Source organism: Falco peregrinus, chromosome 3 (genome assembly GCF_023634155.1).
Source record: "Falco peregrinus isolate bFalPer1 chromosome 3, bFalPer1.pri, whole genome shotgun sequence".
NCBI classification, from domain to species: Eukaryota; Metazoa; Chordata; class Aves; order Falconiformes; family Falconidae; genus Falco; species Falco peregrinus.
In genome coordinates, this window is record NC_073723.1 from 92,565,807 (window position 1) to 92,637,895 (window position 72,089).

Here is a 72,089-nt window from a genome sequence, read left to right on the forward strand (position 1 = left end):
CATTTGCCCAGGAGGGTATCCTGTGAAATATAGAGATGCTTTATGGATTCCTCCCCCAACCCCTGAAAGGTGTTTATTCATCAGTGGCACAGTTACTCATAGGTATTGAAGCACTATTTTGGAACAACCTAATCTAAAGGTAGATAACTCATCAGATTAGTAATAAAGTTGAGGATGTTGCTGCTTTGAAATGCCATTTTTTCAGGTCATTGGCAGCTGTGCCATTTGTGCTATTAGGGCTTTAGATGAGCTCCTACGTGGTGCTTTATGTGAAATAAATAAAAGGCTCAGATGTTGCCAGCTTTGGGTGGTCAGTCACATCTGTCACAGGTCTTACATTTAGCTTACTCAGGATGAATTTACTAATGTCATTGGGGTTACAGTGATGTGAGGTTAATGGGTACAAGAGCTGAATCAGGCCTGAGGTGTCAGAGCATGGATCTGGACAAAAAGCATCACTTCAGTTTCAGCTCCTCTCTCCCTATCCCTTTCTTGCTACCACCCTATTGACTATTCCTTCATGGAGGACCATTAGGTTTGTAAGCCAGTTTGTTTCTGGTGTAACCCCACTGGGTGCGATGCAATTACACCAGGGGGAGACTTGGGACATTTTTACTCTACCCAGTCATATGGGCCATGTGAAGACAGCCTTCCCACGCAGAGCATGTGCACAATGCTTTCCTGGAATTTGAGGGTGAAACTCATCTTGCCTGTTGTGCTTCAGGCATTTCACCCAATAAGACAGAGCCCTGCTTGCTCGATCATATTAGCTGGATTAATCAGCAGTGACAGTCTTCCAACTGTATCACCAAGTCTTCCTCTTGTACCTGTTGACCATTATCTAAGACGGACTAAGGTCTGGATGGACTTTTTCTTGGCTCAGATGAACTATTTTTATAATTTTTTTAGCAACTGGTATGCTTTTGAAAAGAACATTTGGGGATGTGCCAGGAAGATTGATTTGGAGGAGTTTGAAAAGGATTGTGAAGAAAATTCCTGAAGTGCAGTTACTGTTGATAACTTGTGATGACAATTAGCAGTTTGAGAAATGTTGCTGTGATCAGCTTTTATGTGGTCCATTATGTTGAACGTTCTCCTCTAGCTATGTCATCCAAGGGTCCTTTTACTGCCTGTCATTATCCCTGGGCTGAACCAGGCTGCTGAAGGACCACCGTGTCCCCTGCTTTTGTCCTTACTCTGTGGGGTGCTAGAGCTCTTTCCACAGAAGTGGGGGGACTCATCCCCTTCGCTTCTTGGGGTGTATTCAGACAAACTTAACTTGTAAAGGTCCCCAGAGTTTTTGCCTGTTTGCAGTCTGAGGTCACATGGGACCAAACCAATTGTGGTTATCAGTTGCTGAAATCAGGACTGATTTGCAACATAAAGGTGAAGGCTCTTCAGCATCCCAAGAAGTGGAGGACTACTACTTTTAATAGACTATTCATCCATATTTGGAAAGCTGTTACTGATTTATACATTTTTTTTTTCACCTATCAAAAGCTCTGAGCAGCCATACCCTGCAGGATTTCTTTTCCACTCCATTCTCTTCCTGAGTACTTTAAATAAGTCTCCATTCCAAATAATCTTGTGAAGAGAATTTAATCTTCCTGGTTCCTCCTCAAGTCAAGTTTGGCTTTTGTCCTTTTGTAATCAATACTGAAACAAAATCTATACAGAGGCTGCTGGGGAGCTGTTGAGTTTGATGCACAGTTGGGGGAAATTAGTGCCTAGAAAAGAAATAAATGGGTCATAAGTCTAGAATACATACAAGCTTCTTAATGTGCGTCAGTTATCTGAGTTATGTAAAAGCATGTGAGAGAAACACAAAGCAAACTGCTGACAAATGGAGATGACAAATGATGAGGTGTTTATTTACCCAAGACCTGATTTATCTGTTTACTTGCTTAAGCCTTGTAGAAGATATATTTTGGTGATAAATTCAGCCAACGCTTCCCCAGCTGTCTCCCTTTGTCAGTATCCAGTGGATTGCTGGTGGTGACCAAAATTTCCCTTCAGTGGTGGGTAACGTCAGTGGAACGTCAGTCCCCAAGAGGTTGTGGGCTTTTGTAGGGTTTTTTTTGGATTTTTTTTTTTGTTCCCCTACAAGGTTATGGGTAATGAAAATAGTATAGGTTGCTACATTTCAGTGTTTTTAGTTGATTAGGTCTATGGCTCCCATTTGTCTGAATAGCCCTCTTGCTAACGTGTGCAAGTGTTTTTGTCAGACAGAGCCCTTGTCCCTTACATAAACCATGCTTTCTCTCTAATAGAGTATCATTTTTTGCTTATATAATGGATGCAGTCACACAATTTGTACTGGGCTTCATGCTTCACTTCATAGCATTCTCATCTCTTTTCTTCCTAGTGAAGCTATGAGTTTGCTTTTTGGTTAGTTAGGCTTAAAACTATGAAACTCATAAGATTCTCCATTTATACAGGCCTATCTTTGTTTTTTCTTTCAGTTTTAGGTAAAAGCACAGCTTTAAGTACCCATTGCAAGCTGCAAAAAGCCTATGAGTAGCCCTGCTGTCCTCTTCATTCCTCTACTTCTTTGAAGTCTTCCAAGGTCTCCAGGTAGGTTCAAAATATGTCATTCAGTATGATGAAGTTTAAACGGATTTACTTGTTGTGATAGTTGGTCAATCTTTAAACAGAGGAAGGATCCCATTAAAAAATGGTCTCTGAGAAACTGTAAGTAGCAGGTGTACATGAGTCTGAGCTGCAGTCTAGAGCCCTGGATGGCACTGGTAATGAATATTAACAACTTCAATTACATGTATTTTTTTCAAATGCATTCATCAGTGAGGGAAGAAACAGCCCTGCCTAATATTTATGAATTAAAGACGTGTGCTGGAAAGATTCATACCACAGCCATGAAAGAAAACACATGCATACGAAAACAAGTAGGAGAAAAGAATAGCAAGTAGTCATCTTAATACAGGTTATATTAGTATGGCTAGTGTACAAGCGGGACAGATTAAAATTGTGCTCCTAGTTTTTTAAGGTCTTTAACCTTGACTTTGTCAACTGAATTTTTTTAAAACATAAATAATAATGGCAAAAAGTTGGTTTGTATTTTGAGGTAAAATAGAGAAACAAAAATGCTATAATGTGACACTAGAATGATACCCCCATGCAGCTAATTCAGGGTAATTCCATATCCTGGCTTTTGCCACTGGGGCACGCATGTGTTCTGGTCTCCCAGTAGGGCTAGAACAATATCCCACATCTCCTCCCTTTCTACACCACTGCCTGGCTCCTCTTTCTGGCCTCTGACCAGGGGCCGTGAACTCTCCTCTTCCCTTGTCTTTGGTGTAGTGTATTCCTTCTCCCAGCTAACCTGATTCTGGTGAGGCCTTCTTTACTGGCTTCCAACTCCAGTCTGTTTGCTCAAAATGGCCCCAGTCTCCCATTCTTTCACTCATTTTTTCACTCATTTACTATTTATTTCCTTCCCCCCCCTTTTTTTTTTTTTTCTTTCTTGGCTGCTCCCCCCCATGTTCTTATCCAAAAGCTGCTTCTTCCATACTACCTGGGAGTGAGAAAGTGGGCAACTGGGAACATGGGTGGTAGAGGATGCACTCTGTTGCAATGCCTAACCCTGGTCCAGGGTAACCAGGAACCTCAGCTGTGGAGAAAAAAAAACCTCTGTATTTTTCCCATGTACCGAGGCTGAAGGATTTTCAGTTGTGCTGTGGGGCAAGGGCATGAACAGTGTGAACACAATAGGGCTTCACTGACGTGGAAGATGCCTGATGAAATTGCACCAGGGATATAATTATTCAGTGTGTTCAGCTAGCGGCTTTGCTAAAAATGCAGGAAAGATAGAAGGCAAAATTAATTATGTAGAGCACAGTAAATCTCTTACTCAACAGCTCCATAGCCTATATATGGCTCCCTTTTTAGGATTCCGCGTGGGCTTATTGTAGAGCTTAATGGCTCAGTTACCCAATCATAATGACCTACTGTGTGCAACAGCTGAGCATGATAAAGCACTCCTAATGTGTCTACAATGCAAGGTATTTTAATTCTGACATGAGTGTTGCAGGAAGACGCGGCACTCTTCCACACCAACACATGGACAGACTTAAGTGGGTGGTAGTGCCGTTGATGGAATAAAACAAGTAGTGAAGTTTTTCCCACTGGGAAAATACATATACTATCTGAAAAACCTAACTTATATTTTGCTGGCTTTATAAAAGGGCAAGTTCTTGTTTATATTAGAAAAATACATTAAATATATTTTTGTGTCCCTAGTAAAATACTTGGCTTCTTTTTAGGGTCTCTCACTTAGTGGTTCTATTCCATGTATGAGCTGAGAACTGCAAACTTACAGCGTGCATCAATTCTTCAGAGTAAGTACTAAGGCACCTGCTTAATTTTTCCCATGCGAAGCAGCTCCTTGCATTTCAGTGGTGTGATTAGACTCTTGATTCCAGAACTCTTCAGCTGTCTTACCTCACTTTACACCCTTTATGTTCGTAAGGATCCTGCTTTTACCAGGTGCTTTCTCAGGAAGAGCACGCATCTGTAGCACAGGTGTACCTCTTTCAGCATCTCTGGGCCACATTTCTGCTGGCACTCCTTTTGTGTCTGTCTTTTCCTACCCTATTGGGGTAGGAGAACCCTATCTGGGTGTCAGGCATTGGAGACAGCCAGAGTAATAGCAGGAAAAATTATTACGGAAGCACAGAATACCTGGGATTGGGACCTCGTTCCCCTAGGTGTATAAGCCTAGAATGAAACTTGTAGCTGTTCAGCAGGGCTGGTCTAGCTTATTGAAAGGTTTTGTTCTGTGCTCACCACAGATACTGATCTGTGTGTTTGCAATCTGAAGAAACAGAGGGACAAGACCCAGGAGGAAGCTCGAGAGCAAAGAGCTGATGTAGTTTCTCAAACCATGTGATTGCGACAAACCAGTTGGGTAGTTTAGACTGAGGCTCGCGGAAGTGAGACGGGAAGAGTGCCGGGCAGAGGGATGGCCACAGATCGTTGTCTGTGTGCAACTGTTGGCACTGTCCTTGGCTCTAGGAATGGCATTTCCACGTCTCCTCTCTTTGTGCGTCCATTTGCCTCCTTTCACAACCCTCCTCCGCCCAGCCACAAATTTAGTGATTGTTCTGGGGAAGGAGGCATGTATATTCTCTGGCTTCTGAGCCCCTCAGCTTTGTACAAGGGAACCCTCCATGGCAGTGCAAAGCTGAGATTACCACAGGTATATTCCTCAGTAAATTTAATTCTGCATTCATGAGTTCAGTGCTGTTTACAGGCAAGGCAAATATGTTTCCTCAGGAGGTGGGGAAAAAACCCCCATATCCGTGCTTACTGATAAAGAAGTACAAAACAGTGTTGGCACAATGATTTCTGAATCTGTTTGGGAGTCCTATCATGCACTGTTATAACAAGATAGCTGGAAGATAGTAATTTTGCACTTGATGGAGAAACATATTGTAGAGCTTAATGAAATTTCATCATGCACTTTTAATTGATTTCAGCAAGGGAGACCTTTCAAAGCAAATATAGCTATTAACCTAATTAGCGTTTCATCTAATATACTGAAATTATATTTGTATATCAATATATCAGGCAAATATTTGTATGAGATAGGCATTTCAATGACTACTCAGCTGAAATGAACAAATTAACTTCTTCGATTATAAGGGCCTTGTTTCCTACAGCTGTACTTTGCAGTTCATTTTCCAGTGCAAATGCTTAAAATCAGACTGCTAAGTCCACAATTAATCTGAAATAATTGGCTTTTTTTTTTTCCCTCCAAGTGATCTGGGCAGTTGCACAACTGAGCAATACTGCATGTTGACTCTGCAGCCTGGTTTTTCTGAGGGCTGTGCTAATGAATCCAAGTCACTGGGTCCATGCAGCGTGGTGAGAGCCTTTTGGAATGGAGCACTGGCTGGCTCCATCCTCTTGCCCTGTCTGGGTAAGATGAAGCTGAGTGCACAGCATGACATGCTCTGGTACCTTGTTCTTCTGACTGTCCAGCGTGTGAACCAAATTTCTTTTTCTGTGAAGCAGTGAAGATGGTGTGAGGTGGTGAGTATCATTCCTGTATGGGGCCAGGACAAGGCTGCAGCTGAGACCTTGGTGTTCACAAGCATTCCAGGGTTTGCCGATTTGGCTATAGCATCTGTTTTCACCGATCTCAAATGCTACTGGACAGCTTTCAGTAGACATGACTACAAGGGAAAATAATCATGCACAGTCAGTCGTAGGTCCTCCCTTGGTGGTTATGCCGACCTCTGTGGTGCATACTCAGAGCTCCATTGAGACTGGAATGAATTTGATTCCATGCCCATTCAAATCTGTGGTAAAGCTCTCAATGGAGTGCAGGATCAGGCACATAGGTCTGGATTTGAGGGAGGACCTATATTCCGCAATTGTCTGCCTTGAACCACCTTGAGTGCAATCCAGACCTTTGGTGTCTGGCGCTTTAGAGGCCTGTACAGTAATTAAGGACAGTTAGACACTTCAGAATGAGATACAAAACAGCCAGCAGGCTCAAGAAGTGCCAGGTACCAGCTAAAAGAAATACTGAAAACAAGAATATATCTGAAATCTGGCCATTTTTTGGGCTAGGGCACCACACACAGTACTCCATTCAAACATGGCTCCATGCACCCACCTGATATCCTGAAGAAATAGGTCCTGAAGTTCTCCTGCTGATGGGTATCCTCAGCTTTGGTCCCAAACTGCTGAACAAGACTCACTCCTCTCTCTTACACACCTCTTTCAGTCAATTTGTTCTCACATTTTATACAACACCTTAGTGGCTGGAGTTCATCCAAGATCTGGCAGATCCAAGTCCTGTTTTCCACTTTGCTTGAAGTGTTCTTACCATTGTCTCCTGTCTCCAAGGGAGGTGTGGGAATGTTCTCCACTGCTCCTGCAAAAACTATTCCACTAGTAAGGCAATAATTCGAGAGTGCCACAGAGAGCATGTAGTGAAGTTTGTAGCCTCATGGTTAGGGAACTCAGCCAAAGAGGAGGAATACAGGATTTTGATCCCTGTTTCTAGGGCTGTTCACGCGTTTTATTGCTTGATGTAAAGCTCAGAGGAGCAAAGGCCAGATCTCAGGGCTCCCCTTCTCAGGTAAGTAAATTCCTTCTAAGTCCCACCTTTGATACCCAAATTCTTTATTGATCTGTAACAGTTTTGGAATTCAAAGGTTTTTCTCAAGGCTGTGGATCTTCCCTGTGCTTTGGCTGGGTATACCTCCTGGAAATTAATGGAGTACATCTTTGGACAGAAAGATTACCTACATTTTTCTACCCAAATTCAACCTTCCTTTTGAATCTTCCTTTGGGTTCTGTGTGAAGTCATTCTACCTCAGAGGGAATTAACTGTTATGTTGAACTCTAGTGTAGTTATGGCAGTTCTCATGGGTCTTCTGTTATGACTCATAGTATCGTGTTCTTTCTTTTGTGTCTAGTAAGTAGTTGGCAATTCTCCCCAGCTATGGCATAAAAAGAAAAGCTTAAATGCTGTACTTAAGCTGGGCAGAACTTATGAACCACAGCTGCTTGTGACTGAGGTTACTGCCATCACAGAATACGCTGGATGGGACTGTGTAAAGAGGAATACCTGATGACAAGGTTGGCTAGAAACTAGGATGAAAGTAGATGAATAGAAGGGATGAAAAGGACAGTGGGGAGCAAAAATACCTGTACAGGAGTCTAAAAGAAACAATCCATGGTGGGACTTCTATTTCTTTCGCATTGTGCCAACTTATTTATTATTTCTACTGAGGAAGGTTAGAAACAATTTTCAGGAGCAATGACTATACAGAATTTCTCTATGTAATGAGTCTTGCAGTGGCGTTACAGGTAGCAGTTGTTTGAATTATCAGTCTGAAAACTCTTTGCGCTGGTGTATGTTATAGAAAAGAGAGATTGCAACTACGAAAATGTACACAACTGATTTTGTGATGAGTTCTAATACCATAGATTGCTAAAAAAGAAAAGCGATAAATGTCAAATCACATTTACCTGTAGGTTTCCCTGCTGCCCTCATTTCAGCTTGCACAGCAAAAGGAAATATCAGTACAAGTGTCTATTGGGAGTCAGTTTCTAGTCAATGTTGAGTAGTAGAGATGCAGTTCTAAAGTCATAGGTGGTTTGGAGGCTCTTAATTTTGTTTCTTTAAGAAAATATTTCACTGCAGTTGGAGAAAAGGGATGGAAATATTTTTCTAGTCCTATATTTTGCTGGTTTCATAAAAGCCTTCACTTTGACTTGAGGATATGGACCTTTAAATGGAGTAAACTACTGTCATTATTAAAAACACCTTCCTGGAAAGAATTCAGAGATGTTCAAGACTATTCTTTTTTTTTTCCCCTGGCACAATATTCTAATTAACTCTCAACCATTTAATGAGTAATGTTTTTAAGGTCACTAGCTTGGCTGGGTATTTGGTAATAAAAATTACACCCCACGTCTGCAATAGGACCACTAATTTAAAATAGCCATTTGATTCAAACTGACCTGTTTGCCAGCATAACTAATGAAGTGTCACTTTAATATTTAAAGTACTGTTCTTTCAAGGTAATTGCTATTTACTGGTAATTCTTCTTCATTTGATGGTTTATTAGGTACCTATAGGAATTTAAATTGGGCAACTGAAAAACTGTAATTGTCTAACTAGCATAATGCTTTGCTATAAATATGCCTGGGCACCTGTTTAAGGAAGTTTTTTGTTTGTTTTTAGGGAAGTTTTTTGTCTCTACTTTTTCCACTGTGAAAGAATGGGGAAGGCTGATTTGGGAAAGAGATTTTACTTATTAATAAGATATTAGGAAAGAGCCAGTAGGAGGGGGCTGACATCCTAAGGAATGCAGGGACTTGTTTTGGCTAATTCTGCACCCACCCACTGTGGGTGTCAACATTCCACTCAAACGTGGCAGGGCTTGGCCTCCCCTCGTGGCAGAGGGGATAGATTTGCAGGAGGAGGGAAAGGGAGAACAGCCAGGAAAGAACTGATCTGAAAAGTAATTGCAGAAAGAGCATAAACCAAGCATTTTCTTAGAAAAGAAAAAGTGTAGTGGAAAAAAAGTAGCTGGTGAAATAAATACATTACTTGCTTGTTCCTTTTCTATTCTGGCTTGTTAGTGAATATCTTCTTTTATCCTCAATGCATCATGATGCTTTATTTTGACCACAAAATATAGCTATTTAAATGAACCTTTTTGCTAAAGAGATGTGGAGTTTTGTGATGTCCTCCACAATCTGATAAATTCTTTAGAAAAGGGCCAAGAAACAGCACTCTGTGAGAAGTTCCTGCTTGCTTTTGTTAATACTTGCCTCTTAATAAAAAAGCTTTCTGAGTGGGCTTTGCAGGTTACAGTCTTATTAACCTTTTCTTTCTTCTCACTTGTGACAGGTTCTTTTTTTGAAGCTTGAGTTCCCAGCTCTGTGTCCTTAAATGATTTTTAGTATTGCTTCTGTGACACCAGTGTTTTGTTCTTAAGCTTTTGCAGTAATAGCTGTTAAACAAAGTTTAGGTGACATGACCCTAAAAGCAAGAGTTCTTGAATTTGCCTTCATATTTTCCTGGTGTAATGTGAGTGCTTCAGTTACTAGCGAATTTATCATTTCCATATCTGTAGATTGTGAGCTAAGAACCAAAGCAGACTATTGTTCACTAGCTTATGCAGGACTTTTTCACAAAGTGGGAATCTCCATTTCCCAAGAAAGCAGTTGATTATTTTTTTTATTATTCTTGTTTACCATTTTAATTTCAAAGTGAAAAAAATAATAGGTGGAAGCAGACCCGGCCATGGAAATTTCATCCTTGATAGCTGAAGTTTAACCAACTTTTAGTTGACCAAAAATCAAGTACTTGGAATGGGAGATGTTGAGCAACACTGTCTTTTGGTAGCTTTACCAGTACTTTTTCTCTGCTAGAATTTAAAGTTAAGAAAGATAGCGATAGCGTCCCTTCCTCCAAAAATGTAACACATTCAGTTTGATTTGTGGCTTGTCCGTGCTTGGGCAATGGGAATCACTGAAATGTCTGTCTGCACCTGAATTCCAGTCCAGTGGTGTATCCAGTGGGTGGTGTGAATATGCTATGTCATTTGCTCCTGGGTGCATCATCCAGTGGAGATATGCCAGATGACTTCATCATCCCACTCAATCTTGCTACTGTATTTTATATTTTTGCAGCAAGGAGACAGCACAATATCCTGGCAACCTATGTACACAGTAATGAAGTGTCTGCCCACACTTCTTAACATAGGGTTACTAACGATGATTGCTAACATAATGCACTATTTAAATGGCCTGTACTGTCTAATGTAGCTATATACATGCATAAACCAGAAATTATTTTGTCATGGTTGCTATACTTTGTGCAAACATTTAATGAAAAGCACTGTTGCAATACGTAGAATACAGACATACTTTGTTGATTTTTCGTGACTGAAGAATTTAATTCTTCACAGCTGTGTTAATGCTGTTTTGGTCCACAACTTTGATGAGTTACTATTGATGTGTTTTGATCTATGACAGATCCATAGAAAATCCAGATGTGGTACCTTTCGTGGTCAAACGCAGGAGAGGATTGAACCTGAATTCAGATTTGCTGCTTAGGCCCATCGTTAATTTACTTGAAAACAGATTCAAAAGTGGGATGTTCTTACTGAAAAGTGCTGTTCTCAAAAGTACAGGTGAAACTCCCCTAGAAAGAGTGGTAGTCACTGCCTCTGGGCACGTGCATATGTGTATGAGTCTGTGTGTTTGTGTACGTGTTCATGTTTGCCTGTGAAAACACATTGCTTATGTGACGGGTCTTGCGCCAATTCACAGCAAAAGCTTTTAATTTTATTTATTAATTTTTTAAATTTTAATTTATTTTTATTTTTAATTTATTATTTTATTATTATTTATTAAAAACGTTATATTTTAATATAATAAATAAGCCCAGGACCAGATAAGCCCTCTGGTCCTGGGCTTATCTGCTCTCTTGCAGAGGGAATGAAGGTGCTATATATGTTGGTAAGCTACTGCTTAGTTATATTTTTATTTTTTAAAGATTTTTATTTATTTTTATTTTTAATTTATTATTTTACTATTATTTATTAAAAACTTTATATTTTCTCATTTTTCCGATATAGAAACTTTTCTATATGCTAATAGGAAACGTGATGTGAAGAAGTAAGAGATCTTCTTTGCATTCTTAAACTGTTTCCCCCCCTCTTTCCCGTTCTTCTACACCAGAAAAAAGTCTTTCAGAGTAAGAGGGAAACACAGATGTGAACTGCTATGAAAGAAGCTCGTGACATCCAAAACAGTTTGTGGTGTTTGCTTTTTCTGCTGTCATGGCACGAGCTCACAAATACCATTCTGAGCTCTTGAGGCTCTCTTTCTTCATTGACTTAGCTCCTGTTATGTGCAGAGTCGATGGGAAACCTTGCGAAGGCTTAAATAAATACATACATTCAAGTTGAAACCGAGCTGGCTTCCAGCAGTCAGGGTTCCCATTATCTCATCTTGTTTCAATCAAAAAGCTTGTATGAAGCAATCCAACTGTATCGGAGTAAACAACATTGCGTACAAATTTATAAATATTCTGCCTTGCCCACAACAGTTCTGTGCTTGAATAAGGACCTTCCCTGCCTTGAGTAGATGCTGTGTCCTGGAGTGCTGAGTAGGTGCCATTCCTCTCCTGTAGGTAGTTTTATCAGCTGTGGGATATGGGGGGAAGGTGCTGAGAGATGTCACTGCTGTCCATCCTTAGCTGATATTATGTCTGTGTTCAGAGAAAGAAAAGTTAAAGGATATTCATTAGGGTGACAAATCCTTCCATGGTGGACTACTTGAAGATGGTTCTCAGGAGCGTGTTCTTCTCAGGGTAAATCGTGCAAGTGGCAGGTTTTCTCTCTTGGGAGGGAGGGAGGGAGGGAGTGAGTTCAGGAAGGAAATTTATCTTTACCCTTCCTTTTTCTCTCATAAACACTTGGGGTTTTGTCCCGTTTCCTAATGGCTTCCCTAATGTAGTCTTGTGTGTCAGAGGTCTGTGTAATCTTGTCTCATAACACTGAAGACTGGCATAGCTGCATTCCTGCAACGTTTAGTTTCTGGTCAGTGAAAAGCTGAGATTTGGAAGGCTTAGTCAGCAAGAGGTTGCGTGTGGGGTTTGCAGATCATGGAGGTTGGTGTCAGTAGCTTTCTTGATGGCAGCTCCTAAGGAAAGTCTCTACTTAGGACTCATCAGATGGGGTCTCAGTACATGCTGGGAGGAGAGAGGACATGCTTGGTACACCTGTTGCCTGCTGCTTTCCCTCTGGTCCTGGGCTTATCTACTCTCTTGCAGAGGGAATGAAGGTGCTATATATGTTGGTAAGCTACTGCTTAGTTATATTTGCCTTTCACCTTAGCACCTGGTTCCTTTTTCACAGATTTCCATGCTTTGATTTCTCGTCATTCCTCACACTTATAGGAGGTAGTTGTGTGTCCCAGAGGTTCAGCAGGTCTTTGGCTCCCACCATCTCCTCCTAATCCTGCTCAGAAAAAGGTGCTTTTGATGTCAGTTCCAGTTCCCCATACTCAATGTCAAATTAACTCAGCTTGGAAGATTTTGATCAGTATTTTTGGCTTGTGCACATAGCAGCATCTCCCAAACCTGTGACACAGGCGAGTTTCCATCGCAGTGTTTGCTCACAGCAGAAGCATGTGAAAAGAGTGCATTTTGGGAATGGCTAAACATCAAAGTTGGCTGTCGGTGAGCTGTCCTGAGAAGCATAATGCTTATCCTAGAAGATGGCAGAAGTGTTTATGTTATGTTAATGGCCAGAGGTCTCAGTTCACATTTAGGTTCCTCTCTGCCACAGCTAATAGAATTAGAGATGAGAAACCTGTCTTATACAGACCCAGATTTGCTGATCTCTCTGCTTAATTACAGTAAAGAGAAGTCAGGAGTATCTGTGATCATCATTCCTGCCTGGTTACACTCTATCATCTCTTAGAGAAGTGCATTTTTGCAACTCTAGAGAGAAAAGGCTTTTTTCTTTTTTTCTTTCCCCCTATGGGCTTGCCTAGGAAGATACCCATCTTTAATATTAAGCTTTGAAGCATTATTATGGTAATGTCAGGTAACTGCTCTTCAATGTAGATTGACAGCTAGCTATTAAATAAGGGTAGGGAAGAATGTGGCATCTGTGTAGTGAGTGATGCATGTGGTTATTTTAAAATGTTTTTTTTATAAGCAGAGACACAGCAATTGCAGGTTTTCTTTGCCTTTTTGATTTAACAGCATTTCAGAGTCTTTTGCCAAACCACAAGTAAAAGCAACATTTAGATCAAACTGCAGTCTCAAAATATTTTCCCCACCCTGATTCAAGCACAAAGGATTTAATTTCTAATCAATTGCAAAATGGTCTACTGGAAGATAGTATCTTTTGCATGTAGCCATTTGAGCCTCTGAAACAAGCAGAAATGTATTGGTTTCTAAAGTCACTCAATTTCTGACCAGTTTTGACTAAGGTTTAAATTGGCAGGTGCCTGAAGCTGTAATAGACTCATCTTCAATAACAAGCTGAGCTCTGAATTGCTACTGGTTGGCACTGGCAGGGATACCAAGGTGAGCTCACAGAGCTCTCAGTACATGTGCTCCTTTTCACAGTTAAAAATGACATGTTCTGCCAGCCCAAACAAAATTGCCAGCAGGAAAAATAACATTTTCCTCTATGCCATGGGTTTTGGGACTAGCATCTTTGTCCCAAGCCTGGTTAATACATTTCTTTTTTTCATGCAGCAAAGGCTATGGCAAGGAGCTGGACTGGACCATGGAAATAGAGGCCACCTGTGGACAGAACATTGAAGAAGAGATGGTGAGAGCTATCTCATGTCTATCTACAGTTGGTAGTGTGGCAGGCATTTCCTATGCCTCTCTCCCTTGGTTCCAGAAAATTCCTGTGAAGTGCCACCTGCTGCTCACATATCACTTGCATAGCCTAGCTCTTTGCTTTGTGTAAGTCTTCTTCTTGAGGAATGCAAATTCTGTTTTCATTGTTACTTGGCTAAGAAAATGGTGAACTCTTGAACCTTTTTCTCTTACAATTTTAACTGAACTTGACCTAAATATAAAAGCTGGAAGCTGAATTAACTTTTTCCTCCCTGTTGTGGTCAAGAAAGGGAAGGCAGAAATATCAGACTGACTGCTGCTTCTTGCAGCTCATCCAGCCTGACAGGCTGGTGGGAATGCCCGTCAGTCTCCCACCCAGCTTGCTGGCTCCTTGGGGCAAAATATGAAGCGGGTCTAACGTGGTGTAACTTGCATTCCAGCCAGCAAGCAACTGCTTACTAAAGTACTCCTGAAAGTTGTTTGTTGAGTTTTCCTTGTTTGCAGCAACTTTAACAAAGCTTGTAAAGTCTCCTTTCAACTCTGTAAGTCATACCATTTCAAGTTCCACTGCACAGAGCTACATAAGTATAAAAGCAACATTAAGAGAGTCTCGCTTGATTTTTAGAGTGAGATTAATTAGGGCATGGGGGTATAACTAAGTATCACTGCATGTGTTCGTTGCTGAGGTGCTGAGGTCTGGTCCAGGAGAATGGCTACTGAGAAATCTTGCAGTCAAGACTTCTTTCCACATGTTTCTTTGTTTCTGGGGGGGGTGGTGTTTGGGTTTTTTTTTTTTTTTGGGGCCTTGCTTATTGATGTGGTACATTCAGACACTTACCGATCCGAAGCACAAGGAGATTGTTTAGAGGTTTCAAAAACACAAGGGATCAGGGAACTGGCTTTACGTTTTTGTTAGGAAGAGAAGATACATATGACCATGATTAAAAAGTCATTACGAAGAGGACAGTGATCAATCGTTAGCTGTGTTCACCGAGAAAAGAAGAGATTGACTTTAACAATGAAGTTAATTGACACTGGCTGCTAGGAGAAATAGTCATCTTCCGAGAGATGCTTAAGCATTGCAACTGGCTACTTGCACAAGCAGTTGGCATTCTCCCTCATGAAAGAATTTAAGGAGCAAGTTAGATAAACCTTTGCTTGATACAGTCTAGGGGTACTTGTCCCTATTTCCTGAAATGTTTTCAGTTTTCATTTGGTCTGGCATGCCTGTGGGCTTCAGCTTTAACCCTGTAACTTCTGAAAAGGAATCCCCAATGTATGCCAATAGAAAATTGCCTGAATAAATACCATTAAGGCAACAGGGCATTTAAAAGACCTCCCATGAATCCTTAGCCTCCTATGGTGAAAAGCATATCAATGTGTACCCACAATGCTCAGAATGCCTGTAAAGTTTATTGGAAAATAAAGCACCGATGGTATCTAATCTGTTAACCTTAAGAGAGAATCTGTTCCTCTGCCTCAGATTGCAGGCATACCATGAAGTGCTGAGATTGGCATGAGCAGTGCACATTTTTATTTGAGGGGAACATAAATCCTAAGTATCTTGTTTGTGTGTAATTATTCTTGCCCTGAGGTTGCAGCATCTTGTGCACACAGCTGCATTGTGAACATTTTTCCAAGTTTATTTAGTACCGAGTGCAAGTACTTTACATGTCAGAGCTGGGAACGCTCCTGTTTCAGCTGACTCCACTCCTTTGGGGTGTTGTAGAGCGCTTAGGTGACTAAGCGAGAGGCAGTTGCACAAGCCTGGAGAGACAGGGAGCTTATTTAATCACATTATAGAAAGAGAGAGTAGGCGCCCAGGAGCAGACAGAACTAATCTGTGAGAAGAGAGAGAGTGAGCAAGTATTTTTTACGGAAAGGATTTGGAGATCAATGGATTGGCAAAGGCACGCACCTTTAGCAGAGGATTTCTACATACTTTCTTCATTCACATGTGTCCATATTTAAGAACCTAGCTAAGGGCCTCAGCTCCTGTAAACTCAGAGCAGTCAGCAGCTTATGATCTGAAGCTATGTTCCAACAGGAGAGTTTATTGCTTGTTTGGTTTTGCTCCTCACCCATCTCGGTTTTTAAGAGATTAGCAAATGTACCGCAGTGGCAGTGGCCTGAGATTTGATTAACCAGTATCTTGGTGGTTTCCTGTCCTCTTTAAACTGCTTTGTCCTTGTTAAATGGTGCAGAGGGCAAAGTGAGCCTGCTGTGTGACAGAGGTGCTACCTGGAAATGGAGATCCCAGAAGCAGCGTGGGGATTTTTGAGGCTCTTTGGCCTTAGTTTTAATGAGGATATGATGGACAGGTTGAAGTGCTGGGCTGTTACTTTATAGAATTAACTCACTGTGTCTGTCCTTGGTGGAAACAGACACAGGGTAAAGATGTGATGATCTATGTGATTCTGACTAAATGTCAGTAACAGGACACGTGAAACGCCTGTGCATATGTTGTAAAAGCATCTAGGCACTCACATATTATGGCCCTTGCAGCTTACATTATTTTATATTCCCTGGAGTAATATTTCTGTAGTAACTGATAATTTTGTTCTTCAGTCAGTCCTTTTATATTGCGTTATTAATGGCAGTACATAATATGGCAAGTCCAGATGTACCCATAGGCTGGGTCAGTGTGTAGTATTGTACATCCACTGCAGGCAAAGATGGCCAATATAGAGTGCAGGAAAGAGAGAGCAGGGAAGAAATGTCTATAATATGTATACATCCTTAGCGATGCTTCTGGTTATGGTTTGTAATCATCTTTGTTTTCAGAATCAGGTGTGGGACATAACATGTACATGAATTCTGTCTTTCAGCTTCTTTTCAGTGTAGAGCTTTGAGGGAACCATTATTTTTTGTGTGTGTATATATGTATATAAATATATATATACGCATGCATCACTTCTTGACCTCCAATCTGTAGGCAGTCCAGGAACAGTGTAATTGATTGAGACTTGTTGTGGGGAAAAGATTTGATCATTGTGTGATTTTATGAGGTGACTGATCTCTTGAATGATGTCAGTATGCCGTGAGGCCAGCCACATGAGCAGGATATCATGTTTTAATATGGCTCTGGAAATAGAGGGAGCGGTCAGACCCATGTTGGAAACAATGTCGTTAGAGCAGGTATGAAACTGAGTCACATGGGATTTCAAAGAGCTGGAATTCAGAATCTGAGTTTGTAGCTCATTTCAAACCAGTTCCTTGTAAAACAGAAACAGGGATGGCTATGACAATAACAATAGTATAACATACAGCTCTTTAAAAGTCCCAACACAGTTTTCTCCAGGTGACAATATTGGAAAATCCACTCCTGGTGCTTTTCTTTGGGATATCAGAAGGACCAAGCAGGTAGCAGCATGAAGCAATTGTCATAAACATTCAAAATAGATGAATCTCCATTTCAGGTTTTATTGCAGCCTTGCAGTTTGGGCTAGGTTCTCTGAACTTTGCTAACCTTGGCAGATCTACAGGGAAAGCCTGCAAAATCCTTGAGTTCAAAGCAGGCAAAATATATGACACCTTTTGAAAGTTTGGCTTTGACTATTGAGTTTATTTGAACTTATGTTAACCAGAGCCAATAAAAAATGGTTTGCATGAGCTCCCGCAAGGTGAAATTCCAGCAAGCAGAGAGAATGAGAATAGACAACCTGTTTGCCAAACACAGTTATTTTTATTTGTGTTAAAGGGAGAAATTTGATAGAGCCTGAGTACTTTATGTTTGATTTAAGGTAGGAATAAGGAAGATTATAGCTTAAGGATATTATGTAAGAAATATTATCCCTCTGTGAAGATATCCTGAGCAACTTGAACTGTATCTGTTAGGTCATAACACAAAAGACTCCACTCTCTGGGCAGTTTATATTTCATTATAGTAATACCTGTGAAAACTAAGGAGAAAATAAAGCATGAGGTGGAGATCAAAATATGAATAGTTAACTAGCCATATTGAAATAAATAAATATATTAAACAGAAATAAAATCTGGCCAAAATAAATTATAGTTTGTAGTGGCAGAGTCAGTCTTATAGACCTCATGCTTAAATGAGGGGCTAAGTTCGTACTAGACGAGGAATGAGTTTGAATAGCCCACAGCCAGGAGCAGAAGGAGATCCTACAGATATGGAATTAAAGGTTGGATACCTGGGGGAGAGAGGCAGAGAAGGATACTTCCTTTTTTTTTTTTTTTTTTTTTACTAGATACTCTGACAAGGAATGATAGGTGAGGATGACTACTGAGGTGCAACAGAGATGGTAAAGCAATTGTGGAGATATAACTAAGAAGGTTGTTGGTTGCATGTTATCACTGAGTAGATACTTCACGTGAACTGTTCAGGTATGACGTGTTACTGAATGGAGGTCCCTGAAGAGTAAATCGTGCAACTTCAGTTTCATTTGGAAATGGTGGGAGGAGTTTAAGTGAATAATTGAAGATATAGACAAAGGAGGTGGGGCAGGGGGCTACATATGTATTTGTAGTTCTGGAAATGGTTACTGAAGGGAGAGGGTAGGAGAGGAGAGGAATAGCAGGAGTGCAGGTACTGGAGCGCACATAACTTGTGAAAGGCAGAAGTAAAGGTAAACAGCGTGATGTTACTGTGAGCCTTTAAAAAGATAAATAAGGAGAGATAATATGAGTTAAATAACCAACCTAACAGAGCCAAAGATATTCTGTGGAAGTATGATTGCTGAGGCAGTGTGGTTATATCTGCAAATGACCTCAAGAACTGGATTTGGTAGATAAGAGATCTTGCTTGTTAGAGGTCTGTCGCTATGGGAGGCTTTGACTTCCCAGACTAGATGGGGGAACAAATAGCTAAATTCTGAATGCAATAATCAACAGAGTTCCTTGCCAGTCACTGAAAAAGCAACAGGCAATACTTTTTGAGATCTGACACTGTTAAGTTGTAGAATGAAATAGAAAATAACCTTGGTTTGAGTGATTTCAGTTTCAATTAAAATGAAAGATAAACAACTCCAGATCTGTAGCTAAGCTTCTCAGTTCCAGATGGATGGCATTTGATACGTTTAGGGAACTAGCTAAAGCCTGAAGAGCTCAAGAGGACTGGATTGTAAAGCAGTGCAGGCCCTTCTTGGAGTCAAAGGTGCAAAAAATGTCTCAAACATGTGTATCTTGCAAAGTGAAAAACACAGAAAAAAAGTTATCAGATATGACTGGATAAGGAGTAGAAAAAAGAACAGATCAGCAAAGAAAGCCACATGCAAGAGGTCAGGAAATGTATAGCTAAAATGAGAATTGGCAGGAGTCAAGATGAGTTTGATTCTGCAAAGGAAATTCAAACAAATAACAAAAAATTATTCAGCCACATAAATAAAAGGGAAAAAAGAAAGTAGTTGGGCATGGCCCAATAATTTACCAGATACTTTGCTTCTGTTTCAGTTAGGATGCTGATTCTGAATATGCAGGCATCACAGGTTTTTAGTGGCAACGAAAACCTGGAAATCAAAATGGCTTTGGCCAAAGTGGGAGAAAAAGCTCAAGGAATTCAATATTGGAAGAAGGCTGGATCATTGTCATCTTGCTATCTGGAAGGAGCTGATACATATAATTGTAGGCTCAAGAACAATATTTTTGATAGGACTCAACAGAGGGAGGGGGACGCTATTCAACTGGAGAATGTAGGTCTGTCTTTGATGAAGGGCAAGATCAGCCCGTTAGAGTGCATGTTCTTTGTAGCAACTGTTCTACCAGTCTGAAAGAAAGAGTAGGGCATATGGTAACGGAAAAAAGCAAAGAAAACATAGGAGGCTAGATCTAGCATGGTCTAGGTAAACCTAATCTCTCCCTCTGATAAAAGCACTGGTATTTCTAGCCACAGAAGCGCAGTCCTTCTTGCTTAGCTTTGAGTATGGTGTAGTAGGTGAAGTTGAGACAGGCTGGGTAATGGCAAAAAATTGTGACTAATAGGTGAGCTGAAGGGCAGATTTAAGTGAAAAGAGCCATTTCAGACTGGAGGGAAGTTGTTATTGAGATCTCTTAATGACTGATCTTGGGACCACTCTTCTGTGCTAATTTTACTAGGGACTATCATGCAGAAAGTGGAAGTGTGCTAGTGAAACTGGCTGCGACAGAGTCAGGAGGTAATGTCAGAAGGACCAAATACCTGGACAATATATCAAGGCATAAAATGAGAGACACAGAGAGAAGTAGATGTGAGAACGGTTATAGTAAAGGTGAATGCAAGGCTCTTACTAAAAGAATTTCTGCTATAAGTGAGGGGTTCACCAGTCAGGAGTAACTGATGAGGAGGAAAACACTGACATGGTAGATACACTATAACTGAAGGTCTCCATCACTGCACGAGTCAGTGAAACAGCCATCTAGGTCGTGGGGTGTAGCAGGCAGACTATTTTCAGTATGCACATGTGTAAGTGCTGTTGTGCTCAGTTCTGCAGTCTGATTCCGAGGGTGGGATACCAGCTGAGGGATTTCTTTAATGACAGGCATTTCTGATTTGTGTTCAAATATGAATACAGCCATTTGCATGCATTACTCACCCTGTTTCTTCTCCTTTGATGCTGAGCCTGGGATTTAGAAGAGCACAGAGCTGTCCAATGTTTCTTAATCCAAAATTTGGTATTGACTGTCATTGGCAGGTTGTATTTTTAAGATGCCTTCTTTGAAATGTCAAATATTATCCTAATTGAAATCCTCTTACCTGCTATGGGATTTGTCAAACCAATTCACTCAGGATGTCTTGGCATGAGAAGATGTACCACTACTGCCTATGGAGAGGAATCCCTTGGGCTCCAGCTAGAGACAGATAAGGATTGATCAGCTTTAATATTGTTTCCTTTATCTTTTTTCTCCATCCCAGCTACCCATTCTTCTTTGCTGTCCTCTCTTCATAGAACATGTTTTTTTTTACTTCCTTGTCAGTAGTAGTTGTCAAGATAACATGCGAGATTGATCTGAAGTTTATCTTTTCAGTGTTTCATTGCATTTTGAGATGCTGGAATAGAAACTGTCTCTGCCTCTCTCTGTCTCTGGTGGGCAGCACAGTCCCTCCCCTTGGGCTAAGATGGTGCTTTATATCTGGAGTAACAGATTCTGCCACGTACTGGGAGTTGTCTTCCATTTGCACCCCTTTTTCCCCTGGATGGGGATGATGTGCAGCATGGTGAATCCGGTCAAGGCTCTGCAAGGGTCTACCTCACTGCTGGTTTGGATTTTTCGTTTAGATAACCAGTTGATTATGTCTACCATAAACATTCTGTGTTTGAGCAAGTGTGGTTTCTCCCAGCAGGAAGATTAAAGTGATCAGGCCTGGCTTGTGATGATGTATACCTTAGTGCCATACAGGACTGTCATGGGAGGGGAGTACTCAGAAGTTAATTTTTGATCCCCTTGTGCTTCGAGAGAAGAGGGACACTTTCTGCTTTGGTTGAGGTGGCACCTGGAAATGTCTGTCACTTTCTCTATGTTCAGTAGCAGGCTTGTTTGTTCCCAGTCTGATCTGCTGCCATTGCATGCAGAGTAGGCATAGCTGAGAGGAATGCAAAGGATTTCAGTTGTTTGAGAAGAGGTGGGTGGGGGCCTTCAGAGTCCGTGAATTCATTAAAATTCCACGTTGTGTTGCAGGGTAAATGCGTGGGCCTTAATATGCAGGGCTCCAACAGGTAAATACTCGAATCTTGGATACAAGACATAGCAAGTTTTTACCTGCCCTTCATCCAAAAAGCTCACCAAGTACTCTACACCCACCCAAAAGGCAGTGTTCACCGCTACCTGAGTGTAATGCAAACTGATAGATGCAAGCACAGGTTAGGGGCAGCAATTCACCTTTAGATGGATATCTGCCACAAGTGTGTGCATGTGTTTACACTTAAGAAAACTCATTCTCTGTTTTGAAGAAATCAGACACGCTTTATGTTGGTGCTCCCTTTGAACATGTGTTGTTTTGCTGACAGCATCCATTTGCACTGTGGATTGTATAAACAACTCTCAGTACCTCCAGCCACCTTCCCAAACCCCAAAAGTCACAAAGCATCCACTGGGCAATTAGTCTCACGGATCAGAAGCCCAGAGAATAGGGGCCAAAGACTGCCTGCAGGCACCCTGCCTGTGTGCACTCTCGTTGAACCCTGTGAGGTAATATGGCCCTTTTCAGGTGCAGCCTGCTCTGTACACCGCGATCCTCTCATACCGAAGCTGGTAACTTTGCTGACAGCGATTTCACCATAGACCTGACTCTGCAGTCGCCAAGCCCCCGGCAGCGCTCCTCGCCACAGGTGGGGGACCGAGGGAGCCATGGTGCTCCCGGTCCAGTCTTGTTGTCCAGATGCAGTACCAGAACTTGGGACTGAATTTGCTCTTCTCGCCTGCAAACACGTGAACGTGTGAAGGTGGCTCGTGAATGCACAGTAGCACAAAAAGGGGAGTAGGTACCCTTAGGGAGCTGTACCTGTGGTGGCTCCCACCTGTGCTTCTGCAGCTGTGGTTGTCTGCAGCTTGTGGGGTATCTGGAGGCTTGTCCTTCAGTCAGCGATCCTCTTCTCTAGTTACTTGCTCCTTTCGCTGGACAACTCAATGGGGGGATGTGAAACCACACAGCTTTAGATCTCTTCCATTTATTTCTCTTTCAAAAAAATAAAATAAAAGGTTAAAAGAGAGCTGTGGTCACAGAAAAATAATTTCTCTACTGTAACAAGGGAACAAAAACATCTGCACGAAAACACTGAAAGTAGAGAACTGTGTTATTCTTAGGAGAGAATGTCGGGATTAAGGTTTAAAAAAATCTTTTTCTTTTTAAGGCATCCAGTTTCCAAGGGTTTCAGTTACTTCAGGGTTCAGACATTTAAAAGACATTTTCTTGATCTAACTTTTTTGCAGGACCTGAGTATTTTGAAAGACTTCCTGCACATACATGCCAGTTATTTGATCTGATCGTTGTTTTAATAAAACTATTATTTAACTAACCACGAGTTAATTTCTTTGGCCCTCTGGGAGCCAGCCACAAATAGTAGCAAGTTATTGTGTAACCTGGCTAAAGCTGAGCTCCTTGTCTTCCCTGCCAACTCCCACCATTGACAAAACCACTTACATTTGGATTTTTTTTTTCTTAATGGAGTTTAGAGTGTTATTAAAAAAAATAATAATCTTGTGAGATCCTTAAAAGTTGTCTTCACGGAACCATGTTCCAATCCTTTTCATTTCATTTTTGTGTCCAAGGATGTGAATAGATGCTCTGTAAAGGTAGAAGGGATCGACTGAGATCTGTTGTGTAGAGCAATTGGCACAGAGAAGCACTAAGTGTAACTGGAGTGTGCCTGGCCTCTACTTCAGTGAGAGGATACTAGAAAACTCACTGAAACGGGTTCCTTCTGGTAACCTGAAAAATGGGATATCTTTCAAGGAATTTTCCAGGTGGGGAAAATAATTAATCAAAATGAGAGGGTGATTTATTTAAACTATCCTAGAAAATTTCAGAATTTTGGTTCAGAACTGGGTAATTTCATTTCAAATTCTCTTTGCCATCGTGTTTCCACGATTGTGGCCCTCTGTGCCGTTTCAGGACCTGGCAGCAGAGTGCAGGAAGAGCAGGTGGGATGGCAGCCACAGCCTCCCCCTTGCACCTGTGCTGGCTACGCTGCTGCTGGTCCAGTGGTCAGCAGCTGGTAGCTTTTCTGCTTTGAAATCAGCAAGTGTAGCTGCTGCTTGCATTCACAGTGACATGTGAAGTGTTCCAAAACTTCCTTCTGTGTTTCTAATGAAACTTTGAAACCAAAAAGGTACCCATGCAAATAGGCCAGTGAGAGAAGAGCAATGTTACTTGGGAATGTCCATGTGAGACTAAGTTCCGTGGTGATGAGTTAGTAAAATACGTATGATGTATGCAGGAGGCTCTGTTTTGAGCGAACACGTTCCCCTGCACACAAGCATTGGCTCCGATGTTTACCGAGTCGGAACGATAGTAAGCTATAGCTTGATTTTGTTGGGACATTGGAGCTGTTGCTCCAGTGTAATGGAGGCCTGTGCTGGCTTAGATATTTAGTCTAAATGTGAAATAAACCAGCCATTTCCAAAAAGACAAGGCAGCTGTTGTGCAGGCTGTGAGTGTGTAGTGCAATAGAGGAAGCTGTGGCTTTGTTTTCAGGAGGACAAGGTGCATGCAACAGTGAGATCTCTTGGGAAACAGTTTGCACCTGAATGCAAATGGACGCACCTGGGAACAAGGAGTGCTAGGCCATGCCTGTGGAAGGGGTCTGGTGTCATAAGAAGGGGTGACACGTATCCTGGAGGTCAGTGATTCTGCAGGATCAGTGGGCAACTAACTTCAGAGGCATTCCTAGGCTGGTATCATGGCCAAAAGGATTAAGGCAGCCTTTGAGTGTAAAAAAACAGGCAAAAGCAGTAAACAGGAGCCTAAGGCTTATTTTTACCTGGGTGAAGAGTGTTTTACTGGTAAAGACCATATGGAATGTGATGTCTTCTGCAATTCACAGTCCAAACGAAAACTGAAAAACAGGATGGGGACAGTGAAGACAAAGAAAATACTTCTTGGGATTGGGAAGTGGGGAATACCTGGGAAAGATTTTTTTTTCATATTCCTCTGTGGTTGAGGTAGTCTGATGACCAAAAATTCTCAGGACAGTGCTGAACATTTCACCTCTAGAGATGGCCAAATCAAGGTGATGAGACCAGCTGTCTTCTGAGAGACATAGTTGAACACAGCACTAAAACTTAGCTCAGTGGCAGCAGAGCAAACCTTCTCAATCTTTTCTACATAATACCATTGGCAATAAATATTTTTGGCTCAAGAATATGCCAGATCTATAGATGGAGCTAGTAAAATTGTTTATGTTAGCTGTGTGAGGCTGTGTCTTTTGCAAAAGCAGCCTGAAAGTATTTACTGGCCTTGTAGCTCTGCCAGTCAAACACTGGAGAAGAAGCATTTCTGTTACCGTTGGCCAAAGCTAGGCAGACCTTCCCCATTCTGTGCAGTAGGTGAGGCTGATCAAGGAAATGCAAAAACCAGTAATGCTATACAACTTGTCCCAATACCACCAGGCTTTAAATAAACCATAAACACTCCCTGGAATGGTTTATGAGTAGGCAAATAAAAACAATTTAAAGGTGATAAAACTCTGTTGACATGAATACCATTCAGGTAAACCACCTTGGACGTATTTCAAACATAAGCCAGCACCTATTTAACTTTATCCCAGATGAATGAAAGAGTTCACACGTGAGGCTTTGCAAATACAAAAGGCCTTATTTGCCTGCAGACTCTGCTGCCTGACAGCTGTCCTCAACAACAGCCCTACGCTTTTTCAAATCAGTTCAGCAAGCTTTGGCTCCATGGAGGTGGTTGTTGAGTCTCAGTTGTGAGGCTTTCAGAGCATCTCTGCCTCCATACCTTATTGTCTGGAGCCAGTGCAGATTATGTGCTACAGGGACCTCTGTCACTGGACCTGCTGCCAGTGTCCCTGAAAGCTTTAATTGGATTGAGAAGCAGAAGTAAGAGGTTTTTGCCAGGCAGATATTCTATGTGAGAAGAAAGGAGCTGACCCCATTGTAGCTCTGAGGGTCTTCCAAGGGCTGCTTGGGGGACCCAAAGCCTTTCCAGGTTTAGTATAACTTCAAAGTATTACTTCATTGTTACAGAAGAAGTACAGAGGAATGAGGTAGGGGTGAAGATGTCCTTTCTGAGCTCTAAGGAGAAGTTCCGTCATGGTGCCAATGTCTGCAAGTTTTCTCTGTTAATGGGGTAGAGATGCCATAGTAGTTTCCCACTCTGAATGGCAGTAGTATTTTGCTTTGCAGCAGTTTTCAATGCATTACTCTAATCTCCAAACGAGGCTTCTCCTCTGATGAGTGCGTAGCTCTAATTCACACCGAGGAATCCTCTACACACTGGGAAGTATTGATGTAATTTAGTAATGTTTCTCTTGCAGTTAGCATCATGGATGGGGGTAGACACCAGCTTGAAACTAGAGCCCAGTTTCTGTTGTTTCCCTGGATGAAAATCTGAAGTAGCTTCAATACTGCTGGGGAATCAGCCTGCATCTCATATCCAGGTAATGGATTTGTCTCAGGGTGCTTTCATCTGAAAAAGATGCTTGTACTAAAAAGGACAGGATAATGAATGAGCCCATACTCATTGCTCTCTGCATCTGTTGTTCTGATCTTATTATTATGAAACCCAGTTAAACAACCAAGAATTTACTATCCCTTTAGGTACCATGAAAAATTAAAAATAACAAAAGCATGCTGTCCTTGATATACAGAAATTCTCAGACTAATTATTTTCAGGGAGAAGAATGACTGATGGGTGAAGTTTAAGAGTAAAAGGGCAAGAATATCTTTAGACAATGAAGAAATTAGTTTGTGTAGTTCACAAAGAGCTGGGTTGTTTTCTTCTTTTTGGTCCTGCTCACCTCTGCTCATCTGTCTGTTATTTGTTCTGTTCTAAGGGATACAAAACCAGCCCCTGGGAAGAGATAAACCTTTTGAAAGAAAGTTAGAAATTGAAGCAAATGCAAAATTTGCAAATGTACTTACCACAAAGAATAAACTGTCGTGATGTACTGAAACAGGTTTGTCTGTGGGGCATATTTGGAGGCCTTTGGGAATAGACATAGAGAAATACCTCTAGGAAATGGCACCACTCTGGGGTACTGAAATGCCTGATATAATTTCTGGGTATCCCCAGAAGGTCTGTTCCTCTCTAACTAGTAGCAGAGTGGTCCACTGATCTTTTCAGTACTGGAAAATCTCAATCTAAGGTAGTGACATGACCCTTTTTCTTTTAATCTTTACATCTCCTGGCCTCATGGTAAAACATCTTGTCCTTGCACACTTTATTTCCTCATCTATACAATGGAGACATTTACAGCACTTCCCTGAGAGCTTGGAGTAATGTCCTAGAATAGCGCCAGTATCCCAGTTGTGCAGGGGTTAGAGTGCTGCTCACAGGTTGTGACTGCTGTGACCAAAACAGGGGTCAGGGAGGGAGCTCTGGGCTGCGGATCACCCATGCAGCTCCCTTCTTCATGCCACCCAGCTAGGACTCTCTGGGATGAGTCCCTGGCTAGAGTCCTGACTTCATTGCCTCTGCTTATCTCCCTCTGAACTCATTTTGGGCTTGATTCACAAATATCTCAATACAGTTCAGCTTTGGTGTGGGCCTGCTGAAGTCACTGATCTGGAGAAATGCAGTGAAGACCAAGATTTTTAACAGGTTTGCTTATCATGTTGGTCAGTGCTTATCAGGAACAAATATTTTTCAAAATTTTTTATCTGTGAATGGCTACTCACAAGTAATTCTGATAGTACTGCATGCTGAGTTTCTCTGGCTGTCTGTCTAGTGTCAGTGGCATATTTGGTCCAGAAGTTCCTTGCAAGAGCTGGTGTACCCTATGCATGATACTAAACCCAATGGGGAGAGTGGAAACGATTTGGCTATAAAACTGTGCCTAACATCAGTTTGTAGTGACATCAGTGCAGCCAGAGCTGTACAGCTGATCATCCAAATCCTGTGGCTTTGTTCGTCTGCCCTGGTTGGCTAGTAAAGTGTTGGAGGATTTATGCTAAAACACTCTTTTTCTTCCATTTCCCCCTTTGATTTGTTACATTCTGAAAGAGACAGTAGGACAGTAGGCAAAATATTTTTAGCATGGCACATCTAGATATGTTTAAACATACTACTACACCATATATTCTTTTGTGGAGAAATATATAAACATATGTTACATATTTGTAGTACCTATTGAAGGTATTTAATATATATGTGTGATATAACAGCAATTATAAATTGTATATAAACAGACACAACAGATACTTATTTGCCCACTTGCCTGTATATGAGCATTTGTGCAAATATACAGGTGAAGGAAAAAATACTTAATATCAGCATGCACGTGAAGAGAAGATATGAAGGGAGTCATGCCAAAATGTGTTCTATATTTATTAATTTTTATTTTGTGCTGTTGGGAAAATAGTAGCTACAATGCACTTATTAGGTAGTCTATATATAACGTGATCCAAATCTGCTGGTGTAATATTGGGTCTGGGTTCATAGGTAGGTTTCTTGCTCTGTTCTATTACTATAGAGAGACATGGCTGGGTAATTCAGCATAATAAGTATATGAGTACTCATGTAGTTTGCGTGTGTATGAGTGTCCTAAAGTTTTGTTCTTGCTTGTTGCAGGGGAAGAAGGTGGGATCTGCAGATATGGAAAGGTGCATGTCAGAAGACAGCTGGCTGTGTCTCTTCTCTCTAAACCAGGCTGCTGTGAATATAAGAGGCTATATATGCAGATCAAGGTTACCAAGGGACATAGACACCTCTGGCTTCAGTTATTTTCCTTATTAAACTGGCAGTGGAAGAAGTAAGCGGTGTAAAATTCTCTAGGTCAACTCAAAAGCACTGAAAGATTATCTGTGCCCTGGAAAATTAAATTGGCTTTATGGTCAGACAATGCCCAGCAGTGTAATCCAGAGACACAAGAGGATTTGGATTGTAAAGTACTCAAATTAAAGGAGTGCTTGTATTCTGGGAGTTTGATTCTTCCTACCACAAATGGTGTTTGGTTCTGGGATTTTTGTTTGGACCTGCCTGTGCCTCTTACAAAACCAAAACAAGCAAGCTGTCATTTTTTACAAAAGCCCAGATGTATTTTCGTTTTTTGCAAAGACAGACAAATATCAGTACTAAGGTATTAAAAAAAGTAGCTACTAAAATGTGTCGCAATTTTTTCTGTTCCTTCCCCCCCAACCCTTTCTATGTTTGCCTGCTTTTTTGTGCTGTTCTACTTGTTTGCTTGTAAAATCTTCCTTGGGGCCATATTTGTGCAGACAGACTAAAACATTTTTGACTCTGAAGGAATCCCCTGAGGTAAAATTTACTCAGATAATATCTCAGTTACCACCTAACCTGTTTGGGTTATTTTTGAACACTATAAAGCAGTAGCACCAACAAAGAAAAAATCTGCATGGTACATACCAGTAGCAGCTCACTTCAGGTAACTTAAGAACTCTGCTTTTGCACAGAACACCTACAGTTTGTGGCTCTGTGTGGATGTCAGAAATGAGAAAGTTAAATGTTTGATGTGATCCCCCCAGCCCCTCCCTCCAACATTTTACCTCCTTTGTGTGAAAGCAAAAATACATTTAGCTTTACCCGATCACGGACATAAACAGGTAAAGGATGCCAAGTATGCATAACAGCACAGTAGTACAGAGGCTGCAAGATGAATGAACTGGACAAGCAGTGCTGAGTAATCACTTTATAACCAGCTGTGATTAGGCACAGGGCCCAAACCAAAAGCCAGGCTCTGAACATGCCGGAGTTTTTCTGATTCAGATCAAAACCTCATGGCTCTTTGTTTCTATAAAGCATGGAAAAAAGTCCCCAGTTCTTCAGTTCTGAAATAAATTCAGATTTGGGTTCCAAACCTGTTGCTTAGCTTCATCTCTAACAACACTGATGTTCCACAGATTTGGGTTTCCAGCCGTTCCTCCGCAGAGGTGCTGTAAGAGGGATGCTGTTCCCGTGGAGGCGGCCAGCCTGGCGGCCCTGCTCCTGCTGCACGTCGTGCAGGGGCCGACAGCAGCTTTGCTGGCTGGCTCTGCCGGCGCTCTGTGTTGGGGGAGAGAGGGTGAAGAAATAAGCCAGGATTGCTTTGCCTGATAGAGAAAATACCTTTTTTTTTTACTCTCTGCTGCTGCAAACTTAGGAGAGATCATAAACCAAAATTTCTCTGCTTTGGGATTGCAAGACAGGCCCTACCTAAGATGGTGGGAAAGTTTTTAAAGAGAAAGCAGGTTTAACGAAAAGCTACTGGGCATAAGAAAAGACCACGAAGAACAAGTCTGGACGCATTAGAATGAATTATAGCTATGCTAGTCTTAAAAATAAATAAATCTCTATTAAGCTCTACAGACCTATTCACTAAGAGGAATTTCTATTGTGCAGGACTTTTTATTTTGGGTTTTGTTTTTTATTTATTGTTTCGGGTTGTGTTAGGGAGAGTATAAAACGTAGCCTTGTCAGTCTCCTCTGTGGTGCTGAGGGGTTTGCCCATCTGCTCGCAGAGGAAGACACCAGGGCCCTGGGGAGCTCAAACGACTTGATGAGGTTCACCTGCGGAGCCCTGCTGGGGCTGGTGCAGGGGGAAGAGCCTGCTTGTCCTGCAGACTGCTCTGATGTCTCCACACAGCAGTGCTGCTCTTTGCAGGTGACACGTGTGCCTTTTAAAGCATCAAGCGTGTTCTGTTGGGTAAGGATGGGGCTAGCAAAGTTTTCAAGGAGAGTTATTATCTTGGGTGCTAGCAGGGTTCAGGAGAGAGCACCTTGCTCCTGTGGTGACGGAGGTAAGTCATAATCGGGTGTGTTAATAGCTGCGTGCAATTGCAGGAGCAGGCCTGACCTAGTGAGGAACTGAGCTGTGAGAAAGTTGTTTTTTGCACAATTTGGTGAGTTTTGTTAAAAATAATGGATTTATCCTGCTTTTGGTTTAAATAGTTTTAAACTTCCATTGATTTAAAGGAGGGAGAGTCAGCACAATGCATATAGGAGTTCAGAGTCAGCTTCAATTTCCTTTCTTACAATAAGGACTTTCTTTCAAATAAAATCATGGAACAATTCACACAGTAAGAAGCTGTTCCTCCAATAAGCTGCTGGTAAAGATGGGATAAACTGTATAGTTTCGTATAGAAAAAATAAACATCCAAAGATGAAATTTACTAAGAGAGATTCAGAGAAAATTCTAGCCCAGAGCATTTTTTAAAGCTGCTTTATCTATCAAAGCTTGTAGGCAGAAATCCTTCCTGGACCAATGCAGGTTCCATCTTCAAAGTATTGGCTCTATCTGTCCTCTGTCAAATGTAAATAAATAATTTTTTTCTTCTAATATGTAGGTGCTTCTACATAGACTCTGATAGACTCTGAGCTTGTCTTTATTTTTCTTTTTTCTTCGCACACCCCACCCCCACCCATTCTGAAGTGTCTTTTTCTTTTTCTTCTTATGAGCCTAGATTGGAAGGACCAGAACCTACCTCTAGGACTGTAATGATCTTAGTACAATTTCAGAGATTTTGAGAATTCTCAGAGTTTAAACTATTTCTGTTTACTAATCTATATGTGAATTTAGGGGATTAAATTTAGGTGTCCATCCTAAAATATGAGGGTCAGCGCTAGCCAGCAGGGTAATGATGTAAATTTTTTAGACAGATTGAAGCACTCTAGAGTTTCACACATCATCTTCTTGAAGGCCTACAGCATGATCCAAAGCAGAAGAGTTTAGTTGTTTTTTTTTAAAATGTATTTCAGTTGATAATCACCTTGCTGTAAACACCAAGCTATTGAAATTTGCTGAACAATTAAGCTCTGATTCTGTAAAGCATGTAAGTATGTATGTGTTTGAAGTGTCATTGACCTTAGTAAGTGCTTACATGCCTAGCTTATGTCTTATTCAATCAAGACCTTATGGTTGCTTTTTGTACTCAAGCTATGAATGCCCAATTCAACAGATACACTGACAATCTGTGCATGTTCATGCCTTGTTTACTAATCAAAATAGGCTGTTTTGTTTAAAGCGGAATTAAATTCTATTGTTTTGGTTTATGCTTTCAGAAGCAGCCTGAGATGTGTGCAGGGTGCGTGCGTTACAGACCTTGACATACTCCATATTTTTCTGTTCTTTTATTATTTATAGCTACCTAGATAAATTCAGGGTAAACTTCTCCTCCCTCTTGAGGAACTTGGGCAGTTCCTCAGATTACTGCTCCTTGCTTTAGATGGGTGTGTCTTTAGTTTTTAATTAACACTGTTAAATAAACAAAACAACCAACAAACAAATCCTGAAGGGAAATAAACCACAAGAACGATGTTGAAATACTCATAAGAGCTAAACCCTGAGTCCCAGGAGATACAATGTTATGGCCACGACTCTGCCCTTGACTTGTCCTTTTGCTCTAAGAGGAGGTGTCTGTTCCCAAGCAGGGGTGGAAAGGTGATACAGGGGTCAGTGTTGGAAGCAGCGAGATCTGCTTGGTGCTGGTTCAGGTATAAACTGTGACTGTCCTCCAAAAATCTGGGAGTGGGCATTGACCTCTTTTTTTTTTTTTTTTTTCCTCAGTTTCTCATCTGGCAAAAGGAAATACCAATACAAAATTCCTGTAGGAAATAATTGGAAGCATTGATGCTCTTTGCTCCTGTGGTTTGGGAGGAACAGAAGGGTCCCCAGTGACTCGCCTTCACCCCTTGCCTTTCTGCTGCGCCAGGCTGGGAGGTGGCACAGTTGTTAGGTGCCATGGTGAAATCAGTCAAGGAGAGGTGTCTCCTCTGGCTCCCATTTCTTGCTAGGTGGATCCCAGGCAATGCCAAAGCTGGGCCTCTCTCTCTCCTGCGGGTCCCCTGTGTTGACGAAGGAGTTCCCAAGGTTGAATTTGTGGTGTCTTAGTCCCAGAGTGGGAATAAATCCCATTGATAATCTGGGTTTTGGTTGTTACTGGCCACATTGCTTCTGATGTGCTGTTTCAATGGGTCAGAGCACTGCTGAGGCTTGATGGCAAAATCCTGGAATAAAGGGGAGGGTAAAGTTTCAAACTTAATAGCATTTAATTACTTTAACTTAGAGACTTTAAAATGTTGCTAGGATGAATTTTCCTTTGTTTAGCTTCTTTTGGTGTGGCTTAGCAGATTTTAACCATCTAAAACTGACTCTTGGTTGGGGGGACCTTAGGTGGTACAGCACATATCCTTTAGTGGAATAATGAAGTGTTTACATTATGCAGTCCTATTGTGAGATCAATCAGGCTACAAGGCTGGATGTATAAACAGAATCTGCAGGTGGTCCCTGCATCTCCTTGCCCAGAAGACATGCTTTAATCCTCAGGAAGTAGGCAGAGTAGAGGTTCCAGGAGGCAGCCAGCCCAAGCAAAATAAAAGAACAAAACCAGCCTGAACAATGCAATGCATGTCAGGCTCATAGCGCAATCACTACAAATAGCAGCTGACAGGAGACTTTATGACAATTCACCTATCAGCTAAAATTGCCAAACTCGGGATCCTGGGATTAATGAGCATCTTACGCAGGCAGTACAAGCATGAAATGTGAGGCAGAAAGGGTGGATAATGTATCTCACGTGTCCTTCAGATGGTTTGCTCCCTTTCAAGCTGATTTGTTACCAGGCGAGTTCTCTTGTGGAAATGATCTCTTGCTCTGCGTCTTTGCATCTGATGTGTTTTGCGCAGCTGTTTATAGCCCATAAGTATTTCTGCTCCCTGATGCTGCAAGCAGAATGCTAATTATTGAGTTATTTGGATTGCAAGGTGGGAGGCAAATGGGAGAACTGAGCATTCACACACATTAGTGCCTTTGGCATGGGGCTTGTGCTATGTCGGGCACACAAGCACTCATGGGGTGTGAGCAAAAAAGTGTAGCTCAGGCAAGTTTGAATAGAGATATAAATTAATGCCTTTTGAAAAGGTTTAGCAGCGATCTTCCAGGGTTCTGTGAAATGGAGGAAAGTTTTGCCAGAGTAAGAGCAGCAGCGTCTGACTCATTAAAAAAAGGTAGAAGAAGATTTTGTGACTAGGGAATAATGAAAGAAGTAAATGTCAGTTCAGAGGAAAAATAATAATACTAAAAAAACCCTAAACACACATAGTTGAGTTGGCTTACATGTAGTTTGCTATAGGGTTGTTTTAATTAGATTTGTGAAGCAGGGAAATGCCAACTGAGATGTTCTGCAGCAAGAAAAAAAATAATTTTCAAGCTGAAACATGGCACGTAATGGAATTGAGTTGTCCACATGGGTGCATTCTCTTCCTCTTTTTGAAAAGAGCACCTAAACCAGTTGAGTCAGAAACTACTGAAGGGTAAAGCTCAAGATGTCTGGAGCTCTCCTGTCTGTTTAGATTCTTATCTGGAGTGTATTTAAGCCTTTGGAAGAGGCTTGCTATTTCATGAGATCTTGTTTGTTCCCTTCCCCAAGCATTCACACATTTCCTGATTATGAAACAGCCAGTCATACCTCAGGAATGGGTAGGTGGTGGGAGATGGGGACAGCTTTATTTGGCTATTTATTTAGTTTTAGCACCTTTGCATTTCACCCTGTCCAGCAGCAGGTATTTACAGTGTGTGGAAAAGGGGAAAAATGTAAGAATGCTTCTTTGCTGCTAAAGTAATTCAGGTGAAATTATGTGTGAAGATGTGGGCAGTTTTTGTGTTTGACTAACAAGTCTATCTCAACTGTGTGCAGGTGACCTTTTTTATGGGCACAGAGATGTTGCCCATACACCTAGCAAGATCAAACTTGCCTGATTCCTGAGGCAGGGTTTTTGTTGACAGAATTAGAAATACCAAACTCTACATCAAGACTTATTTCCATTTTCAGCTACTCTTAGATCTCTGTGCCTGGCTCCTGTTTCTGATATGTCTTCCTCCCTGCCCCAGTTTTATCGTATGCAGGCTAAGAAGTATGATCGAAGGTAATGTCTGTGCAGACTTTGTCCCCTCTGCAAGGGCAGCCTTGTATTTCTTCTCCTATACTAAGCTATTATGACACTTGTCTATCACGTAGTATTTGTTCTTTTCGAGTAACTTTAAAGGTAATACAGTGATGGTTTCCAGTGATCTCATTCATTTCTGGATCATAGATACCTGGATTTGCTTCAAAGCCTGGGAGGTGTTTAGATCTGAGATTCTCTAAAATGGTGTCTTTCTTGAAAAACGCTCATTGGGAATTCCTCATTACATAGAACTTATGGAAACCTTGCATGGCTTAACCTGCAAATTACAGGCAGAATTTTGCATTTTGCTGTGAAAATTCTTGTCCTTGCTATTTATTTACTCATAGGAGCATTCATAGCAGCCAAACAACCTTAACCCCAAAACTCTAAGACTGTTTCTGTATTCCTTGTGGCCTTCTGCTGTGATCCTACAGGAATGTGTGAAAGTTCTGCTTTTTGAGCCTTTCTGGGGGAGACAATAAAACTAAAACCTCAAAAAGAGAGGGCATGTGTTTATCTTGATGAAATCTTGATTTCAGCATGTCACAGGAGGTAATAGGTGGTTGACATGAAGAAGCAAGATTAATTGGGGTGCAAAAGAGGGTAAGATGCTGCTGATAGTTATTAGTGATTTTTTTCAATTCTTATTCTGCTGGTCATGGATACTGTATGTCAGCATGCCCTATGTAAAACTGGTATCGGTGTCGTAATCTACGCTGACCTTTGAGATAGTTTAAGCATTGCTGTTAGCCCTAAGCCATTTTGAACAAAAAGTGAACTGTCAGATGAACAGGGTCTCTTAAAGCAATGGCTTTATGGAGATCTCTGAAAATGATCAGGCTTAAGAACTGTCTAATCATCTCTGGAACACTGTCCTTGTTGCTCATGTTCCTCTCAAGGGAATTTGTATACAGCTCTTGCATAGTTTATGCTTGGCCTTTTGTTCCTGGTTGTCCCAGAGCAGCTCAGTTGTTGTTGTTCTGATACAGAAGGTCTTTGATGTGTTTGGAATGAAGCCATCAATGGTGACATGAGAATATATTCTCCTGAACTAGTGATGTGAACATCATGTACATGCAGACACTGACAAAAATGACAGCAGATTATTAGCTGAGACCCTAGCTTACCATCTGCTGTACCCATTTGTCATGGACTAAGCTCTGAAGGAAGAGGAAGCATTAGATTTATGGATTTTCTAGAATGAGTTGCATGAAAACATTGTGCTTATCAGCATTTGGAAGGAAGTGACAAGGGGGTGGCAGGAGAATACTCCTGACTGGAAGCACACAAAAAGGTTTTAATAGAGCAGACAGCATAAAGTTAATTTGTCAGGGACTTTTCAAGTTAGGAGTCAAGGCAAGGAAATTGTGTGTGACAGGTGGGTGGAGAGTGCTAGGTGAGCAGAGGAATGGCATGGGCAGAGCTGAGGAAGTGACCTGGGCAACTGTTTTGGCCTATTTGGAGCACAGACTGAGGTAGGAGTAAAGGTAGGCAAGGTCAGACAAAAGATGCAGTGCTAACCAAAACATCAGGTGGTGAAGGTTTGTCTCGGGAGGCTATAGGGGTATAAACAAAAAATAGGTTTGCTCTGGCCATGATCAGACTGTGAAGCATAAAAGTTTCAGTGCAGGGATCTGAATAAAGGGAATAAGGCTGTCAGAAAGTTAAATTGGACACATGGATCAGTGCTGGCACTTGTTTGCTTTTTGCAAGAGCTGAGAAATGAGGATTTAGCCTTAGAAAACTAAAACCAGAAATAGTATGCAACGTACCGCTTTTCTGAACTGCTGATTTAAGTTGGATGTTTAATTAGCTTCACTTATGAATGTCAGTGTAATTTGGAAAGATTTTATTTTGTTTACCTGTTTTGTATTTCTTAAAAAAGGAAGTCTGAAGATGCTTGGCTTATATTAACTCATCTGCAGAGACATCACTCATCCCTTCTTCTCCTTTACACCCCCCCCCTTTCATCTTAATTAAAGTACAGAGCAGGTATTTCACACTGTCTTCCACAGCAAACCACCATTATACCAAAGCCATGCTAGTGTGAAGAGGGTGTATTTGTTATAACATCATTTTAGTGCTTATGTATTTTTGTCATTCAATTTAAAATGATTGGGATATCTCAGATGATGAGATAAGAGTTAAGTAGTCAGAGACTACTTAACCCCAAAGACCACATACAGCCCCTGGGTTTGCAGTGTCTAAACCGTAGATTTCCAAAATCCAGAAGGATAACAGGTAGGATATATGTTACTGTACGTTTGCTTTGTTCTTGTGTTCTTTCACAAGTAACTGCCAGTGGCTATGAGATGCAGTGCTCTGATATCCTATGCTATCAGATAGAAGATAGCAGCTGAATGTCATACAGCTTTTCTTCCATCTGTGTACAACTACTCCAAACACACCGGAGCAAGGAAGAACATTAAGTAACATCACATGTTTTTGCAGGGCTGCCTGTCAGTGCACTGAGGAAATCATCAAGTTCTTCCCAACTCCTAAGTAACATGGAGAAAAAGATTAGAGGGGTAGTAGCGAATATAGGTAATTTCAGTCTTAGCACTCGGCCTCCTTCTCCTCCCAAATACATAGTCCATGCAACAAAATGCTTCTCTCTAAGGCAAACTTATTCAGCAAGGCAACAGGTGCCCAAGAGGATGAGAGAAAGAAACCAGTGTTCCCTGGAGGGGTGATCCCGTGTGAGGAAGTGTGTACCTGGTGTAGCAGGTTGGTCCTGCAGCCTGGAAGCAGCACCACGCCATGAGCCCTTATAGGAGAGGCAGGATGTGACTCTCAGATCTTTTGGAAAACTGAAACCAGAAGCAATGATTGTAGGGCTTGGGCACTGACTAAAACAGTTAAATAGGACTTAATATGAGGTGCTAGGAGACAAGCACAGAGAGTTGGTGCAGCCCTCCAAAATACTCTGTTCCAAACCTAACCTGTAATTCATAGGTCCTAACAAACCATCAATATGCTCGGGTTGAATGAGAAACTTTGGTCTTGGCCCATGTATATGGAACAGCTACCAGACCCCTAAAAGCTATATAGGTATATATTCTACCAGCATAAGATGGATGTGGAAGGATTATTCAGATGGAAGGAGTACTCTTCCATTGCCTGTGCCCTGAGTTGAATCCCACTGAAGGTGGGTTACCCTTTCCGTGTGGACTCTCAGCATGTGAGGGGGTGGCATGGACAAGCTGTGGAAGCCTTTGGCTTTCCCCTCTGCAATCCACAAGGAACTGAGTGGCCATGAAGGTACACTGTAGTGCCTGGTCCAGTCCCACATTATGACAGGTTCTTGCCACATCACTTAAGAGAAGTCCTTGAAGGGAGTCTTAGGTCACCTTTCTAGTTTATCATGAGGAAACCTCTTTGGGCTAAAGCTCTACCTGGGACAGATAAGTGGAGGCTAATTACTTACTGATAATAGGTCACTGTTAACATGTATCAACAATTTGTGAAGGAAAATGGTAAGGATTTTTCACCACGTTCTACAGGTGTGGAAACAGGTATGTGGAACTGAAATGGCTAACATGAAAGCACGGAACATGTGGACAGCAGAGATCAGTTTCTCCTCTAGAGCAGCTGGCAAAACCCAAGTAAGGAGAAAACTCCACAACTTTCAGTATGCAGAGAGCCGGAAACACCTATTGCTATTTGACCCATAGTTTACTATTTTCTGCTTCTCAGTCAGACTGTTTATTTGCTTCAGCTGCTTTTCAGGATGACGAGTTGTCTAAGAATGTGCTGGTGTTTAGCAGGAAGGGGGGTTGGCTTAGAGCATGCCCAGCTACCTGAGGAGAAGTACTGGAAAGTGAACTGCATCATTGAGCTTACATCTTACCCACAGCCCGATGAGCAAAAAGAATTTGAACAATGTGTTAACGTGTTAAGAATGTTGAACAATGTGTATCTCTAGGTGTCACTTGTTGTATGACTGCATTGAAAGGGATCACTGTGACATTAAATGAAGTTCTGATAACAGGGCTGGGTCAAGGAATCATCCTATCTATCAGGGTCCATCATTTTTAGACTGTACCTCACGCTGATAATTTTAACTCTTGTAGTAATTTTGTTACCTAAATGGTGATGACTCCTTAGGCAATGAGGTTTATGGCCTTCAAGAAATAAACATGAAGAAAAATTATGAGCGTATTTTTAAGAGATGGCTGAGTCAGGCTCCGTAAGTACAGTAAGATTTCCTTATGTGTAAGTAGGTGTTATGATTTTGGATACAGAAACCAACTCAACAAGACTCTCTTGTTGAAGAACCGGGAAGAACGAAGGTGGTTAGGTGCAACCACTTAGACTAATGTCTTCTGACTTCTGTGCTTGTCAGTCACACTACGTTAACTTTGTTTTTGCTTTGAGTCCGAGCGGGTTTAGGGGAGGGTGCTGTGACTTTATTAGGGGTTGGGGTCTATGATGAGTAGAGTAGATGTCACTTAATGGCCACCGCAATATAAAAGCACTCTTGCATCTGCTCTGAAGTGAGAAGAGCCTCCCAGTGGTTTCTGTTCTTGTTGCTTCTGATTACAGCAGCCCTGAATGCATTCACTGTTTTACAGGAAAAGGATTCTGCAGTGCAGAAAGTTTTAATGGCTTCAGGCTATATCGTATTATTAACCTTTCCCCACCATTTTCCCTGTAAACAGAGCTGCCAACTCTTAGCCTTAATCATGAGATTCACCCGCTTTGTCTCCACCTCCTGCAGCCCCTCCACAGCACCCACAGAGCAGGTATTAACAGCCCAATACCCTGCATTTTCTTTGCCTTCAGGTTGTGCCTGGTATGAGGTCAGAAAATGGGAGGGATGACCCTTGGAGAAGGATCCTCTGCCCAGGCAGCAGCTGCCCAGGCACTGAATGCTTTCCTCGTGCTAAGGACACGCTGGTCCAGGAGGGAGAGCATGTGACTCTTGGCATGGGGTTCCCAACTGACCCACACACATACTGGCAACCAGAAAGGATGGGAGGGCCGGGTGAAGTTAGCTGTGAAAGCTTGGACACAAGTAGCGTTACTTCTGGCTTTATGACTTTTAAATGGAAGGTGTACATAGGGAGGCGGGGTGGCCAGGAAATGATGGTGGTCTCCCCCTTTTTCAGGGAAAGTGCCTGTGGACAGAACAGTGATTTTGCTCCAGGATTTCCTCTGAAATAAAAAGAAAGGAGAAAGGAGGCTTTTTCCTATAAATCTTTTAAATGCCAGAGAAGAACAGATGATTGAATATGACTTAAGTCAGAAATAGGGAAAAGGTAACATATTTCAAAGGTAGTTCCACCTGCCATTTGGTGGTCATTACAGCCAGGTGAGTGCCAATGGGGACACTTTTGTCACTCTGAAACACTTTGCATCCACACGAATAATGTCTTGTGTTGCACCAGGTAATGACAGGCTGCCCACCTGTGTGCTAGCACAAGAACAGTCGTTTTCAGTAATATTTGGAACCTTTGGCTTTTAAGACATTTTTTTTTTTTTATAATTGTTGGCTCAGACATTGGAGGCTTACTTCCATTACTTGCTGATGGCAAAACTTAGAAGATCGCTAGAGGTTGAGAGAAAAGAATCACAGGTTCATTTGCATCTAACCAGTTCACAGGTAGATAAGGTGTATGATATTCAGCAAACAAAGGAGCCAAATGAAGAGATGTGGCCAGGACCAGCTCAGGCTACCTTTGATTCTTGAGTATCTGGATAACCATTTACAGGAATGTTAATTTTTAAGGCAGTTTTGATGTGAGCTTGTAACATGCTGTTTGACTTCCAGTTACTTAAACCTGGCTCTACCTTGATACCTGCTTAAAGCAATGTGAAAATGCAGGTTTGATGGTCATTATCATGGTTTGCAGCAACCCTTGAACTGTTGAGAACAGAGTATGTAGAAAACAGGCAGTTTTGTTGTTGGGACTATTTCATCTTTCTCTGCTGTAACTATATTAGGTCCTGTATGCAGACTGTATTCTGGCTCACTCTGGCCATAAGACATCTTTTAAAAATAAAAAATGCATAATAAACACCGACAATTATTTTAATACACTGCTAATGTTGTGACTAGAATCAGATTCTCCTGATCTTTCAGCCCCACTTGTTCCATTAGCAGTGTGTTTTAGCATATACCAAATATGCTTTCTCTGTGTAATACCCTACATGAGTGGCAAGAAACAAGATCTCTGGTTTAGGTGCAGGAGCACATGTGCAGAAGCCCTTTTCCAGTTGGGCAGATGATGTGAACTTTGTCAGACTTCCTTTACCTGCTCTGCCTGGGTTCAGGCTAACATCCACAGCTGCTGCCATTAAAGTACAAAGCAATTTTTCTCATGTACGTATCTTTCCGGTAGATCAAACCATTAAATATGATTTAAAGAGAAAGCTTCAAGATAAGAGTAATGGAATCACCATGAATTTATCTCTGACTTCAGTTGAATACATAAGTGAAGGCCTGGTTTAAAAAACAAAGTAAAAGGGAAGCTAGCTATTCACATTAAAAACAAACACCCAGCCCCCAAACCCCAACAAAAAACCCCCATGGATGTGGTGGTGTAATTAAAAGAAGAACATTTATAAAACCCTTTAGATCTTAGTCTCGGGGTTTAGGAACAAGGCATTAGACTGTGTAAACTCACAGAGATCACCACAGCCTTTTAGACCAAATTCTCAAATCCTTTACACTGAATTAGAATAAAAGAACAAAACACCACAACCCAACAGAAAACCTACCCTTTCCTCTGCCCCCACCACAAATGTCTACTAACTACAGAAAATAAAATCACCTCTTTTTTTCTTGTAGGGGAAGGTGGGTGTGGATTTTTCCAGATCATCCCTGCTCTCCTGGCCACCAGCCAGGGTGGGGAGCATGCTTACTGCTGCACAGCACCCCAAGCTTGCTGCTGCCTTCAGAAGTTATAGTAAATGTTTCTGTGCAGCCTCTCCTGATCTGAAGAGGACTGCTGTTGAGAGAAAATTTCCCTATTGACCTGAGTTCAGAGGTGAATGCTCCTTTGCACACATGAGCATAACCTGCTCACCTACTCCCAATGGAAATGTGTAATGTGTATGTAAATGTGAAGATGGACGTATTGCTTTCTTCTATAAAATTGGCTACAGATTGTCACATATTGCCTCAGAATGACTAAGTCTCTGAAACAAATTATGCAAGTGTAAATTAATGTAATGCCAGTAACAGAACTGCACTGATTTATACCTGCAGTGCTATGGCCTTAAAGCATTCTTTATTTATTTTTTTTTTTAGGTGATTAAGCCTCTAGCCTACTCTCCAGACAGATTTTCATAAAATTACCCTTAAAACATTAGATTATAAAGGCTTGAGAAATCAATTTTACACTAGAACAGTGTGAAATTTCCATTACAATGGAGAAAATGTAAATATTTAATAGCTACTTTCATTACACAGATAGGTGTGGTTCTTATAGTGCTGTTTCCCCGTGGGGGGAGGAAAAAGCTGCACAAGTTCTTTTTTAACTACAGAACTATGAACATGTGCAGTGAAATCAGTTGAGAGATTTGAAATCCATTTTTCCTTTTATCTTTAAACAAAGCAATTAAATTAAACACATGTACATTAATATAAAGTTAAAGTTACAATTATGATCATGGAGTCTTTGAAATCAGTGGCAGAATTCCCATTCTGTAATGATGAAAGCCAACAGTCAGGATAAAAAATAGCAACAGGCGACTTGGCAAAAAATCTTTGCTTTCCTCCTGAGACTCTAGGGAGAAGCAGGCTGAAAGTGCTATCACTCTATAGCAATGCTGGATAAAAGGCACACTCAGGCTTGCAACGGTATGATGACTGAATCTCTGTTGGAGGTGTTGTCTTATAGAAAATTGTTGCTGGTTCTTTGCCCACCCCCCCATCCCCCCTTTTGGTTTGGTTTTTCTTTTTCCCTTCATGAAAGATGTTCTGTATTCCATTTAGGTTTTCTAGAATTGTTGTACTTGTTGAGAAGGGGATTACCCACTGGGCTTTTGTAGCTTGGGAGTTGGCATTCCTGTTCTCTTGGGTGGATCAGGCACTTTTTAGGCTACTTTTGCCAATACGCAGAGTGCTACCTCCACATCTAAGACCTAGTCTGATCGGGAAGCTCGATCAGAGCTACAGAAAAGGGATGGGAGCAGTCTTGTGGCTTTGTAGTGTACAAGGATTGAATCTGCTCCTAGAGATAGCTCTTTGCACTGACCAGAGAGAGAGCCTGGGCAGCTAGTTTAAACCAGACATCTTTTAAATGGCTAAAGTTAGGTGAGATGAGTCCAGCTATTAACCTCACCTGGGTCTCTCCCCGTATTTCTGGGGGGAATCCATTTAGTCAAAAAGCAGGCAGCTAGAGAGTGGGGAATGGACTGGCTTGAGGGATGGGGTATCTTCTGATCAGTAAATGTTTTTGTACTAAGATTTCATGCAGGGTTATAGGGAAGGGCGTTATACTAAGTTTGTAGTTGGACTGAAGATGCAGAGGGAAATATGGGTAAACGAGTCACAGCAGTGGGTTTCTTGGCTTGCTGCCCTGGGGAAGAGCCTCAGCACCAGCCCTTTCTTGTGACGTTTGAGTGAGTCAAACTAGACCAGTTTTCTTCTGTATTATTTGTTGCAAATTAACATCTACTCTGTGGTACCACCTTGAGGTCTGACCAGGTCAGGAACTCAGTGTGCTAATCATAAACATGAAGCAAATGACTTTCCCTGTTTCAAAGACTCATTAGAAAATTTCAACAAATTCTTTCTTTGCGTTCCTGCTCTCCACTGTGTGTTTACTGGCAGGAATGTTTAAGAAGGCTGTGTGTTTAGCGCAGGTGGCAAATGCAGAACCATGAGTATTCCCACCAGAAGCCAGCTTCTGGGAGTTAATTCATCAGGGAAGAGAAGCGTTATATTCCAGGTGATCTTGAATTACAAATACCAGCTAGTCACAGCAAACTGCTTTGAACAGGGCAGGGAATACCCATGAGTAACTTGTGGGCAGACCAGTGTACAAGGTAAAATTGAATCTAAATTTCTCCCTTTTTTATTACATGATTATTTATTCATCACAGCTCAGAAAGGGAGAATGGCCAGGCTTCAGATGCACATGGCCACTTGTTACTGTCTTTGTAATATTAAAAGAGGCAAAGAAACCGGGCAATAAATGCTAAAAGCCTTCAAGACAACAACTTGCCTTCTGTTTCCCTGTGTGGGGAAGATAGAGGATTTTTTGGGGCATTGGGCAGAACTTAACCCAAGGATTCTGGTAAGTGTAGTGCAGCCACCCTTGAGGAAGGGTTTGTGTTTTCTGAAGTCCAGAGTTAGGAAGGTAAAGGTTACGTGAAGTTTCAGTCGCAGAACATGCTGTGTTTGATGTGCTCTCTAGGGGAGTGGGATTCCTACCAGGGACATAGATATTGCTCTGCAGAGCCCAGTCCCCAAGCTTCCACCCACTTACTTGGGAACTTGTGCTCCAAGAAAGAAGTGCAGAATCATATGTCGCTTCTAAGTGGACATGGTCTCTTAGGCAATTATAATATATTAGAAGCATTTATATGTATAATTTACACATGTGTGCTTGTTCGTTTATTTCTTTTCTCCCCCTCAACCTTACTATACCTCCTCTGTGTTGTCTAGATTGCAGATCCAGTCTTTGGACTGAGTGTTGATATGAATTCATAGTTTTGGACTCCTAGCCTGCCATGCCTAATGCCGTTACTCCAGTTTTCCAACAGTGTTTTTCTTTTTGGAAAGAGTTGTGTTGTTCCACAGCTAGAACAACCACTTGTATGAGCTGTATTTGGTGGAGTGCACCTTTGAAGTAGCCCATGGATGATTAGGTATCTGTATACCACAAACTGAAGTTAATTCTTTTGCATATATCATAGCTGACCAAATAAATTGTCAGACTGTGCAAGTCCAGGTGCTTGTGTTGCAGAGATTAGAAAGCTGTGAAATATACAGAAGAATTAATGCCATACAGAAACCTGTTGTATTTCTTCAGTTCTTTCTGGCAGGTTACAAACACTTTTCTCCTAGATGAGTCTAGAAATTAATAAAGATTTTCAAATTTTTACAATTCCTTTGAAACCTCTGCTGCTGAAAATCAGAAGATGGCTTTTCTACCAGGGCAGCCAATGGTAGCATTTTTGTTTCTGTGGATGGTGAAATACCGTGCATGGAAATATTGTGTGTGTTCTCAGGCTGAAGCGAAAAAGTTCCTCCAGACAATCTTGTGATGTGGACTTTTGAACACTGATGCAACATGACTCTAGAGCACATGATGGATGGCTAAGCAGAGATGTTTCAGGCAGTGAATTTAGGGATTTAGATGACTGTCCCTCATTATCAATTACGTGATTTTCTCTTCTTAATTGCTTGCATGGTACTTAGGTACAAACACAGGATCTTTGTACACTGAGGAGTAAATCCACGTGCACACACACATACGTGTGGGTATTATCCTGCAGAATGCCAAACCAGAACATAAGGAGTTTATTGCAGTAATGATGGGCCAGCTTTTCTGGAAACCTTCATAAAGCGTACCTTGAAATAAGTATTGGATGCATTAGTGAACTCAGATACTCCCTAATCAAACTGTGAAATTAGAGGCATTGCTGCTTTTTTTTTGAGGACTGAGTAACTGAGTTTGAACTGTTTGTTCAAGGGTTTGAAATATTCTGGGAGTTCAGACTCTCATTCTGCCCTACTGTAAGTGTTAACAGTCTTCCTTCTGGTTTGAGTTAACGAGAATTGCATATCATCATCCACAAAGTGTAATTTGTAGGGATTAAATTGATAGGAAGGAGCAGTTATTAGCTGTCATTTTGAGTTAGTTTCCTATCTACCTTGTGTTTCTTCCTACTCTGTAACTTCATGCATTGAACTAGCAGTGGAAATACTGCTGCCCTGAAATAGAGCGGCTCTACTTTCTGGCAAGTTCTGCTTCATTTCTGATAACGCTGCAGAAAGTCAAATGTCATCACAGGGTGCCTAGTACCGCATCTATGAAGGGCTGTACCACTAGCCGGTGTTCAACATGTCACAAAAAATGAAGTTTTGCATTTAAAGATATTTGCACACTTGTGAAAGAAGCATGGGGATCTGCATCTGCTCACTGCAAAACCTTGGAGATCATATGCATGCTCGTGACTCATCCTGCTTGATATTAGACACTGTTTGTTTAAATTGCACAACATACTGATCCCACCACGTACTGACTGTTTCCTCATGCTATCCATCTAGATCTGTTGTCGTGCCTCTTCATGTATGTGTATTGAACAGTGAAGCCAAGTGACACTGTAACTGCTAATTCCATCCCCTGGTTTGGCAGGTCACTCCTGTATTTTAGCTGCGCAATAAATAAATAAATAAATGGTGCCAATGTCTTGTCAGCATGTTTGACGTTGTGGGGTAAGCAGTTTGCGCTAATCATTTGATTTGGAGAAACTCAGTTTCATTTCCTTGCGAATCAGCCACCTGAGCGTTCTGCTTATGTGCTATATTAAATTTTTTTTCTCACAGATAATAATCATTGGTGTTTGTGTTCAGCTGAATTCTCAGTAGAAGGAGCATTAGGGGCTAGGAGGTACGGCTGTGTGCTGAGCAGGGATCTGCCGTCAAACTGCATGGCAGGCAGGTGTCTAAAACTTAGGCCAAGCCAAACCAAATTAAACCTGTTTCTAAAATGCCATTGAAGTTTCGGTGCCTGGAATCCATTGCCAAGCTATGTCGCAAGGGTTTAAGTGAGCAGGCCAAAAACTATTCCTAGGTACAAGAGGAACAGCAAGCGTGTAAGCCCACTGGAACTCGCGTGCTTGTGTTCAGCACTGACAAACTCCAGGTCATGTTGGCTCCAGTTGCTAAGGAGCCGTTTCAATACTCAAGTAGGCCAGTGAGTGTTTTTCTTTCTCTCTACTTTGGAATACAACCAAGCCTTGTGGAAAGCATTTTCCCCCCCTCCAAGTCTATGCTAGAAGTGTTACAATAATCCACATGCAATAAGGAAACACTATTGCCTGAGAAACTACCCATGAAACAGTCTTTGTGGTATTGAAACCTGATGGTGTTAGCGTTAAGAATCCAGAAAGTATCACTGGACTTCTTTTCCTTAGGCATTTGGTGTCCTCTACAAGCTAGTAAGAATTTTAACCATTGAGGACATTGCGGTTTCTTCTGTGCTTGTGAGAATATGTTTAGCATATCTTTAACAGACATCATGCTGTCTACGTTAGCGTTTCTAAGCGTAACAGGCAAGTGTTGTGTGCTGTAATCCTTGACTTAGCCAAATTGTACTCAGACTTTTCTGGGTCACTTGTAAGAGTGTTTTTTGTTTTTTGGTTTTTTTTTTAATTGTGTACTTCATCAGATGAGTGTACAAAGCAGGAGGTTAATCCTCACTGCATCAAAGAACAGGCATACTTCAGCCTACTACAAACGTTTGGGTTCTAAGGCCAGCTCGAAGGGAAAGCAGTGTCTTCCATAAGCCATGTAGTTTTGCCAAAATTATTTTCATTGGAGTCCTCTAGTGCTGCACTGAACTGTTCCAGATAGCAAACACAGCAATCTTTTGCATACAAAATGTCTCCTTTGGGTAACTCGGTCCAAGAGTGAAATTGTTTTCATACCCAGAGAAAATTGCTTGATGTATGGTCGTTAATGTAGTTCAAAGCTGGAGCTGTTCTATAGATATTTAGCATTTGGAGCAGCAGCACGTGGAACCAGTTGGGGATGAGAACACAATGTGCTTCCAAAAAAGCAATCTTTCTTTAAAGCAAAGGATAAGTTAATTCCCGGGAATATCTTTCTCAAATCCCAAGTGTTCTTTTTTTCTTATTAAAATTACAGAAATGTCTTGAGATTCTTTAAATCTCAATATTAAAATGTTCATTTCAATGAAATTTCTGACTCAATTATCAGTTATTTGTGTTCTGGTGAGCAATTCTTGGTTGACTAAAAGGCATCTGTAGGCTGCTATAGTTTGTTTTAATGTTACTTGCTTGATAGGGCAAGCTGATTCATATTTTCCTTGCTAGGGTCATTCTTCATTTTCTTCGCTGTTATATAACTGCAATACTGCTAATGCATTTATGTAACATCAATTGCATTCTGCAGCGGAACAGATACTTGTGCAATGTGTAACTGTAATAATATCCAGCTTCTCTTCAGATCCGTTATTTGAACAGTAAAATAGAATCCCTCTTCGTGGCTTCACCTCGGTGAACCTGAGGAGGATTATGAGGGTGATGGTCAAGATGATGGCAGCAACATTCAGGTTTATTATTAAGAGTTTGGAAATAATCTGACAGTTGGAAAATTGGATCCATATGACAAGACTCTGGGTTGTTACAATGGCCTTCTCAAGAGATGCCCTGTGCAGAAGGTCTCAGGGAAGCTACATCAGCCCCTGCAGCTGCACAGGCTGGAGCTCCATTTTGGGGACCTGCCTTGCAGGTTGTAGGGCTGTTTACTCTGTGCCTTGATGCAGTAGGAGATAAACAGCCAACCGTTCCCTGTCCTTCCTCAGGGACACAGGCTCAGCTAGCATGCAAAATACTCAGCAGTTAGGGCAGAGTAGGCTTCCTGAAGAGCCTGTCATGGAAGTGGAAACAGCTGGGCACAGGTGTGGTGGAGCTATAGCAAAGGTGTAGGTGCACTGGGCAAAGGAACTTTTAGTTGGCTGTTGAGCTGGTTTTCTTCATCCAGTAGCACCATATCTCACCTGAAAACACTGTTAAAGAGTAGCCTCCTCCATATGGATACCACATTGACCAAGAATTATGTAAGGAGTGATTTGTGACAAAGGTGCTCCAGATGTTACCAACATGTGGTGTTGAATACAAATGCTTATCTTGATATAACTATTGCCTTTGAGTGAGTGATGTCTGCAGATGTATTTGGGTGTCCTGGGTTCAACTGGGATAGAGTTAATTTTCTTCTTAGTAGCTGGTGCAGTGCTGTGTTTTGGATTTGGTGTGAGAACAGTGTTGATAATGTGCTGATGTTTGTAGCTGTTGCTGGGTGATGTTTATACCATGTCAAGGACTTTTCATTTCTCAGGCTCTGCCAGTGAGAGGGCTGGAGGGGCACCAGAAACTGGGAGGGGGGATAGCAGGGACAATTGACCTGAACTAGCCAAAGGGATATTCCATACCATAGAACGTCATACTCAGTATATAAGGTGTGTGTGTGTGGGTGGCAGGGCCTGCCAACTGCTGCTCAGGGACTGGCTGGGCATTGGTCACCAGGTGGTGAGCCACTGTACTGTGCATCACTTGGGGTTTTTTTCCCCTTCCCTTTGTAATTTATTCCCCTCTCCTTCTCCTTCCTTTTCATTACAGTTGTTGCTATTATTAATTTTATTCTATTTCGGTAATTAAATTGTTCTTATCTCAACCCTCAAGTTTTACCTTTTCCTGATTCTCCTCCCTGTTCCTCTGGGAGGATGGGGGGAATGAGCAAGCGACTGCGTGATACTTCGTTGCTGGCTGGGGTTTAACCACACATTGGGTTATCTTCAAAGGGACTATTAGGGAATTACCTAATCATAAAATCATTTAGGTTGGAAAAGAACCTTAAGATCATTGAGTTCAACTGTTAACCTAGCACTGGCAAGTCCACCACTAAACCATGTCCCTAAGCCCACATCTACATGTCCTTTAGATACCTCCAGGGCTGGTGACCTAACCACTTCCCTGGGCAGCTGGTTCCAGTGCTTGACAATGCTTTCAGTGAAGAAATTTTTCCTAATTTCCAATCTAAACATCCCCTGGTGCAACTTGAGGGCATTTTCTGTCATCCTATCACTTACTACCTGGGAAAAGAGACTAACACCCACCTCACTACAACCTCCTTTCACATAGTTGAAGAGAGCAATAAGGTCTACCCTCAGAGTGTGTGAAGGCAAAGTAACCTGTGTGGGACATACTAGCACTTTAAGATGAGAGGAAGCTGGTCGCCATGAAGAAGGTGCTACAGGAACAGCAGCTTTTTGATTTCTCCATGTTCACTCTTGGATCACTGCACTGGGATTTTAGATCTCTCCTGTGAGTGAACCTTCTGTCTGCAAACCATGTAGGACATTGGTTGCGGGCAAAGGGGAACCTTTTTAAAAAGCACTGACATCTGAACAGCGCGTGGTGAAATTTTTGGCCTAGAAAGTGCCAAGAAAGTCTTATCAAGACTTTATTTCTTCTGGAAACTTCTTCAGCTTTTTTAAGCTCCCTCTTCTGCAAACAGCCTGTGCCTCAGACTGTCAGGCTTTCCCCTGGCACTTGTGTCATGTCTGATTCAGTTGCAGCGATTGGCAATATCTAGGGAGGAACATCCAAAATAAGGTGTAATTTACTCATCTCGTGGGATTCGTACTGTTTGGTGGCTAATAGCTCAAATACCTTCCACTCCGTAAACACGTTTATACTGAGGTTAACAGGGAAATTTATCCATGTGAGGAAGGTATGTTTTGGAATATTTCTCGGTTTGAAGTCTTTGGTCTCAGTGATTTGCTGTGTGTTTTTCCCTTCATTGCCACAGCTTCTAACAAACAGGTTAGACAAACATCTGCCAGGAGTGGTTTAGGCATTGCTGATCCTGCTTAGATGACTTTTTGGGGGCTATTTCCTCCCTGTGCTCTCTGGTACTGCAGCTTTCAAGGCTTACTCTTATGAGCTTCTAAACATGTTCGAAGATTAATGGTTAGCAATGAAATTGCTACTTCCACAGAGTATTAAAGCAGCTGCAATACAATAGGATTGAAAATTGCCAGCAACTTAGTGTATATTGAATTTAGAGAAAGTAAATTGCTTCTTGTAAACTTTACTGCTGTGTAATTGTCTAACAATTTTTTAAGAATGTCCCCTGAGAACATAAAGGGTTTTAGTGGTGTGTTTTTTTTCTTTCTCCTTTTTCTGGGAGCTAAACTGAAACTTCTGGGTAAATTACATGATACCGGTTATATAAGGCAACAAATAGGTTTGTTATTTATGAGTTTTATGTACATAGTAGAAGTCTTATGGAAGCTGTCATTGCCTGCAATAGGAGCTACAGAAATAAAATGCAGAAATACCTGATCATACTCATTTGTCCAGGTGAACGGAGTCAGGGGGCAATTAATTGAAAGGCAATCAGACCACAGGGCAGGGCAGAGGCAGAAATGCCCAAAGGTTTTCCTCCCTCCAAGAGGCTTCCTCTGTGTTGCGATTATTTCTATGTTACGTGACTTCTCTGCTCTTATCTGTGGTGCCCCCTACCCTCCCCTGTTGTTTAATCAGAGGTTTTCAGGTAAGGGCACATTACCACATCCATGAAAAATGTTTTGCTTCCATGTGATTCGGTAGTCAGTCATTACCTTACTATCAGATAAAGCCTATCTGATTCGAACGTTTTATTCACTGTTGAATAAACATTTCTGATAATTTTATTTTTTTAATGGGAATAACTGAAAGAGTAAAGCTCAGTTATTGCCCTTTGGAGGCATGCCAGTTTAAAAGGAGTTATATTATTTCCTTCCAATTCTCCAGCAGGGTGCAGGTTGAAATTTCCCCCCTGTGTGAAATGTTAGGGCTGTTCCTACCTGTTGCCGAGCTGCTTCTTTCTGCACTTCTTAGCTGGTCACCCCAGGCTTAGCAAACACAGCAAGTGAGTGTTACTGTGAATTTGGGTTATGTGGGCAGGATTAAGTCAGATTTCTACTGCCTTTGAACCAGGATCCTAGTCAAGTTTGGGAAAAGAAAAGGAAGGGGGAAGTATGGAGTGCTCTGCACATATACGGGGAGCTCTGTTCTTCCCTAGATGCACCAGTTGCCACGTAACTCCAGGCTGGTTTCCAGGCCTCTTCCTCCTGGTGAGTAGCGCCACACTCCTCAGCGAATGCTACTGCTTTCAAAGAAAGGTAGTACCTACGTGTAGCCCAACAGAAGCCAAGAAACGCAGCACCAGCAGCCCTAAATCCTGTGAGATGCCATCTACACAGGTGAGCTTACAGCCTGATGGAGATCCAGTTGGAGAATCAGGGTGGTGTTTGTTCCATCTGAGAAGCAGAGACATGAGCTGTGCAGTCGGGAGCTCGACAAGAGTCAATGGGAAGAGAGATTTAAGCAGGATTTCCAAGCTGCTGCTGTGAATAGCCCTGTCTTCTCTCCTCCTCCTCATGTACAGCACCACAAGGTGTCAAGGATGCAACGATGGCTCTGCTCTCCCTGGGGCGAGGAGGAGGGAATTAGCATGTGCTAACTGAGGCCACCAAAGCAAATTGTCAGAAGCATGGTTAGGCATGAAGGAACATTTCTTTAAAAAGAATGAAAAAATATAACTCCAAGCAATGGCATCACATTTTTATTTCTGATGGGAAAAAATTAATATTAAAAAAAGGCTTTTTTTTCTGTTGAAAGAAGGATTTGGGAATTTGATACTTTCTCATTCCTCCTTTGAGATGTGTTTAAAAAGATTCATCCTTTTTTTTTAAAGGTGGCAAAATAATTTGAGGGGAGAAAAAACAATTTCCCACATTTCTTACATTTTCCTAAAATTTTCCAACATCAATTTTCCAGCAAGGGAGAAAAAAAAGAGGAATTTTTTTCTCTGATAATTCCCTTTTCTCAAGTCTTCTCTTTTAACTACAGTTTCTTCAGCTATTTAAATATGGAAAATCTTTTAAGGGGCTAGGGGGAGTCCGCTTTTTTGTTAAGGTTTGACAGAAAACCTTTAACTGTCTTTGGCTGGAATGACAAATATCATCATATAACCAGTGTTTCCTTTTTCTTCATTCATTGCAGTTCTGTCTGTGAGTCAGCTTATTCTTTCAGCAGCACTGAATTAGCAGAGTGGCCATCTTTTTGCATTCATGGCAGAACTGCTCTTTTAGTCTGATTTTCCTGGGACAATGGGCTAGTGCAAATATGTAAAGGCAACCAGTTCACAAATATGTCAAATAAAAAACTCCATCAGTAATTTTAAAAGCTATGGTGTTGATTGCACACAGAGTGCATCCTTCATGATTTACTGCAACCACTACCTTCAAGGCTGACTGTTTTCATTCAACCCCCTTCTGTTAGTTGGCCACAATCATCTGTAACTTTCACCCCCATCCAAAATCTTCCTGTCTTGATTTCTGTGCAAATCTTTTATAATACCTGGAGTCTAAAGTCTCCCTCTTGCATTCTAACAGTCAAGCTGCAGTTCTTTTTTTCTGGCATTTCAGTGCTGGTATGACGCAATGAAGTGATAATTTCTTTAGCACAGTTAGAAGTTATGTGGGAACACGTATAACAAATCCATTACAGAGGATTGGAGACAGGAGTGAAGTGTTGACAAAGGGCAGGGTTTCACGACAGTGTTTGTGTTAGCTCATTCTGCTTCTGGTAAAATTCAGTTTGCCATTTCCATAAACTGCGTCTGAATCCAGGTTAGCGATTGCAATCAGGTTGGCTGCCATTAATGCTGAAGAGTATTGTCTTTAAGAGATAGGCTGGGCTGGGCTGATTGTTACATGGGATGGTTAAATTCAGGTCGGATAAACAATGAGCCCTAAGGCAAGACAAGAGTGCTTGTGTTCTTGTCTTCCTTTTTCTTTTTTATGTTTTCCATAAACTGTTACAGCATTTTTCAGCATGTTGAATGTTCCCATTTTGAATAAATGTCTGATCTCTGAATGAAACTACTGAGAAAAGAAGCACCCTTCAGAGCATATCTTTTCAAAAGAGTTGCAGTGGCTTTGTAGATCTTCCTGCAAAGGCTCTTCATGGTGTTTATAATTCAAAAAATTTGGAATACTATAAAACATATTGAATACATTGAACATTCACACTACAGGGTGTTGAACCATCTTGCATTCTCAGCGCACCTCTAGATTTTGTGTACCTTGGTCGTCTTGTCTGCTGAGGGGGGTAATGTTATTTGCTACCTTCTACAAAGTGATTTGAGATTGCTGTGAGCACACTAAACACACCAAAGCACGGACGTTAATAAAGTTACAAACCCAAACCCTAAACTCACTCAATGAGATTTTTTAAGACTGTATGTAAAGACTTGGTGAAATGAAGAGACTCCAGAAAATGAATTGTTTCTGTTTTCTCAGGAATTGCCTGGGAAATTTTCCTTAACTTCTGGTCCTGGATGAAAAGGCTTCCAGTATGTTTGTCTGACTTGGGCAGGCAGGGAGGATGGTGATCTTTCTTTTACAAATGGTTCTTTGAAAGGTGATAGATGATCTACTGACAAATCAGATAGGAATCTGAAGTCAGCTTTTCCTTGCAGTGATGAAGACTTTTGTTCGTGTTTGGATGGTTGTGTAGTTCATCATGTTGGGTCAAATGGGTGTATCTGGTCTCTGGCAGTGAAAAAGCATCTGCTCTGTGGTGACCAAGGGGTAACAAAGCCTCTAATCAGGTGATAGAGTGCTGGTGGACAGGTGCTTTCCTGTGTGCTCCACCATCTGTAATCTCCAGGGCTCTTAAAGGAAGTTTACACTGAAGTTGCATACACAGATTGTTTTTGTTGTTTTGTTGTGTTTCTTTCCCCCCACCCCAGCTCCTTTGAAAAGCTGTGCTTTGAAAAATAGGCCTGTAAAGCTGGTAAAGCATAATAGAGTGTACCGGCTTTGTGTTAGAACAAGTCTTTTTTCTCTCCTTCACTCCCCCCAGACCTCCCACCCCTTGCCGCCTTCGCTTTTGCATTGTAGCCTGCTCAAAGCCAGCAGTGTGTGCATGCATGTGTAGTTGTGCCTCCCAAAGATACAATAATCTGCAAAACATCTCCTTAAATAAACATCGCCCTCCGACAAAAGGCAGGTATGCCAGGGGTCGAAAGGGTCAGCTCCTTAGTTTTTTGTTAGGCTCCCACCCACCACCGCACAGTTGGAAATTTCCTGTGTGATATTTATGCATTGCTAGCTTATTTTTATATAGAAACAGAGCTAAAAATCTGTGCATCCAAACATATATATGGTGTATGTACGCAGATATACATGTGCATGTATTTGCGGCTTTTTGAGCTAAGCAATAGGCGACCCCGGTAGATGCAAACCAAACCCAATAACTCCCCAGACAGCCTTACAAGAATGCAAAGTCTGTTACATATTAAGCGGATGGAGTAAAAGAGGTCACAGTTTATTGTTTGCTCTTGGGTTGCTCGCTCAGTTTTGCCAGGGTGGAGAGTTGTGGGGCGGATTTGGAAGGCAAAGTAACCGGTAGAAAAGGTCCCTGAAAACACATGAATTGGGAGTGACTGCTTTGGGATCTGCAGGGGAGTTCTGGTTTTTGTGGGGTTTTTTGTTTTTGGTTTTTTTTTTCTTGTAGCAAGGGAGTGTTGGCTTTTGGAATATGCTTCTCTTCATACCTGTTCTGCATCTCACATCTGCATATATTGGGCTACTCAGAAACATTTTGTTTCCCACTGTCACTGGCAACACGTCAGTATGCCAGGGAAAGCACGTTGGCACACGGACCACGAGCACATCAAGCTCTCATGATTGCAGTGAGATCTGTGGCATTTGTCTCTGTTGGAGCAGAGAGGCCCAAGTATTCATCTGTGAGTGCCACAGCAAGCATAAGGAGTATTTATTACCATACTAGTCACTTGAGAGGGCCAAAGCGTTTTGCTGGGGAGCTGGGTATGTGAACAAATCCCATTCTGGTATGTACACTCCACTCGCTGCATCAGGAGGTTGTTTAGAAATCTTGAAAGGAGTGGAGGGTGGATGGCTGAAGTCTGTGTAACATCTGTAGCTTATATGGTGTTACTTGGACAGCAGGGTCAGATAGAAAGATAGGAAAGCAGGAGTGGTAAATCACTGAACTTTGGTATTCTGAGAGGAACATTAAATGAACTTGTAAACATCTGTGTAAGTGTTTTTCTTAATATGAAGGACCATGATGAGCAGTTATACCTGAGGAATTTCATCAAACCCAGTAAAGCTGGATTGCTCTGGTTGAGAACAGAGTTTACTGAGGTATGTCAGCTGATTTGGAGTTACCAGAGGGGTATGGAAAAGGTGATCAGGTGAGCAGCTACGTGCACTCCTTCCCATCGGCACAGGACTGCTTTGAAAATTTATCGTATTTGATTACTGGAAACCCAAAACAAGAACTAAGAAGATGGGTATGAGGAGGGGAGCAGGGAAGAGGTGCTAGAAGCTGTGCTGTATCCAAGGAGTTGTAGTAATTATGTTTTCCAATACAACAGCTCAGGATAAAACCTGAGACTTTCATTCCTGTGCTTGTGTGTGCGTCCCCTTTCCTCTTAGGAAAGGGTAAGGGGCTAGTCCTTTTCCTTATTGCCAGAGGGGATACGGAACTGCTGGAGATAGATTTGTCTCGACGATTTAACCCCTGTTTCTTAAAAGCCAGGGCCCAAGAGAGAAGGAGGAAATGAAAATCCAAACAAAACTGCAAAGACAGCATTTCTCCCCTCTACCCCCTGTAACTTGGCTGTTACTGGGAGAAGCTGGGAAATGTCTTTCTGCCCCGCCAAAGGCCAGCGTGCTCTGTACCCAGCACACCTGTGTACACAGGGTCTTCTCTGCATCTGGGCACAGTGTGGTCTCCTGTGGCCCAAGGAGATGAGGGAAAAATGTCCCATCAACCTTGAACCCCGTAGTTTGTGTTTCTCACTCCCCCAGTTTGATCTGAAATCCTTCTTGTAGTGGGTGCTGCTGACAGCCACAAGAGGTGCCTTCCCCCTGCCCGCTGCACTGCAGAGCGGGTCCTGTGAGGGCAGGACAGCATCTCTTTCACATCAGTTGTGCAAGAACATGCCAAAACCTCTCTGATTTTTCAGGTTATTTGTGAGTGGTGGCAAGGCGGGTGCTTGTTATGTAACAGGTGGTATGTGAGACTTCTCCACAGCAGTTTACTTCAAAACCCAAACGTCTTTCTGTCAATGGAACATCTGTGGTGGTGAAGAGGAAAAATAACCTGAGTAAATCAATCTGAGTAGCACATGGCAGCATTTCTAAACTTGAGCAGTCAAAAACTCTGGAACTCAGTTATCCCTGTTTTCATGCCAAATTTAATGCCACTGCTTTGAAGTTATCCTTCATTTTCTGTGTAAATGAGAGAAGAATTGGAAGGACTTCTAGTAACATTTTACTAAGTTGAGTATGAGGCAATAAAATACAGTGGATAAATGCCTTCAAAAGATGAAGAAATTGTTTATTAGGTTGTTTGTCTCTGGAGGAATCGATAGCCTAGCAGCTGTCAGTGTCTGAAAGTTGTATCCAGGTGCTTTTAACATACAAAGGAGAAAACGCTTCAGTTATAAGTGGTGGACTGAACCCTGGAACGAACTGGAGGTACACTGGTCAATTCTTGGTTCCTTCAATCTAGATCAGAAGCCCTTCTAGAAAACACAAGTTACATGTGAACTTTTAATTTAATAATAGTATGAAATGTAATGATTTATGAAATACTGGGGGGAAAAAGTAGTAATCTAGAAGGTTTTTTTAGACATAAGGGCTGTGCATCTGTGAATGAAATTTCTTAGGTCTTAGGCAGACCGAAGCTAAACAAAATAAGAGGAAAATCAAATCCAGGTTGAGAAGTAAAAATGAAATTGTATTACCCACATTCCTGCTTGAAATCTGTGAAGTTTGTTTTTTAGCTGGATCCGAGGCTATATGAGTAAAAATATGTCCTTGTTACATGTCTTGTACCATCCATTAAGCTCCCAGTTATTATTCAGGCAATTTGAAATGCAGAGGTGTAGCATTAGATAAACAGCATCCATCAAACAGCAGGGTGAATTCTTTGCAATGACAGACATATTCTAGTTTAATATCAGTCCAAATAATGGTTAATGGCAAGATCAACTCTTCCAGCCCCTTACAAAAACCAGGACTAGTAGCAGAGCTCCACCCAGGGATCTTAAGTTCATTGTGGTTATCCAGATGATGACCCCCTTCCCCCAGAGTGTGGATGGGGACCATGTGAGAGGCCCTGGAGACTCTCTGCAGCTGCAGAGAGCTCCTTTTCTCCCGTTGTGTTGAGGAGAGCTGCAGGCATGCTTGTGCTTGCAAGTTGTGCCTCTTGATACTGCAGCATCGCTACAGTATCTGTTGCACAAGTGGACTCCTGAGGTGACAGGACTTGTATGTACAGTAGCTTTGATCCAGCTAGCACTTCTTTCGAATCACTGAGTCACTCACTTATAAGCCTTTACTTTTCCCATGATAGACAACTGCAAGGACCTGCCAAATTCAGTTTATTAGAAAGGAAAGTTCTAAGCAGTGTACAGGAAAGCACCACTGCCCCACATCAGAGAAACATAAACAGAGAATAAGCCTCAAGCTTTTTTTGGTATGGGAAGCCTGAAGATATGAAACATCACTCAGTGACAGTTACGAGTTGTTCATATGTAAGTGGGTTATTATAAGGCTGAAATGAGACTCCTGAGGCATCAAAATAACACCAAAAGCAATCTTAGAAAAGGTGGGAGTGGTGCTGTACACTCTCATCACTTTCACAAAAATACATCTTCAAGGAAGAGAATATATTAAAAAAATGCTGAGCCTTTGGATGGAAGCAAGTGCCTCAGGAGAAGTTTTACAAATGGAGCTTACTTGACAGGACAAAATTGACTCTCCTACTTGAACCAAATGGGATATCACTATCTGGAATCTCGTTACAGTAGTGTGCTTTTCATAACCAACAACATTTGCAGCATACTTTACATTTAGGGGTGTCCCAGTCACTGCCTGGATGCTCATCACTGTACTTCTGCTTGAATTGACTTGTGTTGTGGACTTTAATGGGATCTCACCTGTTTGTCCCTGTAGAGAATTTTGCCTGTGGGTTTTACTCAGGACACGAAAGTTCCTTTGAATCTGTCTTTTTGGTGCTTGGAGTTTTGATTACTGTGCTTTGAGTGGATTTACTGGAGGGGGGAGGACTCCATGTTTTGAAAGCGAAGACATCCTTTGCCTGCTTAAATTAAAATACACAAGATGCGGCAACTCAGGAGCAATAAATTTCAATACTACTAACTAGTTATTTCAGAGGCAAGCCTGGGTGGAAGCGTGCATGTCACGTTGTGCAGCTGTTCTTTATCAGGTGTGATCTGATGCAGATGCTAAACTGATTTTGCTGGAGCTCAGGTGACTTACATGGACTGAAGGGTTTGTCTGTGGCACCTCCTGTGGTTTCTCCTGAGGTTTCAAAGGATTGTGCTTGCTGATTGTACTTGCCTTTTCCTCTCATGTGCTTGCCATGGTCTCTCCTTTCCCATCTGAACAAGACAAAGTGTTCTCATTGTAGGATAATGCCATGTTTCTGTACCTTACCAGCTCCAGATTTTGACTTCCAACAGCAGGGCATCCACAATGGCAAATTAAAGGTGAGGGAGATATTTTGGTTGTAAAGGTGAGGTGTGTTTGAGTGAGAAACTCAGCTTAGTGTTCAGATTCATTTAAGTGGAAGCTTTTTTTTTTTTGTTTTGTGGGTTTTTTTGGTTTTGTTTTTTTTTTTTACTCTCTTGTCCTACCGCTTTCACACCTGTAAGCAAGAGGGGTTTTTGCCTTCGGTAGGTGTGGTGGAGAATCTGACTCTTTTGTTCTCAATTGAGAAGGGAGGGGGTTGTTTATCACTTCACCCCATCTACAAAGCCTGGCCTGCTAATGTTGTTGCTTCTGAATTTGAGTGTGAGAATGTATTTCACAGCTTGTATGAGAGTTCGCTGCTTTGACTGTAGAGTTCTTGTGGCTGTTGGTGATGCAATTGTGTTGGGAAGGTGCAGCTCCAGGCAGAGCAACTTTTCTTTGAACTCCTCCTGCTACAGCTATTAAAAATAGGTCAGGGTAGAGAAAAGTAGGTCTAATTTTCGAGAGTATATTAAGCTAATCCATTGTGCATTGTAGACTGATACATGATCAAGACAACAGTGATAGAGCCTGTCTCCTGAACATTAACAAATTTACTCAGTCAAAACTAGCTGGATATACAAAATACAGTTTCATACACCAGGTGAGAAGGGTTAAGAATCTAATGTTTTCCATAGCTAATTCCCTTTTTCTTCTTTCCCCCTCTCCACCCCCAAAAAAAGAAAAAATAAAGTGCACACCCACCTTCCCCCCCCCCCCCCCCCCCAACAACAAACCAACAAAAAACAATAACAATGCCAACAAAAACCCCAACAGTCTAGCTGCCAGCTTCTGGCTTTAATGAGTTACTTTGCACGATGATAAATTAAAAAAGAAATCCCACAATAACAAATCAAGATGAGCAGGTAAACAGAGATTTCAGACATATAAAGGAGGATTATTATAAGATAAGCCAATGCATGAAGATGATAAATACTGGATGGCAGAGAAATCAACTTTTTGGAGCTACTGTCTGAAGGATGTTAAGGATATTGATTAACCAAAATGATGTATGGATAACTTCCCTGAGAGTTGCTTACAAGGAAGAAGTAGTTATTTCTTTATGTTGGGTTATACTTTTGCCCTGTGCCAAATCAACATTACATGAATGAGCTCAGCTCAATTGATTTCATTTGTATTTGTGCAAGTTGTATCTCAGTTTCTGTATGTTTTACATTGCCTCCATCTTCATGGAAGTGCAAGTCAAATTTTTCAAAAGCATCTAAGAAACTAAAAGACTTGAAATCCACAAAGTGTGGGATCTAGATAATTTCATTACGAGGCTTGTGAAAACTCTGAGTTCTTTTGCCATTTCAGAGGAAGCTGTTTTGGGGTGATGGTAGAGATTCACACTGGCTTCCATCTTGTTGTTTGCCCACACTAATTAGAGAAGAAGACACACCAGAAAATTTTTGTCATCTTAACCGGACTCAGAAACTCCCTTGAGGCCCTCTGCATGCTTTTACTCCAATGGGATCTAGGATGCAGGCAGAGAGTGAAGAAGGAAGCCAGGCAAATGCGTGCATGCTACAGAGATTCATACTATGTTCCAGAGGGGGTCACAGAACTTGGGGTGTCTTAACTGTGTTATTTTGGGGCTCTGTTGCAGCTAGGGTAGCACTGCCCACAGTCATGGGTGAAAAGGAGGAGTCCATGAGACAACAAAAAGCACGTAACCCTTCTTTCTTTCAGAGAAGTGGAAAAGAAATACATCCCCTGCAGTTGTCATAAAAAGTCAAAAGGTGTTTCCAGGGAATGGAGCTGGCCCAGTGCTCTTTGTTTATCCCGGGACTGATATGAAGCTACTCTACCATACTTGATGGAGTTACCTCCGTGTGATGTGAGCACTGACAACTGCCCAATTTGAGGCCACATCAATAAATCATTGATGCATTCATAAATCCTTTTCAGAGTTGGTATTACCTTTGGATGCACTCAGGTAGCTTACGAAGCAGCCCTCTACTTAATAATGTGCTTTGCACTGGTAAAAAAAAATAGTATTTACATTAGTAATTTTTAGATTATCTCACTATTTTCCTTTACAAATTTACAACAGCTGGTGTAAAAAAAAAAAAAACAAAACCAACAGACCCAACACCTCTTCACCCCATATGACTGCAGAACTTGTGTGTTTTTGGTGAGGATGTGTTTTGCTAGAAGCATAATCCAAAGGTACTTTCCAGAAACGCCGGCAACTGTTTGACGCATTGCTTTAATTTGTTGTGGCCATTACGGTTGCTATGATATTTTCGAAGCTCCCAAGGGATGACCCTGACCTGTGTTTGAGCATGGCCAGTTCAGGCATCTTTTTGTTACATCTGGCAGAATTAAACTTGCTGGACCAAGGTAAAAGAGCTAATGCCTGTCTGCTCCTGCCACCAAGCTGGGGAAGTGCCCCGAAGAAAACCCAGGCTGGCTGCTGCTGCTTCTTTTGTGTGATGAGACATCTGGAGGCAGTAACAGCTGTTTTAGGAAGGCTGCTCTTTCCCCCCCCATCACCCCTGTGTGATGATCGTTCGTACTCCGCTGCACCCCCTCTCCCTACGCACAGCAGCGAGCTTGGCTTTCCCAGGCTCTGGTGCGGGCAGCAGCAGGGAGTCTGCTGCCTTAAGCATCTCCCTTTATTACCTGGGCTGAGTCAAAACACTCGCCAACCCTCACCACACCACGGATGTCTTGAAAAGGCTTGGGCAAGTTATGTTGCTTAATATGACTGCATCCTGCTCCAGACGCTTTGGTAACCCCATGTCCTCTCCCGTACCTCGTGGGGGGAGCGAAGAGGAGGCTTGTGTAGGGACCATGCTGCAGAAGGAGCAAAATGCAATGATTCTTATTCTTTTTTCAAACTTCTAGATTGCCCCAGAACGTTGTTGCCCTTCAGATAACTGGGGAGAGGGGAAGAAAACAGAGCCAGGTTTCCTGCCAGTAATTATTTGACATAGGCTAAGCAGAGGAAAACTTGAAGGAGGGGAAGGCAGTGCGAAGAATGATCTCACTGAGGCAAAGACAAAATGCAGAAGCCAGAGCCTTGCTTGGAGCCAGCTGGCCCCTTAGCTGGCCTGCTGTAGGGCTCTCTCCAGCTGAAAAGGAGCCTGCTGTACTTCTCCCCTTTGATTTGAGACAAAGCAACTGGCTGAACGTTGGATGGCATGGAGAGGCCCTTGTTTCCACTTTGCAAATTAAAGGGTCCTGCCTGAGTGAGTCCAGGAACAGCAGAAGTATAACTTCTTCATCTCCTGTTGGCTGGTGGAGGTTTGATTCTCTGGGAGACTGCCTTCCAGGGACTTTTCAGCAAACAATAAAACCATGAAACAGAGCTAGACTTAATGGGTCTTAATTGAGCAGGTCTCCCTTGGAATAAGTGTGTTGTTTACTGCTTTGCAGCCCAGAGAATTTGACCCAACGTTTGATTTTGGCCTCCTATTTTCTCTGAAGGAAAAATGGAAAGAAAAGAAATATAAATGGCAGAGTGAATTTTGAACTGAATTCTGCTCCCTAGTGTTTTTTTGATTTTTCCTAGATGATTGTGAAGGAACAAGGAAACTTTCCTGGTGTAAGGATTTCTTGCCCAGCATAGCATCAGCCTATTTGACTCTTCTTCTACTACCTCCATCTCTGCAGCATCTCCTGTATAGGATAGGGAAGAAGTGAGTGCAGCTGGTACATGGTAAGCTGGATACCAACAGAACATGGCTGTCAGTCAGGTCTTTCAGAGCCATTCCCACCTCTCAGCAGCTCTGAGATGGACAGATGATCTTGGAACACATGGGGAACATGGCTTTCTAGTTTGGGAGTGGGATTGGATCTTTATAGCTCTTAGTTATTACAATGTTTTGAGTGTAAGAAAGAAACAGTAGGCAAAGAGAACAGAACTGGGGGGAAATAAAATTACTATGATCAAGACGTCACAAAGTTATGCATAGAAATTTTTTTCTTTGCCCTGGAAATACAGATTAATGTGAATCTGCCTGAAGTGGTTTGGTTTTGCCTTCATGGCCACGAGACTCAAAGTTCCCCATTACCCCAAGCAGTCTAGAAAATAGGAAGCAGATAATGGGACGTTTCTGTCACCACTAAGGAGGGCTCCCATTAAATTGCTTGTAGGTCTTTAGAAAGGTCAGTCAAAGCTTAAGCAACCCCCTGTTGTTTGACAACATCAGAGCTCAAACACCATGATCCTGGAGAACTCTGCTCTTTGAAAAAGGGGGATGTTTAATTACCTTTTGAAAGTTGGCAGCAGGACAGGATGCGAGGATGTTTTCTTTCTTTTGTGTCAGTTGAACAAGTTACTATTTTGGTACATGAGAGCAAGTAACCCACCGCACTAGAGGAGACTGTCCCTTCCTCTGACCTGCTGTTGGGAGAAAAGCAAAGGCAGGAGGATATTAGTGAAGGTGAGCCTGCTGCAGGAAGGAAGCCTTGACACAGGAATGTTTGAGGAAGGAGAGGCAGAGACTCCTGATGCCTTTCTTAATGCTGTATTGGCATGTCAGTTCCATCCACCTCTAAATATGTACTTATTTATTGGCCTGGCTTTGCAGGAAGACATTGATGCAGTTGCGGGAAATTGACTGCTATCACTTTAATGAAATTTGCTTTCATCATCAAAGGAACTGGCAAACTGGTTGCAGGAGTTTTAGTTTTTAAAATTGCAATGCATCTGCTCCCTCCCAGGGGCAGTCTTTCACAGAGCTTTTTTAATGCTCTTCAACTATATCTTTTTCTCCTTTTTAAGTGTTTGGATTTGTGGCATCTAAACAAGCTAAACAGAAACTGTGCCTCAGGGAGAAACATACTCTTAAGTAATTGAAAATAAACTTGGATGGCGTGCCTTGTATATTATACACATTCAGCCATGCACATGGTGGGAATGGAGCATTAGACATGGTACCTACCACTGTAAAGAGAATGTAAACGTATGTGCCACATATGCTTGTGGTAAACATAAAAGAGATGTGTACAAGGAAAAGATAATTTGGTTTGGGTCTCTCCAGCCAAACCTGGCCAAGAGGTGGAGTATCCCTCAGCCTAATTTCATGTGCGGTACCTGTGGTAAGAACAAGCCCTTACTGTGCTAGCTCTTCCTTCCATCAGCGTTCACAGTGATTTGTTGTTACCTTGGTGGAAGGGCCTAGTTCAGCAGTGCCTAGGGGTTGTGGCTGAATACAGAAATCTCAGGCAGGTTTGTCTCACCCGGGGCTTGCTGCCTGGTCAGCAGGCACAGCAGCCCAATGAACAGGGTAAGATTTTGGACCTTCCAAGGGTTTAGTAGAGCAGGCATTGCCTTGTACAGACATGGCAGTCTCAGGAAATGAAAGTCTGTCTAGGATCAAAAGTTGATGCTATAGATGAAAGAAGTTTTTATCCGCGGTATGATATATATAACACTGGAGAGGAAGAATCAGATCCAGGTTTGATGTAGCCATGGGTTTATCTGTTCATCATAGGCAAATTACATGGTCTTCCTGAACTCTGTTCTTCAGCTACACGCTGGTTTTGGCTGGGATAGAGTTAACTTTGTTCATAGTAGCTTGCATGGTGTCCTGTTTTGGATTTGTGATGCAAACAGCCTCAATAGCACATGGATGTTTTACTTATTGCTAAGCAGTCCTTACACAGTGCCAAGGCCTTTCCCGCTTTGCGTACTGCCCCACCAGTGACGAGGCTGGGGGGATGAAGAAGCTGGGAAGGGGGCACAGCCAGGACAGCTGACCCCAAGTGACCAAAGGGATATCTCATACCATGTGACACCATGCCCAACAATAAAAGCTGTGAGAAAGGTGGGGGATGTTCGGGGTTATGGCATTTGTCTTCCCAAGTAACTGTTATGTGTGATGGAGCCCTGTTTCGTGGAGATGGCTGATGGGAAGGAGTGAATTAATTCCTCACTTTGCATTGCTTGTGCACGCAGCTTTTGCTTTACTTATTAAATTTTCTTTATCTCAACCCATGAGTTCTTGCCCTTTTACCCTTCCGATTCTCTGCCCTGTTCCACTGTAGCTGTGTGGGGCTGGGTTGCCTACCGGGCTTAAACCACGACAAGCTGGTAGACCGCAATGCTTGCTGGCCTTTGCTAACCTCCTGTGCCTTCAGTAGCCATTGTTTCTGGTACGAATGGTTAGCTTTGCTGTGTCCGGGCAGAGCAAGTGGTTAAGAATTTAAGCAATATTAAGAAAGGTCAGCCGTGCATCAGCTGTTCATCATCCTTCACCATACCGCACACATACAGTGACCAGTCTTGGAGGCCCCAGGCATGATAAGTCTTGGCAGGCTGGACACAGCCTGAGCTTGCTCAGCTGGACTCCAAGGGCAGCCTGGAAAGCCCTGCCCAAACAGCTGCTCATTAGGCTTGGAGGTGCTGTGAGTGTTCTTACTGAAAACTATTCTGCTCACTGTCGTTTTGGCTGGTTTGAAGGATGCGGTGGTTGAGCAGTGTACATCCCTGAACTGGAAACGTGGCATCTGCAGTGCCTGGGTGATTAGTTTTAATGCCACATATTAGGCAGAGAGCTATTGACTAAGAGGGGGAAGCAGTGTTAATTATGTACTGAAAGAATGCTGCAATGCTAATAGGTGGAAACAGGCATGTGATATATCTCAAATCTGTTGTTGCTGCTCAGCCCTAGTGCAGATCTATCCTTTCGGACACTGCGCAACTTTGGCTTCATGCACCTGTGACAATGTGGTTTTCTTCATGTCCTCTTCAAATACCATTGAGAACAAAAAGAAAAATCTTATTGTCTGACTATATTGGATCCCAAGTACTATGTATCTGATCAAGAGCTGGTGTAATTATGTAAGAGGAGTTGTCCTGTAGTATTTAAAACACTCTGTGTAATGCCTATTCTGCATGTTACAGACCAGTCTTCTATAAATCCTCACCCATTTTCCTCATCAGTTCAAGCCTACCTTAACATAAAAGTTTGCATCTTGATTACCCTGTGATCAAGGATATAATCCTTGTTCTATCCTCACTGGAAATTCTTGCATTATAATTTGTTTCTGACAAAGTGAATGTGTAAGTAAAGTATTTTTTTACTTTGCCATGCACACTAACAATTTTGTGATGACCCCATTTGACAACTAATTGGCTTCTTACCAAAAGTGAAAACAATAGACACCTATTTTCAGCTGGGAAAGCCACACTCGGTATGTTCCCTGGCCAAGACAAAGCACTGAAGCAGCATGACACAAAGTGTTCCAAGCTCTGTCCATGGCTTTTCTTTTTCAACAGATCTGCTGATCAACTTACCTTTTTTTCTCCCATGTCTTCCCTCTTCCAAAGCATTGACTGTTGACTGAAAGTGTGTTTTCCTATAGTCTGTAGATTCTTCTTTTGCACTAGCTGAGTATCTATGTACTGATTGCTTCTTGAGAAGACATGGAGCTGTGCGTGTTACTAAAGGAGCTATGTGTTCACAGACTTGGTGAGAAGTTGGGAAGTCCTGACATGATGACAAAATGTTGCTAGCTAGACTGAAAATGAAACCTTAGGAAAATGTTTGACATGTCTCTAGCGATTATTGTTTCCTTGGTGCATACTGTTGCTATGTTTAATATGTGGAAACTGGCAAGAATAAATCAGATCGCTAGCAAGATTACTCATACTTGAAATGCTAAGTGCTCTAATTGACAGAGGAGCAGTAACTTATCTTTGCATATGCCGGTGGGTAAAAGAGAACCATCATTCAACCTTTGCACATTCACATGGATGTATCCAAAATGTATTTCTCAAATGTGACTAAAGTTGAAAAAGATTTCTTGAAATCTCTCTTTGTGGGGTGAAAATGCATATGTTTATTCTAAGGTAGAGTATTTTACAGTCTTCCTTTTTAACTATTCTTTGTAAATGCCGTAGTTCCTATTAAACTCAGTCTGAGCAGGATGTATGAGTACAGAACCAGAAAACAAAATCAAAGCAGTTCCTGCTCCAAACATCTTTTGCGTGATCTATATGTTCTTGAATTTAAGCTTCCTTCCCTGGTAGAACAGTCCTGATATGTAATTTTTTTCTCCTTTGCCCTCCCCCATCACTTTGCCTTTGCCAACCATAACAGCACACAAAGCAGATGCCTTTAAATCTTCAAGCCCACAAGTTTCCAACAGTATACATAGCTATGAGTTCCCCAGTGCTATACTAGCATCTTTCTGAGGAAGGAGGTATAGCAGAAGAGAAGGAGCCTTGTAGGGAGAGCGGGCTGGATCCCACCACTCATGGCTCCCTGTCAGGTGAGGAAAGCATATAGTGTCCCTGCCATCCAGCTGTTTAGGATCGTTTATCTTATGCTTTTAGTTTGTTTAGTCAGTGGTGATGCATAAGGTACAACTGGTTTTGACTTCTGGGTAGGCAAAGTCTATGGAGCAACCAGAAGGAATCCCAACCATTTGTTGCTGGCAGAATACTAAATAAACAGTAGCAACACCTACCTGTGTGGGTGGCAATTAATCACATCAATCAACCAGATCAGCTAGCAAAGCCTTTTTTTTTTTTTTTTCTTCTTTTCTTTCCTTTTGTTCCTTGTCTCCTCCCACCTGCCTGTTTCCTGGTTGTTGTTCCTGCCATCAGTAGAGCTGGTGCTCAGCTAAGTAGTAGGTCAAATGCCATTACATGGCTGGGTTACATAAACCTTGGCCACATCTTCTTTAATGATCCGACCATTTAATGCTCTCAGGCCAATTTAGCAGAGGACTCTCAGCCTATCTTTAAGCTTGGATTTATTCTCCTTCTGGATTTCCTAAAGGAATGAGCCAAAACTACTGCCTGTGTGCTTGTAGAGCTGCGTGTGCCTGTCCATCTGAACTGCCCTCCTGGGAAAACTCTCATTTTTCTTAATCAGTTCCTACAACTTTTCTAAAATGTGTGGAAGAGAAAATAATTTTGTTGCAGGGAAACGTACCATCACAAACTCTTCTTTTATTAAGCACCTGTAATAAACATAAAAGAGAGACTTTATGAGAGATGGGACCATAGCAAAACCATCCTTCAAAGCCTGGATAAGCACCAGTGGTAACTGGTTGTGAGACACAAATCTCTAGTTTTGTTTTCCAGGCTCCTGTACTTTATGTAGACTTATTTTTTAAATAGAGAGATGGTTAAAAATTTTTGTGGAAGCAAAAAAGGTTAGAAGGGTACCATTCTTTCTCTTAAAATTGGAGGAATATTTTTCCAGTCTTCCAGGTTTTTTTTTGTTTTTTGTTTTTTGTTTTTTTTAAACCTAGACGTTAGGCAAAGACTTGCCGATGTGAAATGGTAGAGACTGCAGGAACTGGTACTTGCAGAAAAATACAGATTGCAAACCAATAGATGGAGTGACAGTGGCAGCTGATGGAGAAGAAAAGGTGACCCCCTGGGGGAACTGGATAGTTCTTTAAAGACCTTGCTCCGGTCAGATACCAATTTACCCAGAAGGTGAAAACACGGAATAGTAAGCATCTTCATGGTTTGTTATTCTAAAATCCCTGAAACTTTTATGTGTAGGAGATAATTAAATATTAAAACAAAAATCTCAAGACTAGGACAGTTCTTGGTTTTCATTCCCACCTATGCTATTTTGGGTTCCTTCATTTTTGAACTCATAATGGCACCTCAGAGTCATTTTTTGTCACAATATCTATGCTGTCATTGTTACTGGAGCTGAATTCATCCATTACTAGAATCAAGGTCTTGACTATGTATGTTTTGGTGGGACTGACCTCCCAGTTCAGTTACCTTTCCTCTAGCCCTGATGCCATTTCTATGTTGTATACCTAATGGAAGAGCAGTCTAATAGGACTTACATTTGGAGAAAATAATGTGTTCAGTGTAAAAATGTCCTGAAGTTGTGCCTGCTTACACAAAAGAAAGGCCGTACCAAGCTAGAGTTCTTCTAGCCTTGAATCCTGTCTCCAGAGAGATTAAATGTGGTTGTCTAAGGCAAGAGTGTACGCATAAGGCAAGGAAACAATGATGCTCTTCCAGCCTCCTGTGATTTGTGGTTGTTAAACTTCCTGAACCAGAGATGAAGTCTTGGTATAATTGTACAATGCTATGAAAAATTCCAGCCGTGAAGCCGTATCTTTTATTTGCATATTATAACATTAATTAATTATCACTGTAATTCTCCCATATGTGCCAGAAAGACTTGTCTGAGCTGTTTTATCTCCCTGGTGGTGGTAACTGATTACCACATAATAGGCTAGGAAATACCAGAACAAGAAGAAAATATGCAGGAAATGTGCAGGTGGGAAATTTTTGCCATCATCTGTAGCAGGGCAGATCATAGTTTATTTCCATGCAGACTAAAAGCTGTGAACAGTCTTAACTTTTCTGCAGTATTCATGCACCTTTTGCATAAACTTAGGCCAGTTTTGCAGCCAACCTGATTTGTGGGTACTCAGAGAACGTAAAACTGTGGTATTGTGTGGTCTTTGTGTGAAGCTGGAGGAAGAGCAGAGCTCTACCTGGTGGCTCAAGCTCACAAGAATCTCATATTTAGGCTGGAAGGCTTGAGGTACATGTTCCCATCCAGCACGCAACGAAGGGAGAGTTTCATGCTGACCTTGTCTGCCATACAGCTGTAATAGGCAGCTCATCTTGAGGGGCTGCAGAAATTGTTTCTCAATAGTTCACAGGTTATTTTTGAAATTCAATCCATTTAATTTCTTTAATGGCATAGGCAGCAATTGACATTGTGGAACGTTGTGGACTTGCAATACAGTATGCACTAGCTTTTAGTATATTAAATAGCTCATTTTGACTCTGTCTTAAAATGGAATCCTTTTGCATCTTTCATTTGATATTCATTACATAAGAAATGACCATAAACCATGACCTTAGTCCTTGGCCCTCGTGGAAAGCATATTGAATAAATATCTCTTTTCATCGTGGTCCTTGGCATTACCGGGTTTAATTTAGTGAATTTGGAGTTGAAGTTTGTTCCTGTGTGAGTCATAACAAAGGTTACATGTTCCTCAAAGCCTTAAAACTTCACTAGAAAGAAAATATATCCTAGACTGAAATACCGATCCAAAGCATAGGAACCTCTCTGTCTACTGTATGAATTTTATGGTAGATCCAGTTAATGCTACAGGGAGAAATAACATGGTCAGATGAAGCGTGGTGAAGTAATAGAGACTGAAACTAGGAAATTCCAGGTTTTCCTTTCTCCAGTGCTTTGTTAAAATGTCAGTTGTTTTCCCAGTAATTTTTAAAATTACTTTTGTTGCTCCAGATCAAATCTGTAGAAAAACATCTAGCCCCACTTGAATGGAAATGGCTTAAACACTCAACATGATATTTTAGACTCAGTTTGCTATTTAGAGTTGAAAAGGCAACAAAACACAAAACTGGAAAAACTCTACAATCCCCTGGTTTAAGAACAACCTCAGTCAACCAAGGACTTAGCAACTGGTTTGAAGGAATATTGCACCCATGTTAGGTAAAACGCTTACAGTCTAGTAATTTGTTGTTGGCAAAATTTGTAAAAACATCTACCTGACAATGCTTTAGTAGATTTTTGTCCAATAGGTCTGCACTCTCATCCTTCCCTGGAAATGTAAGGCTGCCAGAAGCTGACAGTGATGAAGCTCGTCAGGTTGCATTGTCAGCCTCCCTACTATTCAGTCCTTGACTTGTAGTTTCTTTCAAATGCCTTTGGGCTGCCTTCTTCCCTTGCTCTTCAACTGTATGTATTTTTTGTGGTCACTTGTTAAGTAAAGAATTTAGGATCGCCTGTCTGCAAGACAGCAAACAGGGCTGCCATACTGCTGAACTAGCTTTTTGTATACTGGGTTTTTCTCACCTAGATTAGATGAAGTTGCATCCACCAAAAGGTTGAGTCACTCGGTTGTGGAAAGTTGACTGACAGCAAGGTGAACAAGAGAAGTGAAAGCTTCAGAATAGAAATCCCTTTACTAAATCAGGATGTTCTGCTTTTTACAAAATTAGCTGGTCCAGCTCTAGCACAGATTAACATTTTTTGCAACTCAGAAGATGACGTATGAAAAAAGAAATTCTTTCTGGTGTTATTAACAGCTACCAATGCAAAACTAGATGATGCCATTTTTCATTTAAAAGAAAAACAACACTTACAGTTGCAGTCGGACTTCAGTGAAGAATCAGTTTACTATGTTCAACTGTTAAACAGAAGATCAGAATGTAACGACTACGTAAGTGGTAAAATGGCTACCATTCACTTTACATCTTCTATCAGCGAAGTACTGCCTGTGGATCCTTTAACGATTTGTTTTACCTTAAAATCCAACAATTCAGCAAATTTTTGTGTAAGAGTTTTGTCCACTGATCTAACAGTAGTATTTCTATAAAAATATAAATATGTATTACCTCTGTTCACAATGGAAGGCTAAGGGGGTGCTGCTTGGTCTGAATAACCAGTGACAAACATGCTTCTCTTTCATTCTCTCCTCTTCCCACCTTGTTCTCCAGCACATCGAGCAAAACTAGTATTCCTTATAAGTTCTCCACTTCTCAACATGTAAGGCAGAAAAGTAATGCACATCTAGAGTAACTTTAGCAGAATTCATATTTAAGTGATGAAACTCCATCAACCACACAGCTCAAGAGTAAGCACATTTTCAGTCTATCAACCTCTCTTTTTACAGACTCCTGGAGAATCCTAAAGCCCGTGTGGAGACCAAACGGATCACACCTCTGCTGAGTAAAGAGACAAGAGGTCCAAAGTCAAGAGGCTTCAAGATGCTGTTGATTCTGTATGAACATGAACGTAAGCATCATCTTGGTGTTACCCTTGAGTTTTTGTGTTCCCCTCTTAGTCCTTACCTTTTCTAGAAAAGAGGAGGAATACATCCTCAAGTAGTGGTACTCCCAGTAATGCAGATCTCCTTGTGCTCCTTGTCCTGTCCACCATTTATTTATTTTCTGCTTAAAATACCCAGACTCCTCCCTCCAGTGTATATTTATGTTTAGAGGTGACATTTTATTGTGCCTTATATGTAACCATTGTGTCTCTGAATGGATGCAAGATAATGTGTATAAGAACACACTTGGTCTTGTTCTTTTGCTCATTTTTATCACATAAACACAGCTGGACATAATTTTCTTTGAAAAGGTTATTCAAGGTGTCTCTCTCAAGATACCCTCGGCCTTAATTCTGAAAATACTCTGGTGGACTTGCCTTCAGAATGTTTTATTGCTCTCCCTCACATGACAGCCACTCATGTGTGGACAAGGTTTCTCTGTTTTTCCCTTAGTCTTCAAGAAACATGGAACAAATAGTGGTGGGAGCTAGAGTTTGTAATGTTTGCAGATGAGGAGTAACCAAGGGATTTTTGGCACCTGATGTTTGAAGGAGGATTTGGCACCTGATGTTTGAGGAAGAATTGTGAGGATTAATTAAACAACGAATTCTCTGATGGAAAGGGACTCTGGTTGAGTTTTGCTATGGGCACA

At 41.7% G+C, this 72,089-nt stretch overlaps 1 long non-coding RNA gene across 1 annotated transcript; it reads left to right on the plus strand.

Annotated features, from left to right (window-relative positions):
• Positions 1-2,462: 2,462 nt before the first annotated feature.
• On the plus strand, positions 2,463-28,835 carry LOC129784159 (uncharacterized). Its single transcript, XR_008746595.1, has 4 exons — positions 2,463-2,574; positions 4,281-4,355; positions 25,789-25,911; positions 28,044-28,835. It is a non-coding gene; the product is annotated as an uncharacterized LOC129784159 (long non-coding RNA).
• The last annotated feature ends 43,254 nt before the right edge of the window (positions 28,836-72,089 follow it).